Source organism: Alosa alosa, chromosome 15 (genome assembly GCF_017589495.1).
Source record: "Alosa alosa isolate M-15738 ecotype Scorff River chromosome 15, AALO_Geno_1.1, whole genome shotgun sequence".
Taxonomy (NCBI): Eukaryota; Metazoa; Chordata; class Actinopteri; order Clupeiformes; family Clupeidae; genus Alosa; species Alosa alosa.
In genome coordinates this window covers 548,925-610,816 of record NC_063203.1, presented here as the reverse complement: position 1 = coordinate 610,816, position 61,892 = coordinate 548,925, and the positions used below count along the sequence as shown (strand labels likewise).

The window sequence follows — 61,892 nt, the reverse complement described above, 5'->3', positions numbered from 1 at the left end:
TATTAAAAACGATTAATGACCTCCTGTTTTAGCCAATCATCATGGAGGAAACATAACTCGTTGTTGCTCAAAACCTACGTCTGTGCAGTCGTTCAACATTGTGGTGAATTAATGACGAGTGAAGCCCAGAGTGTCTAATAACATCGCAGGTGGTTGGTTGAAAGCCATGAGCCATGAAGTTGGTTGAAAGCCATGAGCATGCACCTACACAGGAAAGGGTGCTATATGCGTGGATAAAAAACGCCGAAGGACGTGACAAAACGGCCTTATATGACGCCCTGAGATGAGAACGGGTTGGAAGAATAATAATAACAACTAGAAAAGCATTTCCTGAAGGAAATACAGTGCATGCAAAGTTGTTGCTGGGTTGGTTGCTAGGGTAATTATAGTGGTTGCTATGCTATAAAGTGGTTGCTAGGCTGTTGCTAGGGTAATTATAGTGGTTGCTATGCTATAAAAGTGGTTGCTATGTTGTTGCTAGGGTACTTAAGGTGGTTGCTAGGCTGTTGCCAAGGTAATTATTGTGGTTGCTATGCTATAAAATTGGTTGCTAGATTGTTGCTAGGGTACTTAAGTGGTTGCTACACTGTTGCTAGGGTAATTATAGTGGTTGCTATGCTATAAAAGTGGTTGCTAGGTTGTTGCTAGGCTATTTAAGGTGGTTGCTAGGCTGTTGCTAGGATAATGATAGTGGTTGCTATGCTATAAAAGTGGTTGCTATGCTGTTGCTAGGGTAATTATAGTGGTTGCTATGCTATAAAAGTGGTTGCTAGGTTGTTGCTAGGGTATTTAAGGTGGTTGCTAGGCTGTTGTTTGGATAATGATAGTGGTTGCTATGCTATAAAAGTGGTTGCTAGGTTGTTGCTAGGGTAATTGTAGTGGTTGCTATGCTATGAAAGTGGTTGCTAGGTTGTTGCTAGGGTATTTAAGGTGGTTGCTAGGCTGTTGCTAGGGTAATGATAGTGGTTGCTATGCTATAAAAGTGGTTGCTAGGTTGTTGCTAGGGTAATTATAGTGGTTGCTATGCTATAAAAGTGTTTGCTAGGTTGTTGCTAGGATATTTAAGGTGGTTGCTAGGCTGTTGCTAAGATAATGATAGTGGTTGCTATGCTATAAAAGTGGTTGCTAGGCTGTTGTGAGAGAAAGTGAAGAAAAAGAAGTGAAAGAAAGTTGGGATGAGAAGTGAGCTATTCAGTTGAATGGAGAGGGACACACAGGAAGAGGTTCCATTCAAGTTGCTGCAGGCAGTCAGTGAGAGAGCACAGGTGCAGTTGATTGCATTCTAATTCCTTAATAGCCTATTATGATGTCATACAGCTAATGTTAAGTCTATGGAGATTTTAAGTTTAGTTTTTATTTAATATCTCAAAAAGTAAAAGTCGTAGAAATATGAAAAGTCATAGAATGAAAATTTGCTTCAAGAGCTACGTGTCAAAGTTTGAACCAAGTTTCTACGATAAGGGGTTCAAGCCAAATTAGGGCCTGGAAGAATAATAATAACTAGAAAAGCATTTCCTGAAGGAAATATAGTGCATGAAAATACAAAAATAGCATGCTAACAATGTTAAAATCTTAACTATGCTCACCATGTGACTTAGCTAACCTAGCTAATCATGTTTAATAGTTATGCTACCTATGCTAACTATCATGCTAACATGTTAACTATATTAACCATATGACTTAGCTAACCTAGCTAATCATTTTTAGCAGTTATGTTTACTATGCTAACTAGCATGCTAGCAATGCTAACATGCTAACTATGCTAACCATGTGACTTAGCTAACCTAGCTAATCATTTTTAATAGTTATGCTAACTATGCTAACTAGCATGCTAACAATATTAACCATATGACTTAGCTAACCTAGCTAATCATCTTTAGCAGTTATGTTTACTATGCTAACTAACATGCTAGCAATGCTAACATGCTAACTATGCTAACCATGTGACTTAGCTAACCTAGCTAATCATTTTTAGTAGTAATGCTAACTGTCATGCTAACATGCTAGCATGCTAACTATGCTTACCATGTTACTTAGCTAATTTAGCTAATCATTTTCAGCAGTTTTGCTAAAAATGCTAACAATGTTAGCAATGCTAACATGCTAACTATGTTAACCATACTAACTAACTACAGTGGGTAGGAGTCATAGTTGATGACAAGTAACAGTTACAATGGCTGAACATTTAAAAAGTTCAGTAGTTTAAAGGGTTAAATTGTTTAACAGTGAAATATTGTAGTGAGGACTTTTATTTTGAAACAGTTTTTGGCAGAGGAAGCAGTTGAATAGGAGTCTCTGTGTAGTCTTAATAGGGGCAGTTTGTATGCTTAAAGCCTGAGACTGGCAGTTGATCCAGGTGGCCTGAACACCTGCCATAGGATTCTAATTGCTTAATGGCCGTATTGTGATGTCATAATCATAATGTTAAGTCAATGGGGAAATTTTGATTAGTTTTTAATTAATAGTTTAAAAAGTATAAAAGTTACAAAGCTGAAAAATACATAGCACCCTAATTATAAGCCGTTAGCTCGAGGGTCCGGACCCGCAACAGTGGCATATATGGAACTATTCCACATTGTAGAGTAGCTTTTATGGAATTTTACTAATTCGGCTCTATCTTCCTCATTTAAAGTCCAAAAAGGCTGGAAATTTCTTTAAATTATACTTTGTCCCTTCCACATATTAAAAAATATGTTTTATTGGGTGATATTTGCACTTTATTAACAAAATAAACTCTTTTTCCAAACAGTGATTTTGCCTTTCCATTTTTTTCCACTAGGTGGCAGTACGAGATCACGTATACATGAAATTGAATTTTTCCCTTATCCACCCTGCCACATGTCTGTGGGAAATGAGCACCTAATGTCGGGGAGTTGTTATTCCGGAATATGGACATCCAACTTCCATCTTTTTGACTTAGTTCCAGACAGGCACTTTCTACCTCATGTCTGCGGGGAAATGAGCACTCAAAGTCAGGGAGTTGACATTCCGGAATGTGCACATCCAACTTCCATCTTTTTGACTTAGTTCCAGACAAGCACTTTATACCTCATGTCTGCGGGAAATGAGCACCTAATGTCGGGGAGTTGTTATTCCGGAATGTGCACATTCAACTTCCAACTTTTTGACTTAGTTCCAGACAGGCACTTTCTACCTCATGTCTGCGGGAAATGAGCACCTAAAGTCAGTCAGGCAGCCAGCTGATGTACCGGTAGTGACATGGATGTAGGGTAGGCACTCTCTACCACATGTCTCAGGTCATGAGCAGCTAAAGTCGGGGAGTTGATATTCCGGAATGTGCCCTTCCAAATTCCATATATTTGACTTAGTTCCAGACAGGCAATCTCTCTACCACATGTCTGCGGGAAATGAGCACTCAAAGTCGGGGAGTTGATATCCTGGATGTGCACATGCAAATTCCATATATTTGACAGATCCAGACAGGCACTCTCTCTACCACATGTCTGCGGAAAATGAGCTCTCAAAGTCGGGGAGTTGACATTCCGGAATGTGCCCTTCCAAATTCCATATATTTGACTTAGTTCCAGACAGGCACTCTCTGACTTAGTTCCAGACAGGCTCTCTCCACTGCATGTCTGCGGGAAATGAGCACTCAAAGTGGGGGAGTTGATATTCTGGATGTGCACTTCCATATTCCAACTTGTTGACTTAGTTTCCAGACAGGCACTCTCTCTATCACATGTCTGCGGGGAATGAGCACTCATAGTCGGGGAGTTGACATTCCGGAATGTGCACTTCCATATTCCAACATTTTTGACTTAGATCCAGACAGGCTGTGTCCACTGCATGTCTGCAGGGAAATGAGCACTCAAAGTCGGGGAGTTGACATTCTGGAATGTGCACTTCCATAGTCCATCTTTTTTACTTAGATCTAGGTAGGCACTCTCTACCACAATTCCATCTTTCTGACTTAGTTCCAGACAGGCACTGTCTACCAAATGTCTGCGGGGAAATGAGCACCTAAAGTCGGGGAGTTGACATTCCGGAATGTGCACTTCCAAATTCCAACTTTCTGACTTAGGGACCCTCCACTGCAGGGTTAGCTCCCCAACACACCTCCCTGACCTCCAGGCCAGGGGGCCCACCCCACACTACCTACCCACATATCGAGCACCCTAACCCCGCAAGACACACCGGCATGCACCCCCCCTGGGAACCACCCCCACAGACAACCAGGCTTAAGCACCGATAAGTACTGGTGCACTGTGCCCGACTTAAGCTAACCTCTCAAGGGTTAATGCCTTAAGCACAGCCGGCAAAAACTCAAACCCATGGTATACCTGTGGACTGTGAAATTTCAGCAACGAAAAAGGGGAGCTCCAGCACAGGGCCCCCACACCTCACACTACCTACCCAGGGAACGAGCACCTTAAGCCCGCTGAGACACCGGCCCACATCCCCCTCGAGAACCAGGCTTAAGCAACCATAAGTAGTCCTCACCGTGCCCGACTTAAGCTAACCTCTCAAGGGATAACTCCTTTAGCACAGCCCTGCAAAAACTCAAACCCATGGTCTACCTGTGAAATTTCAGCAAAAAAAAGAGAGTGACAGTCACTCTCCACTCTACGACTCTGCCCTCTCTCTCTGTGGGACACACAAGAAATGCCAGCCCATGGACCACCCTGGACTCTGAAGGAGGAAGGAGAAGGGACCGTTGGACGCCCGCGCGCCCCCGGGAGGCTCCCCTCTCCTGGGGTCTGCTGCTGCAGACAAATGCTTCGAGGGTTTGATTTTCAATGGATCGCAGCATTGGAGCTGCTCAGCCACGTACGAAACCCTGACCCAGAATCAGGTCGTCTACGAGTGATTTAGCACTCGTCCGCTCAGGCGTACAGTCCGCTCAGGCATACGTGGTCAGACCGATTCAGGGACCATCTTTCCCCCTAGAAGGCACAAAGGAGGAACAGCCAGCCCGCACCAACAAGTTGATACAAACCAGCCATCCCCCCTCATGATGGGATGTAAGGACAGCTATAGGTCGTCGGACGGCATGAACAAGAACTGACTTTATAATCGCCAGCCAAAAACCAGCCACGTCCCCACCCTGGGAAGATCACTTTGCCCGTGATACTGGTGTTGGGAATGGCCCACTGGAAGTGCAAGTTGGGACCAGGACTTGGAATCCTCTACTGCTCATCTCTTCAAGTTGCCCTTAGTGTGAGAATCCAAAGCTCCAAGGAGCTTCTCAAGGGGTAGATGCCTCGGAACCACGGGACCAGGTACCCACCAGACCAGAGCAAAGTCTTGCAGCCTACCCCACCCCCAGAGGCAACTCGGAATGGCTTTATAACCATGTGGATGGACTGGCCTACATGTGGCATTGGAGAATAACAGGATATCTATTGCCCCAGCCCTCATTCTCTTGATATGGCACATTAGGCTTCCATCAAGGATCAACCCTCAACAGGCCGCTTTGGGTGCTCCACTCCACCCTCATGTATCTAGGGCTCCTGCTAGGGGATGCCTCAATCCTTACTCCATTGGTGCTATTGCACCAGCCACAAGGGTGAACTCACCCTACCACGCTCTTTGGGTAATTATCCAAGGGTGCTGGGCTCACCCTTGATCCACTTTAGGGTTACCCACCATTCCTTGCTAGCCCCCGAGAAGTAGGAGCTGAGCTCAACGAGTCTGATCAGGCGGCCTCCCAAACCGCTTATCCGTAGACATAAAGCCCATTGCACTCGCGTCTTAAGAGAGTCATAGTTACTCCCGCCGTTTACCCGCGCTTCATTGAATTTCTTCACTTTGACATTCAGAGCACTGGGCAGAAATCACATCGCGTCAACACCCGCTGGGGCCTTCGCGATGCTTTGTTTTAATGAAACAGTTGGATTCCCCTGGTCCGCACCAGTTCTGAGTCGGCTGCTAGGCGCCGGCCGAGGCCACGCGCCGGGTGAACCCCCGTCCGCCCGGGCCGAGGCGAGGGGCCCAGTGCGCGCCGTAGCTGGGGAGATCCGCGAGAAGGGCCCGGTGCACGTCCAGAGTCGCACGTGAGGACGAGAGGACGGCCGCACGACGAGGACCCGCCACGCACGCCTATCCCTTAGGACCGACTCACCCATGTTCAAATGCAGTTCACATGGAACCCTTCTCCACTTCGGCCTTCAAAGCTCTCATTTGAATATTTGCTACTACCGCCAAGATCTGCACCCGCGGCGGCTCCACCCGGCCCCGCAGCCTAGGCTTCAGCGCCACCCGAGTCGGGGACGGGGGACCCCGACCCAGAGCCGGTCGCGGCGCACCGCGGCCGGAGGAAATACGCCCGGCGGAGGCCGAGCCTGACTGGGCGGCGGTCCCCAGAGGGGATCCGACACGCACTGGAAGGGCCGATCAGACCCGCCAGGTTGAATCCCCCGGGCGGACGGCGCGGACCCCATCCGTTTACCTCTTAACGGTTTCACGCCCTCTTGAACTCTCTCTTCAAAGTTCTTTTCAACTTTCCCTTACGGTACTTGTTGACTATCGGTCTCGTGCCGGTATTTAGCCTTAGATGGAGTTTACCACCCACTTTGGGCTGCATTCCCAAGCAACCCGACTCCAGGAAGAGCGGACCCCGGTGGGGCGGGGGCCGTTACCGGCCTGCCACCGTCCCTGCCCCCGGCACCGCACCAGGAGAACGCGCTTCCGTGGACAATTCAATTCCAGCCGGAGGGGATTTCAGCTGGGCTCTTCCCTCTTCGCTCGCAGCTACTGGGGGAATACTGGTTAGTTTCTTTTCCTCCGCTTAGTAATATGCTTAAATTCAGCGGGTTATCTCGTCTGATCTGAGGTCGTAGGCAGAGATGCAAAGGCGGCGGCGGGGATGTAGGCGAGCTCCCTCCCCCTTGCCTGGCTCCATCGGTCCGGGGCGAGGTCCAGTGCTGGCCCTCAGCGCCGGCAAGCGGAGCTCCGATTGATGGGAAAGCGACCCTCAGACAGGCGTAGCCCCGGGATGGACCCGGGGCCGCATGTGCGTTCGAAGTGTCAATGATTTATGTGTCCTGCAAGTCACATTAATTCGCAGAGCTAGCTCGTTTCTTCATCGGTTTTAACGAGCCGAGTGATCCACCGCTAAGAGTTGTACTCTTTGTTTGGTTTGTTTAGGCCCTGAGATCCAATCGGTAGTAGCGACGGGCGGTGTGTACAAAGGGCAGGGACTTAATCAACGCGAGCTTATGACCCGCGCTTACTGGGAATTCCTCGTTGATGGGAAATAGTTTCAATCCCCAGTCCCAATCACGAGTGGCGTTCAGCGGGTTACACGCGCCTGTCGGCGCAGAGTAGACACACGCCGATCCACCCATTGTGGCACACGTGCAGCCGTGGCCCACTGGTTAGCACTCTGGACTTGTAACCGGAGGGTTGCCGGTTCGAGCCCCGACCAGTGGGCCGCGGCTGAAGTGCCCTTGAGCAAGGCACCTAACCCCTCACTGCTCCACGAGCGCCGCTGTTGTAGCAGGCAGCTCACTGCGCCGGGATTAGTGTGTGCTTCACCTCACTGTGTGTACACTGTGTGCTGTTTGTGTTTCACTAATTCACCGATTGGGTTAAATGCAGAGACCAAATTTCCCTCACGGGATCAAAAAAGTATATATACTTATACTATACTTATCTAAGGGCATCACAGACCTGTTATTGCTCCATCTCGCGTGGCTAAACGCCACTTGTCCCTCTAAGAAGTTTAAACGCCGACCGCCAGGGGCCGCGTAACTATTTAGCATGGAGGAGTCGTCCCGTTAACGGAATTAACCAGACAAATCGGCTCCACCAACTAAGAACGGCCATGCACCACCACCCACAGAATCGAGAAAGAGCTATCAATCTGTCAATCCTTTCCGTGTCCGGGCCGGGTGAGGTTTCCCGTGTTGAGTCAAATTAAGCCGCAGGCTCCACTCCTTGTGGTGCCCTTCCGTCAATTCCTTTCCAAGTTTCAGCTTTGCAACCATACTCCCCCCGGAACCCAAAGACTTGTGGTTTCCCCGCGCTGCCAGTGCCCGTGGGACTGGTGGCCGCCCGGATCGTGGGTCGGGCATCGTTCTGGTCGGAACTACGACGGTATCTGATCGATCTTGAAACTCCGACTTTTCGCTCTTGATTAATGAAAACATTCTTGGCAATGCTTTTCGTCCGTCTTAGCGCCGGTCCAAGAATTTCACCTCTAGCTGCGCAATACAAATGCCCTCGGCTGTCCCTCTTAATCATGGCCCTGGTTCCGAAAACCCACAAAATAGAACCGGAGTCCTATTCCATTATTCCTCTGCGGTATTCAGGCGCTGCGCGCCTGCTTTGAACACTCTAATTTTTTTTCAAAGTGAGCGCTCGGGAGACGTCGGTCACCCAGCTAAGGGCATCCGAGGGGAAGCAGGGGAATGGTATAGGCAGTGGCGCCCTACCAGGACCGGCCAGCCCACTCCCCGAAATCCAACTACGAGCTTTTTTAACTGCAGCAACTTTAATATACGCTATTGGAGCTGGAATTACCGCGGCTGCTGGCACCAGACTTGCCCTCCAATGGGTCCTCGCACATGGGTTTAGGATGCGCTCATTCCAATTACAGCTCCTCTAGTGAGTCCTGTATTGTTATTTTTCGTCACTACCTCACCGTGTCGGGTAATGGGTAATTTTGGCGCCTGCTGCCTTCTTGGATGTGGTAGCCGTTTCTCAGGCTCCCTCTCCGGAATCGAACCCTGATTCCCCGTTACCCGTGGTCACCATGGTAGGCGCCGAAAGTACCATCGAAAGTTGATAGGGCAGACATTCGAAAGACACTTCTAGGGCAGGCCTCCCCCGAGAGGGAAGCCCACCCACGCAGGGGCTGGCAGCGTGGACTGAGGACCACGTCGTGTGGACCAGGAGGACTCAGAGAGTGCACTTCAAGGCTGCCATGGGGCTTGGACGGAGCAGGGGGTGAGCCCTGCCCGCCCCGCCGCCGATGGCCTCCTGTTTCGGACGGCTCGGTCAGAAGGGGCTTCTGAATCTCGCAGAACAGAGCGCCGGGGCTGGGGCGGAGACTCCGTGGAGCCTCATGTACCCCCGGCCTGGTGGCGGACCCGCTGGGTTCAGGAATGTGCGTCCGGCCGCACAGGGCGGTCGGGGTGCCTCCCCTGGCGGGTCTCATACTCCAATCGGTCAGATGATTTGGGGGCGGGTTAAACCTGCTGAAAAGTGTCCCTGGAGCTTAGAATTCTGTCTGTGAGCATGCACCTGTATTTACCCAGTACAGCGGCAGACAGAGGCCATGGAGGCGAGTCAGACCTCCAGGAGGTGTCAGAGAGTCCCTGGGAACATTCAGGGAAGTTTTGGTTTCGGACGTCCAGGGCACCCCCATGCACCCTTTAACATGCCCCAGCAAAGTGCACCTCTGCCTGGATACACATTCGGCCCCGTGTGGCCCTTTCTGGGGGGCGTGGAGGTCAGCCAGACCCGTAGGAAGTGACAAAGTCCCTGGGAACATTCTCTGAAATTTTGGTTTTGGACCTCCATGACACCCCATTGCCCCACACATGTGCCCCAGCTGAATGCACTGTGATTGGGTACTAATTCGCTCAGTCCGGGGTAGCCTGTAAGTATGGGGACTTCCATTCACTTTGGGCATGTGTCTGATACTCCAAAAAGCCCAAAAAGAGTGCCAAAGTTCGGGGAAAACATACTGGATGCATTGTATGGAAGTTCAACTTTCCACATTTGCAACTTTTTTCCCACTTTTTCACCCTCTCCTCGATTTCGCGCCGATACCCGGCGCGGGGGGGTCAATAATGGTACCTCCAGGCCAAGGGGAGCTCCCCAGAAGTGTCCGAAGCCGTCGGACACATTTGCTGGCCTCCCTGGGCCTCCGTTTCTGGAGCCTGCCACTTGCCCCGCGTATATAATTAAATAAGTCAGGACTTAGGTTTTGAGCGAGTTTCTCCTTTTGGACTTAGGTTTTGAACAAAAACATATGGAATACCAAGCTACCCATGGTCTACCTGGCTACCCAGGGTGTACCTGCTTAATTCTGTGGCCCGCAGAGGGCATAGTTTCTCACCCCTTTTTTCATTTTTTCCATGCCTATGGTCAACCTTAGGGCTAATTCCTGGAAGGTGACATTGCTTTTTTGGAATTATACAGGTTGACCATAGGCATGGAGCCCCAATGGCTGGGTGCTGCAGTTATGAAGCCTTAGAAGGCATGCATCAGTCGGGTAAGGTAAGGATCCACCACATATTTCCAACAAAGGAACATCAAATTCCAGGAACTATGCCTGGTTCTCAGTCTTAGAAAAATCTCCAATTAACTTACCCAACCAAGGCACACCTAATGAGGCTTCATGCCTGGGGCATGCAGTCTTGGCTTCCACTACCCATAACTCCAAAAAAGCAAAATCACTTCCTGGAATTAGCTGATAGTACCAGGCTTAATCACCCACACACTGAGCTTACACTACCCGACTTAAGCACACCATCTGAGGCTTCATGTCTGGAGCACACAGGCATGGGGCTCCATGACTCTGGTAGAAATATATAATTTCAAAAAAGCAACATCAATTCCTGGAATTAGCTGATACACTGAGCTTACACTACCCGACTTAAGCACACCATCTGAGGCTTCATGTCTGGAGCACACAGGCATGGGGCTCCATGACTTTGGTAGAAAAATATAATTTCAAAAAAGTAACCTCACTTCCTGGAATTAGCTGATAGTACCAGGCTGAATCACCCACACACTGAGCTTACACTACCCGACTTATGCACACCAATTGAGGCTTCATGTCTGGAGCACACAGGCATGACTTTGGTAGAAAAATATAATTTCAAAAAAGCAAGTTCCTCACTTCCTGGAATTAGCTGATAGTACCAGGCTTAAGCACCCACCCACTGAGCTTACACTATCCGACTTAAGCACACCCTCTGAGGCTTCATGTCTTAAGCACACAGCCATGGGGCTCCATGCCTATGGTATACCTCGGGCAAATTCCAGGAATTAGCCCTAGGTATACCATAGGCATGGAGCCCCATCGCTGCGTGCTGCAGTTATGAAGCCTTGGAAGGTATGCATCAGTCGGGTAAGGTAAGCTCATGGGAGGGGTGCTTAAGCCTGGAGCTGTCAGCTAATTCCTGGAAGGTGATGTCTCTTTCTTGGAAATTATGGAAGGGACCCTCCACTGAATGTCTGCGGGGAAATGAGCACCTAAAGTCGGGGAGTTGACATCCAGGAATGTGCACTTCCACATTCCAACTTATTGACTTAGTTCCAGACAGGCACTCTCTCTACTACATGTCTGCGGGGAATCGAGCACCTAAAGTGGGGGAGTTGACATTCCGGAATGTGCACTTCTAAATTCCATCTTTCTGACTTAGTTTCAGACAGGCACTCTCTCTACCACATGTCTGCGGGGAATCGAGCACCTAAAGTCGGGGAGTTGAGATCCTGGATGTGCACTTCCACATTCCAACTAATTGACTTAGTTCCAGACAGGCACTCTCTCCACTGCATGTCTGCGGGGAATCGAGCACTCAAAGTCGGGTAGGTGATATCCTGGATGTGCACTTCCACATTCCAACTTATTGACTTAGTTCCAGACAGGCACTCTCTCCACTGCACGTCTGCGGGGAATCGAGCACTCAAAGTCGGGTAGGTGATATACCAGAACTTGGATCCAGGTAGGCACTCTCTACTACATGTCTGCGGGAAATCGAGCACCTAAAGTCTTGGAGTTGATATTCTGGATGTGCACTTCCACATTCCAACTTATTGACTTAGTTCCAGACAGGCACTATCTCTACCACATGTCTGCGGGGAATCGAGCACCTAAAGTGGGGGAGTTGACATCCAGGAATGTGCACCTCCATATTCCAACTTATTGACTTAGTTCCAGACAGGCACTCTCTCCACTGCATGTCTGCGGGGAATCAAGCACCTAAAGTCGGGGAGTTGACATTCCGGAATGTGCACTTCTAAATTCCATCTTTCTGACTTAGTTCCAGACAGGCACTCTCTCTACCACATGTCTGCGGGGAATCGAGCACCTGAAGTCGGGGAGTTGATATCCTGGATGTGCACTTCCACATTCCAACTTATTGACTTAGTTCCAGACAGGCACTCTCTCTACCACATGTCTGCGGGGAATCGAGCACCTAAAGTGGGGGAATTGACATTCCGGAATGTGCACTTCTAAATTCCATCTTTCTGACTTAGTTCCAGACAGGCACTCTCTCCACTGCATGTCTGCGGGGAATCAAGCACCTAAAGTCGGGGAGTTGACATTCCGGAATGTGCACATGCAAATACCATCTTTCTGACTTAGTTCCAGACAGGCACTCTCTCTACAACATGTCTGCGGGGAATCGAGCACCTAGAGTGGGGGAGTTGACATCCAGGAATGTGCACCTCCATATTCCAACTTCTTCACTTAGTTCCAGACAGGCACTCTATCACACGTCTGCGGGGAATGAACACTTGATGTCGGGGAGACATCCAGGAATGTGCACCTCCATATTCCAACTTATTGACTTAGAGAGAGTGCCTGTCTGGAACTACCACATGTCTGCGGGGAATCGAGCACCTAAAGTGGGGGAGTTGACATTCCGGAATGTGCACTTCTAAATTCCATCTTTCTGACTTAGTTCCAGACAGGCACTCTCTCCACTGCATGTCTGCGGGGAATCGAGCACCTAAAGTCGGGGAGTTGATATCCAGGAATATGCACCTCCATATTCCAACTTATTGACTTAGTTCCAGACAGGCACTCTCTCCACTGCATGTCTGCGGGGAATCGAGCACCTAAAGTCGGGGAGTTGATATCCTGGATGTGCACTTCCACATTCCAACTTATTGACTTAGAGAGAGTGCCTGTCTGGAACTATCACATGTCTGCGGGAAATGAGCACTCAAAGTGGGGGAGTTGATATTCTGGATGTGCACTTCCATATTCTAACTTGTTGACTTAGATCCAGAAAGATCCACCACAAATTTCAAAGCAACCGTCAACTTCCAGGAATTTGACATGCAATTATGCCACCTGGTGGCGGTTACTGGTTTTACATCAACTTATTTTCAAAGCTTTAAAAAAAATACTAAATATGATTTTTTTTTAAAAAAAACTCTTAAAGTTCTTGTTTAATTTCATCTATAAAAAGTTCACTTTCTGGATTTCTACGTTAGCATGCGCGAAATTTATGAGCCCACATTGACTGAACATAGGAGGGCGAGGTCACATTCGCTAACCTGTGGAAGAAAAGCACAATGTTGGAAATTTTCCAGTAAAGCCACCGTTTTTTCCCGGTATTAGTAAACGGATTCCATAATTGCAACATCATGCACATAACCCATGTCCTAAGTAAGACCTACGCAACGCAGTTTGAATGAAGTTTCTACGTTAAACGGTTGAAGCTGCATTAAACGCGTTAGAAGAAGAATAAGAACTAGAAAAGCATTTCCTGAAGGAAATATAGTGCATGAAAATGCAAAAATAACATGCTAATAATGTTAACTATGCTAACCATGTGACTTAGTTAACTTAGCTAAGCATTTTTAGTAGTTATGCTAACTAGCATGTTAACTATGCTAACATGCTAACCATGTGACTTAGCTAACCTAGCTAATCATTTTTAACAGTTATGCTAACTATGCTAACTAGCATGCTAGCAATGCTAACATGCTAACTATGTGACTTAGCTAACTTTGAAAAAAAATGCTAACAATGTTAGCAATGCTAACATGCTAGCTATGTTAACCATGCTAACTAGCTACAAGGGGTAAGATTCATAGTTGATGACAAGTAACAGTTACAATGGCTGAACAGTTAAAAAGTTCAGTAGTTTAAATGGTTAAATTGTTTAACAGTGAAATATTGTAGTGAGGACTTTTATTTTGAAACAGTTTTTGGCAGAGGAAGCAGTTGAACAGGATGTGTAGTCTTAATAGGGGCCAGGTTGTATGCTTAAAGCCTGAGACTGGCGGTTGATCCAGGTGGCCTGAACACCTGCCATAGGATTCTAATTGCTTAACGGTCAGATTGTGATGTCATAATCATAATGTTAAGTCAATGGGGAAATTTTGATTAGTTTTTTAATTAATAGTTTAAAAAGTATAAAGTTACAAAAAGATGAAAAAATACAAAGCCCACATGTCCTAAGTAAGACCTACGCAACATAGTTTGAATGAATTTTCTACGTTAAATGGTTTAAGCTGCATTAACTGCGTTAGAAAAAGAAGAAGAAGAACTAGAAAAGCATTTCCTGAAGGAAATATAGTGCATGAAAATGCAAAAATAGCATGCTAACAATGCTAAAATGCTAACTATGTTAACCATGTTACTTAGCTAACCTAGCTAATCATTTTAGCAGTTATGCTAACTATGCTAACTAGCATGTTAGCATGCTAACTATGCTAACCATATTACTTAGCTAACTTAGCTAATCATTTTTAACAGTTATGCTAACTAACATGGTAGCATGCTAACTATGCTAACCATGTTACTTAGCTAATCATTTTTAGCAGTTATGCTAACTATGCTAACTAGCATGTTAGCATGCTAACCATATTACTTAGCTAACTTAGCTAATCATTTTTAACAGTTATGCTAACTAACATGGTAGCATGCTAACTATGCTAACCATGTTACTTAGCTAATCATTTTTAGCAGTTTTGCTAAAAATGCTAACTAGCATGCTAATATGCTAGCATGCTAACTATGCTAACCATGTTACTTAGCTAACTTAGCTAATCTTTTTTAGCAGTTTTGTTAAAAATGCTAACTATGCTAACCATGCTAACTAGCTACAGTGGGTAGGAGTCATAGTTGATGACAAGTAACAGTTACAATGGCTGAACAGTTAAAAAGTCCAGTAGTTTAAAGGGTTAAATTGTTTAACAGTGAAATATTGTAGTGAGGACTTTTATTTTTGAAGTTTTTTTGGCAGAGGAAGCAGTTGAACAGGATGTGTAGTCTTAATAGGGCCAGTTTGTGTGCTTAAAGCCTGAGACTGGCAGTTGATCCAGGTGGCCTGAACACCTGCCATAGGATTCTAATTGCTGTGATGTCATAAGGGCCCAATGTTAAGTCAATGGGGAAATTTTGAGTAGTTTTTAATTAATAGTTCAAAAAGTATAAAAGTTACAAAGTTGAAAAATACATAGCCCCTGTCACAAGTAAGACCTACGTAACAAAGTTTGAATGAAGTTTCTACGTTAAACGGTTGAAGCTGCATTAACCCTCTATACCCCAATAGAATGTTACAACAATGCCTCTGATTCCTGGAAGTTCCAGGAAAAAAAGGCAATTTCAGTAATATTTTAAATAATGAAAAATAACTTAAAAAGTAAGGCAAAGTGTCAAATGCAAGTTACATTCATATTAAAGGTCAGAAACTGCTTTTTTAAATGATATATAATTCATTGCCAATTATGTATGCACAATTTCCATAGACTGCCATTGATCTGAATGAAATGATAGAAATTGTGATATGATGACAACTAAAAGACTAAAAAAGAAGCTTTTCAATCTTAAAATATCATCTAAAAATATATGATAGACCAACTTAACTATTACATTGCAAAAAATATGAAACTGTTGAGTAGTTCAGGGGTTAATATTTTTTTTATCTAGTCTGCAAAGAGCAGCAGATGGAATTTTGTCATTTTCATTTAGCGACTACCATTTCAGAACATTACAGCAGTTAGAATAGGCCAATATTATTAGTGATAAGAGACCATTACATTGATACAACACAATAAAATAATAGTAATATAAATACTAATACTGCTACTACTACTACTACTACTACTAATAATAATAATAATAATAATAATAATAAAGGTATTGTTATTATAAAAAACAGCAAGAAAGAACTTCCGACTAAAACCTCATTATCTATCTATATATATATTTTTATTATTATAACAGTATTATATTAATTAGACCGAAGCAACACAAACCTAACAGATTACATTTCATTAACTATTCAACTATAACATACCATGAAATTCATGAGAAAACATGGTGGCATTTTTTTGCACAATGGCGCAGAACAAGTTGAGCAGCCAAAGAAGTTTCAATGCACGCCCACTATTGGTGCTGCACCCTGCTCTAATGCAGCTTACACATCCCTTTTTTCCTGCCCTCAAAGCACAAGTGAGTGGCCTTCTTTTTTAAATTCCTACTCACTACAAAGTCGATACCCAGGGTATTGATGCCCTGGACACCCCGCTTCCTGCCAAAAAAATCATCACATAGGGCATGCACGATTTTAAGTTTGAAGGCTTTCAGGCCCCAGGTTTTCCTGCCCTTAGGAAGTGGCCTAAGCTGAAGCTGCCACACAATATATGCATTTATAATTGCTATGTCAAACAGTCCCCAGAACAGGTACTTCCACCATTTCTTTCCAGTTCGCCCCACATTGTAATAGCTTCGAAACTGGTCTAGATGGTCAACCCCTCCCATTTTCCTGTTGTAATCAAGGACCGCTTCTGGGCAAGAGATTAGATTAGCATTAAACTTGGATCTTTGCTTCATTTGGTCTCTGCCTGCATGATTGCTTGAAACTATATACACATCCCTTTTGTCCATCCACCTCAATACCATCATCCCATCCCTTCCCACTTTTCTGCTCTCCCCTATCATTAATTTTGGTTCCGTGATTTGCGTTGGAAAGCCTTTGGAGGTCTTTCTGATGGTGCCACAATAGTAGGTGTTATGATCAAGCAAGTCTCTCACCAAGGGAATGGAAGAAAAAAAAATATCTGCATAGACATGATAGTGCTTGTCCAAATATCCTCTAAGCAGATTACTACTCGTAGGCCAAACCTTTTCCTGTACGTCATCTTTTCCCCGTGTAAACATTGAAGGCTTAGACAATAACCTGTCAAAGAGTCACAAAGGCACCATAACTTTATGCCCCATTTCACTGGTTTTTTTCGGGCATATATGGTTTCCAACGCAGTCTCCCATCAAATTTAATCATCGCTTCGTCCACAGACAGCGCAGACCAGGGCACAAGCAGTTTTGGGAAATTTTCTTGTAGCACTTGTATAAATGGCCTAACTTTTGCCAGCTTATCTGTATCCTCTCCTTGTGAACTGCACTGAAAAAATGGGCAAATTAATTCAAAACGGTTGCGAGATATCCGGTCAGCGATATATGGCACTCGGACACATGGATCAGAGCTCAGAAGTCGGGCGAGGCAGGGTAAACGATGGATACCCATGAGGATATTGGAAACCAATGAAGGCCCTCATCTCCTCCTCTGTTGTATCGTACCACGTGGCGGGGGGATTGCTGGATGCAGCATACATATTTGTAAACTGCACTAGATTTGCGATGAATAACACCCCAACCATCTGCCACAAGATATCCAGCACGTTGGTCAAGACACATCTGGGGCCAGGATCAACCACACAAGGCTGGATGGAGGGAACTGGGATAGAGTCAGACCATGGTGGATCGTCGTGTGTTTGTACCCTTCCTCTCTGTCTCCTTCTCCCACTGTTTCTCCCTCTCACTCCCCAAGCTTCCTCCTCTTCTTCCTCTCTCCCTCCTCCTCCTCTTCCTCCTATCCCTGACCTCTTCTATACTCTGCCCTGGCTCTCCTCTGGTCTCCACTTCTTCCTCCACTGCTTCACCTGCCTCCTCCGCCTCTTCTCTCTCCATCATTACCTCTTCCTCTTCTCAAAGCCTCTCCTACTTCATTGTCCCTCCTCACCTTGAGAGCGGTGATCTGACACATCCGACAGATTGATCTGACAATGAAAGTTGCACACCAAAAGTCTGTTCGGATTCAATATTAGCCCTATCTACAGTCTGTTATAATAATAATAATAATAATAATAATAATAATAAATCTATCTATCTATCTATCTATCTATCCATCCATCCATCCAGCTCTCGCAACAAAATCTAGGTCAAAGGTGAACACCCCTGACGTAACCAATTGACATCCATTCAGAAGTTTTGCTGTCACTCGATATAGATTAGCCTACTCTGATGACTGCCATAGTGAGCTAGCTAACAACGTATGGAAGTAATGCCAAATCTATGCCAATGTCTTGTATGGATCTAGCAGATTAGAAGACAGGAATGAAGAAATTTCATGTTTTCTGAATTTTTCGGCAAAAAGGTAAAAGACATCCCAGCGTCGCACTGCACTTGTTGAAGTGTTACACTAACTAGTGTTAGTGTTCAACATTAGAAAGTTAGCGCTAAACTTAGCAATCAACTTAGCGATCACTAACATATTTTGTTTACGGTCATATTCTTTTATTGCCGACATTACATTTACAACTTACATCAGTGTCATTGCCATCCAATATGGGAAGATCTTCTTCCAGCACCTGAGATGGATCAGTGCACATCAAAACAGTCTCGGCCAGACTAAACCTGCGGCGTTTCGGTGCAGAAGACATTATCTCTTTACCTGTTACTCTGTCTCGTGATTTCGGAGGCTATAATGTTTAGAATTGTAGGTCCTGACGGCGGGAAAAGAAGTAAATTGTAACAAATCCTATGATTGATGTGACACAGTGACATGAGTGACGATTTGGCAGATAGCATAGGCTACTGTAACTTTGAGACTTGAGTCCTCATTCATATCGGCTGAACTGCTGCGGCCGCACGGAGCAGATAGGCACATCTCATAGCATAAAAGATCAACATATATCAAAGCCTACAAGCAGATTTTTTTGTTTTGATGGCTGGGGAAAAGAGTAAAGTGTTACAAATCCTACGACTGCTGTGCCAAATTGATCATGGCAAGATGAGTGACGTTTGTTAGATATCTTGGACACATGCCATCATTCAAATCAGCTGAACCACAGCGGCCACGGAGCAGAAACAGGCACATATCGTAAAAAAACGCAAATATCTAAAAATAAATCAATACAAACATATGTGTTTGATTATGACAATACATCGAAGGGGATCTAAAATATTGATCTGTAGTGTACATAAGCTGTAGAAATTAAGTGATCGCCTGTATTCATCCATGAAAAAACACCGGCCGCTCACGGCCGTTACGGGGAAGAACAGCACGGCCGGCGACGGCCGTTACGGGGTACAGAGGGTTAAACGCGTTAGAAGAAGAAGTATAACTAGAAAAGCATTTCCTGAAGGAAATACAGTGCATCCAAAGTTGTTGCTGGGTTGGTTGCTAGGGTAATTATAGTGGTTGCTATGCTGTAAAAGTGGTTGCTAGGTTGTTGCTAGGGTACTTAAGGTGGTTGCTAGGGTACTTAAGGTGGTTGCTAGGTTGTTGCTAGGGTACTTAAGGTGGTTGCTACACTGTTGCTAGGGTAATTATAGTGGTTGCTATGCTATAAAAGTGGTTGCTAGATTGTTGCTAGGGTAATTGTAGTGGTTGCTATGCTATAAAAGTGGTTGCTAGGTTGTTGCTAGGGTATTTAAGGTGGTTGCTAGGCTGTTGCTTGGATAATGAAAGTGGTTGCTATGCTATAAAAGTGGTTGCTAGGCTGTTGCTAGGGTCATTATAGTGGTTACCATGCTATAAAATGTATAAATAGTAAAAAAAAGTAAGAATAGTTAAAAGTTATTGAAATTGGGAGAAATAGATAGATAGATAGATAGATAGATAGATAGATAGAGAAAGTGAGAGAAAGTGAAGAAAAATAAGTGAAAGAAAGTTGGGATTAGAAGTGAGCTATTCAGTTGAATGGAGAGGGACACACAGGAAGAGGTTCCATTCAAGTTGCTGCAGGCAGTCAGGGAGAGAACACAGGTGCAGTTGATTGCATTCTAATTCCTTAATAGCCTATTATGATGTCATAAAGCTAATGTTAAGTCTATGGAGATTTTAAGTTTAGTTTTTATTTAATATCTCAAAAAGTAAAAGTCGTAGAAATATGAAAAGTCATAGAACGAATATTTGGTTCAAGAGCTACGTGTCAAAGTTTGAACCAAGTTCAAGCCAAATTAGGGCCTGGAAGAATAATAATAATAACTAGAAAAGCATTTCCTGAAGGAAATACAGTGCATGAAAATGTAAAAATATGATGTAAAATATCATACAGAATAAAAACAAACTATATTGGTTGCTAGGTAGATGAGGTTTAATATAGTTGGAATGACTGAACAGTTAAATAAGTGGATAGTTTAAATGGTTAAATTATTTAGGTAGATAGTTGACGATAACGGACACTTGGAATGGCTCTAATGTTTGCTAGCAGTTATGCTAACTATGTTAACAAAGATAATAATGTTAACCAAGTTACTATGCTAACTAATATGCTAACAATGTTAAAATGCTAAGTATGCTAACCATGTGACTTAGCTAACTTAGCTAATCATTTTTAGCAGTTATGCTAACTATGGTAACTAACATGCTAACTATGCTAACCATATTACTTAGCTAACTTAGTTAACCATTTTTAGCAGTTCTGCTAACTATGCTAACATGCTAACTATGCTAACCATGTTACTTAGCTGACTTAGCTAATCATTTTAAGCAGTTTTGCTAAAAATGTTAACTAGCATGCTAACATGCTAGCATGCTAACTATGCTAACCATGTGACTTAGCTAACTTAGCTAATCATTTTTAGCAGTTTTGCTAAAAATGCTAACTAGCATGCTAACATGCTAACTATGCTAACCATGTTACTTAGCTAACTTAGCTAACTAGCTACAGTGGGTAGGAGTCATAGTTGATGACAAGTAACAGTTACAATGGCTAAACAGTTAAAAAGTTCAGTAGTTTAAAGGGTTAAATTGTTTAACAGTAAAATATTATAGTGAGGACTTTTATTTTGAAACAGTTTTTGGCAGAGGAAGCTGTTGAACAGGATGTGTAGTCTTAATAGGGCCAGTTTGTATGCTTAATGCCTGAGACTGGCAGTTGATCCAGGTGGCCCGAACACCTGCCATAGGATTCTAATTGCTTAACGGTCAGATTGTGATGTCATAATCATAATGTTAAGTCAATGGGGAAATTTTGATTAGTTTTAATTAATAGTTTAAAAAGTATAAAAGTGACAAAGCTGAAAATACATAGCACCCATGTCCTAAGTAAGACCTACGTAACATAGTTTGAATGAAGTTTCTAACGTTAAACGGTTGAAGCTGCATTAAGCTAGTTAGAAGAAGAATAACTAGAAAAGCATTTCCTGAAGGAAATACAGTGCATGAAAATGCAAAAATATGATGTAAAATATCATACAGAGTAAAACAAACTATATTGGTTGCTAGGTAGATGAGGTTTAATATAGTTGGAATGATTGAACGGTTAAATAGGTGGATAATTTAAATGGTTAAATTATTTAGGTAGATAATTGACGATAACTGACAGTTGGAATGGCTCTAATGTTTGCTAGCAGTTATAATAAGATAATAATGTTAACCAAGTTACTTAACTTAGTTAACTTAGCTAATGTTTTCATATTTAGTAGTTATGCTAACTAGCATGCCAACATGTTAAGTATGCTAACCATGTGACTTAGCTAACTTAGCTAATCATTTTTAACAGTTATGCTAACTATGCTAACTAGCATGCTAACATGCTAGCATGCTAACTATGCTAACTGGTGTAACCCACCTTAAAGTTTGGTTACTAAGACCATAACTTTAGTTTTAGAACAGTTTGAGTTCAATAAATATTTTAATACATAAATAGAATAAATATGAATAAATAGCAAGAAGCTGAGTTTACATGATTATATGTATTTCTTTTTTGGTCTGCTTGAAAGTGCAGGTATTCTAAAATACTTTTATTGTGGTATAGTCATCTCCTAGGTGACGGGTTTGTTTTTCACTCTCGAGACTCCACTTGAATGAAATTGATTAGACGTCACTGATAATCCTCTTAAGAAAAATAATACTCTTTATCTAACTCTAATCTAACCTTTTCTAAATCTATCTATCATATTGAATCATTTTACCTTTCCTTATATCTATTTTTCTACGGATTGTTGAAGACCTGTGTTGTTTGAACCTCGAACTCCGGTGAGTTAAAATACTTCGCTAGCATTCTGCTAGCGAGTGATTAGCACCGTTAGCTGATAGTGCATTCAAGTCAATAGGATGATTAGCATGCTAGAAAACTGAGCTAACTAATTAAAAACCAATCGGAGATGCTTTTACTTTATTGTTCTTTTAAGTGCTGCTATTATAATAATATTGTCTTTAAGTATGTTTTTGAGTAATAGAGAAGTTGTTAATGAATATATTGAATTACATGATTTTAAATATATGATCGTTGGTAGTAACAAACTCCTAAGAGATAGGAGACGTTAATATTAGAATGTTTAGACGAAGCCAGCACAGTAGTAGCCTGTGTGTGTGTGTGAGTGAGAACGGCACCTCTTTCTCTCATTACCAGCTTACGCTAACGTCGTAGTTTGTGCCTAGCTAAGTTAATAGGACTTAATTGAACTGGAATTGTAGTTCAATTGGAATTTAATGATATCTTACGGCTTTGATATTGAATATATATCCTTAATTGTATTCTCAAACTGCTGTATGCAGATTGGTTTTTATGTACACTGGAACACTGGATGGCGAGTCAGTCCCCTTGGATCGATTGAATTGTTCTACCCTTTCATACTGGATAACCAACCCCTTGAACTGCCCTTTCATACTGGATAACCAACCCCTTGGATCTGTTCCCTGGATACAGATAAGCCTTCACACATACACTGACATTGTACACTCACACCACCTTACCCGGGTATTTCTTTTCTTTTGGACATTTGAGTTTTTAACTATTGATTTGATACTTTGCATTTTTAAGAGCTCTTTTATTATTTTATAGGGTTTTGTATTTATTTACTATTTATTTTCTATTTACTAATATTTCCTCTTCTTTTCTCATAGAGAAAAGATATTCTTGCATTTAATAAACCTGCATTATTTATTTATAACATTTTACATACTGGTGTCCTTGTCAATTTACTCCCCCCTTAATGCCGAACCTAGAACTGGTCTAAACTTAACAGTAACTCATAGAAGCCTGCCGTCCCTTACATAATTGTTGCCGAGAGTAATCCCAGCCTACGAATTCAATAACAAAATAAATCATGCATAATTAAACATTACCTCGATTTAGGCTACTTGGGTATGGCTTAAGGCTTGACTACTAAAATCGAAATTTGCTGTCTACATTATTGTCAGTGTTGGGGTTAACGCAACTACATAAAATCAAAACAGTGGTGTGATAATTGAGCCAGTAGAGAAATAACTGTTCAGAATTAATCTGTAGCCTTGGGTAGGCTTCTGCAGAAAACAATGTTGTTGCCGATTTAATACTATCTGGCGGCGTTTTTAACAGGCTACTTAATAGAGGCTTAGACGACTATGACCCACGCTTTGGTTTCAGTAAATTAATTTGCCCTACTTCTTGACTGCAATGTAGTCAATTGACTGCTTGACATGTCATTTTTATTTTTCTGTACGATAAACAATTACATCTGCTTTATGCCGCAGAATTACATTCATATTTGGCTGACTGCAGACGCCACTTCCCTCCCCATATTCCAAGATTAAGATAGTATGAAGTGCTTTTTGTATAGGCTACTATCATCAAAAAAAATAGTTAAAACGAATAGCTATTTGCAATTTGACAAAACACTGGTCCTCATTTTGCGAATGCGAGGACGATATGAGCCTGTTGCATTTAGTTAGATGTCCGAAGTCGCGATAATGTTTGAAAACCACTGGATCGTAATCACAATAATTTAACACACGACAGTTGGATAACCTACTTCATCATGTCCCCATGCCTACATTTTTGTGAGTAGCATAGAGATTGTTAAAAACAATAAAGTAAGGCTCTCCGTTTGGGACATCGAAAACTTATATTTTTAATACACTACCGTCGAAGATGCCGACTTGCAAAAGCCTCGGGATAACACGTTATCTCCACTATCATCAGTCATGCCCCTTGATCAAAGTGGGGAATGAAATAAAAGTTTGATAACCACTGGTTTAACAAGTTACCTGCAGTCCAGAACACAGAATCTGTTGCAATATTCTGATGATCGGCGATGATATCGGCAAATGTTTGTTTTCCAAAGTAAGAATTTCACTTCACCATGCACCTTCGACAATACCTGGCCTACCTGGTATCATTACAAACATTATTATGTGTCCTAAAACTGGCATATTTTATGGCATTGTGTCATGTAAGTTCGTTGCAAAATCTAGAGAAATGTGTGAGGTGGTCAGCAGGGGACAATTGAGACACACATTGGATTGTGTTATTACTTGAACATTCCACACTATCCACAGCTGTGGTAGGCCTATCAGGGGCAGGAGGATTACTGTCAGCGCAGGCTTTATATAAAATTCTTCAACAGAAGGCCTCGAATGTTGTCTTGTTTGTGGAGCGCTTTGCTTCGCTTCTGTAATTTCGGCTTCATTGAAAATGAGGGCTTCCCTCAATGACCCTCCGAGAATAAAGGTTAAATGAATGAATGAATGCAGGCTTGCCCAAAATAAAGGCATGTGGTTTGCGCAGCCTACAGTAAATAACAGACCCGCCAGAATGTGCGTTATGATGCTTTTTTACGAGCAAGATGTTTTTGGTACCCTATGCACACTGCATGTTCTTAAATAACAATGATCATCAGTAATATTCGACCATTAATTTCGGTAAATGGGCAAGCGTGAACACCTTGATTGGCTGATTGGCTGATGGTTGTAACGCGGGCATGATTCCAAACACCTCCCTTACGATGATGAGTGACAGGTCTCAGAATGCGTGCGCTACACAAGGACGGAAGATGATGAATAACTGGGGCCATAGGCTATTCACAAAGGCTTTTATCTTACTACTAGGAGTAGGCTACTCCTAAATCGCACTTAAAGATTTTAGATTGGAGTTTTCTCTTAAAAGTTATTCACAAAGCCTTTCAGACAACTCCTAAACTAGGAGTGAGTCTTCGCGGGCTCCTGTTAGCATAGGCTATTTCAAAACATCATAACGTAAAATGCCACCAAAAAAGCTGTTTATGAATAGGTCTTAGTGAGTTAGGAGTCCTCTCGACTTAAGCTGTCCCAGACTTAGGTGCTACTTTTAGGTCTAAAATGCTTCGTGAATTACTTTTTGTGAAAAAATTAGGAGTCCTAAAGTTAGGAGTGACACGCCCATTATTTTTAGGAGTTGCTCCTAAATTCGCCAGTTAGGAGCTACTTTTAGCCTTAAAATTCTTTGTGAATATGGCCCCTGAATAAAAAGGCCTAGCCTAAATGAATCAAGGCAAAACAAATAGCCTAGTAGCCCAATGAAACATAATGGGATTGATGTAGTATCTTGTAACATTATTAAATTATTCTGTTACTATGCCTACGTTTGCAAAAAAAAAAGAGAACATTTTAATTTGATTCACAATAATGTTACATTTAATTTACATGTTGAAAATGATTAGCCTAGTTTTGGTTGTTGTTGGCGTTATTGCATGTTAGTTATGCCTACAATACAAAATTGCTTCCTTGCGATTGGAAGCTCCTGTAGCTGCATAGGATTTCAAAACCGCAGGTTTGTGAATAGGTCTGTGAGTAAGGAGTCCTCTTGACTTCTTTTAAGCTGTCAGAGGTGGGAAGGTGTGATTTTTTGGGGGAAGGGGCGGATTAACTGGGCACAATTGTCTGATGCCCCCCCCCCAGCCAACGTGAATCGGGTGGTTAGTTAATAGGCCTATCGTGAAGATTTTTCCTGCCATCTAAGGCACGAACGCATCTGTGAGGCCAAGCCTCACCAAGTAGCTCGTTTGTTTACAACTAACATTCCATTGAATTAAACTGCTTTATAGGCTATGCCGAAATAGTTTTCAACATTTTGAATATTAGTGTTGGGTGAATTGAAATGTTCTCAAAGTAGCCTTATGGCTGAAAGCTGCTTGGGACCCCCCCCCCCCCCCCCCCCCCCCCCAAGCAATATAACCATACAAACGCGCTTCCTGTACTCATTGTTTCAAAAGGAGTAATTTTGGCTTTGTCAGAACTGAAGAGCTGTGGACGGCACGGCACGGTATGCCCAATGAAAATAAATTAACGCAACGCAACACAACACAACACAGACCCGCTTCTCTCGCGTCAGTCACTAACATGAACGAAACACAGAACCCGCTTCTCTCACGGCAGTCACTGACAGTAACCTAGAATAAATGCATGGGGAAAAACACTTCCCCATGACAAAGACATCGTAAAACACTGAAAGTTAATATTTTGTCACTAGCAACATTCATCTGTCCTTTGTCAAATTATGTTCCAAGTACCCTATGCGTAATTCTGCTTCATAAAGTTGAACAAATAAATTTGCTTATTTCACAGAAAAATATAAATAGCCAGTCTACAGTGCAGAGTTGGTAAGTTATGGTAGGCCAACTTGCAGTGAACATACAAAGAGGGGAAATTATTTCTCTTGCAGCTGAGTAGCCTCAGGTGCGCCGCGTGAGACATAAGGCCGAACATGCAAGCCAATGAATCGTGCTTCTCACGACAATCGCGCCGTTAAACTTAAATAGGTTAACATCACTCTAAGTTAAGCCTTCAAGCAAGGAAAACGATGATTTGAAGACATCTGTTTCGTTGGAAGGGCAAGGGGTAGCAACAGGGCAACACAGAGACAGGCCCGATGGCAGGGCTGTTATGAGAGTATTAAAATATGGGATATTCTACGGGAAAACATTAAAACGGCAAGACAGCGGGGAAAGTTAAAATACGTGATAAACACGGAAAAAGTTGGCATGCATTGTTTCGGTCCCCGTGCACAGGGATTATTTGTCATACTATTAATCACATATGATTATTTGTGAAATTGTGCAAACAGGCGCAACACATTTGAAAAGGAAGGACTGGTAGCATGCAAGCTCACGGGAAAGATTGATTTAAGAATGTTATCACAAAGTGTGTGGCTGTGGCGCGGGCGGAAGACAATTGGCAGGGGAGGGTCATGTCTTTTTTTTAACAATTCTGTCGGAGGGTCATTGAACAATTTCTAGCAGGCAAGAGAGGGTCATGCAACTTCCAACTGAAGCACTCAAAATTCCTCCGGTGGCCCCTTCAATAAATAACGATCAGTCCCTAGATTGCTGCTGGGCTATATGTCTTGGTTCTGTTAACAACTCATTGTCAAACGATAGCCTATCGGCGGTTGCATCCATTACAAACAAACATGCAATGTGAACGTCTGGGATTGGGGAGAGCACTAAATGCTCTACTGAATGAGCACGAAGTCAAACCTTTAAATGAAAAACACTCTTTAATAATCCAAAAAAATAAACCGCTAATGAAGTAAACTTGTGACCATCAAAAATCGTTTATCTGGTAACTCCAGTGATACCAGGACGTAACAGGAAGGCATTTGGCTGAGCAACGGAGGTTAATATGCTCCATGTTTTGTCCAAATGATGACTGTCTATCATCGTTGCACTCGGAGAAAAACGGAATGTTTCATTCGTCCCGTTTCAATCGTCCGGTTGTACCTACTCAAAACGCAGATAGAACCTTATTATTCTAAGGTAGCGAAATAGCGTTCAGCATGATTCATGCCCAATTAATTCCCCCTGTTTAAGTGTTCGCCTTTGTAGTTTGGTTTCGTGATAGCCTATGATAAACGGCTTATGGCCAAATATGTGAAAACGTTAAAATACAGTAGGCGATAAACCCGGAAAAAGTTGACAGTGATTTTTTCATAATCACTTTGGAGGGTCATAGAAAAATGTATTGCTGGCGAGGGAGGGTCCGCGTCTTTTGGACTAATGCTCCCAAAACTCCTCCGGTAATAAATAACAAACAGTCCCTAATGAAGTAAACTTGTGACCATCAAAAATCGTTTATCGCCTGTAACTCCGTGATAACAGGACGTAACAGGAAGGCATTTGGCTGAGTAACGGAGGTTAATACTCTATATTTTGTCCAAATGATATCTGTCTATCATCGTTGCACTCGGAGAAAACCAGAATGTTTAATTTGTCCTGCGTCTCTACGGCTGCAAACGGGATTCACTCGCAGTTAACCAAATATTTCTTTATTAGGGCAGGGCAGGCATATTTCTGGCTATTACATTATTTCTAAACCAGTCTGCTAAAGTCTGCAGTGAAGTCTGTGTAGGGTTTTCCAGGTGAGACACCCTGCTCACTTGAGCCATCTACGGTTGTTTGGGTTGTTGCAGCGTCTCACTGGAAAAATACAAATTAAAGTCGCGTGATACCGCGTGATCCCACGCGCGGCCCGCGAGTGAAGCTGGCCAAGTCGAAGCACTGCCCACTGTAGGTAGATATTTGACGATAACTGAAAGTTGGAATGGCTCTAATGTTTGCTAGCAGTTATGCCAAGATTTGTAATTCTGCTAACCATGCTACTTAGCTAATGTTTTATAGTAGTGCTAGCAATGCTAACATGCTAACCATGCTACTTAGCTAACTTAACCCTTTAGGCGCCAGAGGTTTTTTTCCGAAACGATCAATTTTGACATCTTCATTTCAAAAGGCTATATCTTAAAAGTGATAAGAGATAAAGACTTTCTGTAAATTAGAGAAATATTAAGGATGACCCAAAGTTTATGTAGAGATTAAATGTTTATATCTAATTTGCATATTGTGACGTCATATGGTGGCGGCCATCTTGGATTATAGAATTTTCATAAAAAGTCGCATGTTTGAATGATAAAATGCACCACTTCTTTCCCCCCAAAATGTCCCTCACCTTCTGTATGCTATATTGTACAATACTGAATGCTCAGGTAAATAGTAAGTAGTGAACAAACTGTGTAACTCATTACTAATAAATGGCAGAAACAAACCAAATGCATGTAGCGGTAGACTGGCCTTTTGATGTAGAGATTTTCCATTTACTACATACAGTAGGCACTCTGATGTATGGGGCACATATATATTATTCAGATGACACACAAACACAAGTAGACAAGACCTGTTTAGTTCAAAAGCTCATTTGCCACGGCAAGGCACAGATCAGGAGTGAGATGACGAGACAAGACAAGAGACAATGTTAGTATTTTTTTTCTTTTTGTTGTTTTTGTTGATGTTTTTTTGTTTTTTTTCTTAGCTGACAAAGACACACACATCACAAGGACATGAACACACAACAAGGAACACATAGTGTATGTCCTAAATGATCAGGGAAATAGATAGCAAATCAACAGTGTAAATCATTACTAATAAATGGCTGACATTTTTTTTTTTAATGTAGCAGGCCTTTTGCTGTAGAGCAGGGCCGGCATTCCCATCATCTTGTGATTGACTTTGCATGACCTAATGTGTGTGTGTGTGTGTGTGTGTGAGAGGGAGAGTGTGTCACCACCTCCACCATGCGAGCAGCATGGCCAGAAGTAGGTGGATAGTTTAAATGGTTAAATTATTTGCTAGGTCGATGAGGTTTAATGTAGTTGGAATGATTGAACTAGGTAGATGATGTTTAATATAGTTGGAATGACTGAACTAGGTAGATGAGGTTTAATATAGTTGGAATGACGTTACAGTTAAATAGGTGGATAGTTTAAAAGGTTAAATTATTTGCGAGGTAGGCCTAGATGAGGTTTAATGTAGTGGGAATGACTGAACAGTTAAATAGGTGGATAGTTTAAAAGGTTTAATTATTTGCTAGGTAGATGAGGTTTAATGTAGTTGGAATGACTGAACTATGTAGATGATGTTTAATATAGTTGGAATAACTGAACTAGGTAGATGAGGTTTAATATAGTTGGAATGACTGAACAGTTAAATAGGTGGATAGTTTAAATGGTTAAATTATGTTGTGGACAGAGGAAACAGTTGAACAAGATGTGTAGTCTTATTAAGAGAATGAGGGGCCGTTTATATGAGAACGATTGCGAAGGAAGACGACAAAATATTTTATCATAAGTGCCTTTCGTTTACACGGCGACCCCGCATATCGGGGCATGAAGACGCAAAAATCTGAAGACTCCTTCCAGAGTGTAGAGTTTTGAAGACGACCCGGGTTGCGTCTCCGTCTAAACGGCTAAACCAAAGATCCTTGATTAGCTCTCTGGCTAAACTGTCAAATTAGAATGTCTGCGCGTGACGTACCGGGGTTCTATCACACCACCACCCAGCGGTCTAGAATGCATATCCAATCACATATTCGCGTCTTCATATAAGATTTCCCCCTGAGAATGCTCGTCTAAACACAAATAAAAAAATGAAGACGAGACGCCACTTCTGCGTCTTCTTTTTTCATCGTCACTGTATAAACGTAGCCTGAGACTGTATGCTTAAAGCCTGAGAAACTGACAGTTGATGCAGGTGGCCGGAACACCTGGCCTAGGATTCTAATTGCTTAAGTGCTCTATTATGATGTCATCAGCCCATGTTAAGTCTATGGGGAAATTTTGAATAGTTTTTAATTAATAGTTTAAAAAGTATAAAAGTTACAAAGATGAAAAATACAAAGCCCCCATGTCCTAAGTAGGACCTACGTAACATAGTTTGAATGAAGTTTCTACGTTAAACGGTTGAAGCTGCATTAAATGCGTTAGTGGAAGAATAAGAATAAAATGCCTAGGAAGAACAGTACAGTGCATTTTCATGCACTGTAATAAAAGACGATAAGAAGAACAGTGATAATAGTCCATTGCATTTACATGCAATGCAATTAAACCGCTGCACTAGGCCATCACTTTGTGAATGCAATGGTGTTGTGCATGTTTTCTGCATGCCTAAACGGTCACACAAGGCAGCAAAAACTTTGGATTCGAAATTGTGACCCTGGTTGCTGTGGATGCCCTCTATCAGTACCTCTGCCACCGTTTCAGCCTCCTGGTCCGGTAGAGCATAGGCCTCCGGCCATTTAGTAAAATAGTCCATCGCGCACAGCACATATTTGTTTCCTCTGTCTGTTTCAGGAATCGGGCCCTTTATGTCCACACCTACCCTCTCCATCGGTGCCCCAGATGTTTGTTGTTGCAGGGGGGCATGGGATTGGTCCAGGGGTCCTTTGTGTGCTACACATGCATCACAACGTCGACAAAAATCTTCAACATCCCAACGGTGCTGACCCCAATAGAACCCCTGCGTAGATGATGGAGAGTTTTAGAGCTCCCAAAGTGACCAGAGCTGGCGCCTCCATGGCGGGCCCCAGCACAGCTTCTGAGGCCTTTTGGCACCACAACTTGCCACCTCTCCCCACCAGTGGCTGGCTCCTTCCACGCACACTGGAGCACATCAGACAGGCGTAGCACATTGAATTTACTCCACAGACTTTTTGTGGCCACCGACAGTCCTGACACACAGCCTCCCAGGGCGGTCTGTGCCCGATGAGGACCCACTGACGCACTGGTCTCAGGTCTCCTCGCCCCGTAGCTATCTCTCTCTGGCGTCCTTTCTGTCGCAGAAGCTACAGCCATCCACAGCACATGGGCACCTGAACAAGCCATCCGCATGGGCGTGCTGAGCCCTAGGCCTGTGCACCACAGTGAAGTGGAAAGACTGTAGCTCCTCAAGCCAGCGTGCTACCTGGCCCTCCGGCTCACGGAAGGACATCAGCCATTGGAGCTCAGCATGATCCGTCCTGAGCACGGATCATGCTGGGCACGCCGCATAAGTAATACTTGAAGTGTCGAGCAGCCGTCACAACAGCTAGCAGCTCATGCCTTGTCACGCAGTAACGCCGCTCACTCTTACTGAAGATGCGGCTGAAGTACGCCACCACCCGTTCTCCTTCAGGCCCTGTTTGGGACAGCACAGCGCCCATGCCAACGTCGCTGGCATCTTTATCCAACAAAGCTGGGTCTGGGGGGGTGGGGACTGGGGTGTGAGGGCCTGTTGTAGGGTGCTAAATGCCTCCTGGCATTCTGCAGATCATGTGAACAGCTGATTTTTCTGAAGCAGACAGAAAATATGTGCACCTTGGCGGGGGATACCAGCTAGTACACTATCCATAAGTCTCTCGACTGTCCCTGGGGCATTGCATAGTTCAAAGCTGAGAACTTTAAACTGCCAGTGCCCCCTGCCAGTGCTGAACACAGTCTTAGGTCTCGACTCAGAAGTGAGGGGGACCGGCCAGTATCCACTCTGCAGGTCAAGTGACGAGAACCATGAGGACACCAGATCCAGTGTCTCATCTACCCGCGGGATGGGATAGCAGTCCTTGTCACCTTGTTCAGCGGTCTATAGTCCACACAAAATCTCCATCTCAAACTCTTTTTCTTGGGGACCATGACTATGGCTGACGACCATGGTGCACTTTGATGGGCCGCGCCTCACCAGTGTCAATATGGTGCTGCACTAGATGTGAGACCCACCTCATCATCGCTTAAAGCGAAAATGTCTTTGAATTCCCACCTCAGTTGCCACAGTTTCATTTTCTGTTGGTCATCTAGACCTGCATAGTTTTTTGTCCAAATGTCTCTGATCGCCTCTGTCCGATTCTCTAGGTCCATCATCTGATCAGGTGGAGGCAAGACTGCATGGCCCCTGGATGACACGGGCGGGCTAGACTGTGTCGTTTGCATCTGAGGACCAGTTGCTTCAGGATGTGCTGTTAAGCTGTAGGTGGGCACAATTTGTGTTACTTGCTGGGAGGGGGATGTCAGCTGAACACATTGTCCACCAAGTAGAATCAGCGCTCCAGAGCCAAGGTTTAATGCACACCCCGTGAATCTTAGAAAATCGAGGCCAAGGATGCATGGGTCACTCACCTCTGCCACCCATGCCATAAAAGTCACTGCTAAATTCCCCAGTGTGAAGACAAAAGTTTCCCTGGAGGCTGTCTCTCCAGTAACTGTTTGCAATTTTACAGAAGTCTGTTCTAAGACGGTCCCCGCCGGAACAACGTCAGGTCTTAGTAATGTGGCGCTGGACCCTGTATACACCAGGGCTGAGCACGACACATTTCCCACCAGCACCGGAACGTGGCACAAGTTACCCACCTCTGTCCAGTCCACTGTTACAACAGGGTCAGTCTGTATAAGCATGTCCATGCACTCCTCCCCCTCAGGCGAAAACTGCAGTCCCCGGTGAGTGGCTGAAGGGGTCCGTAGTGTCGGGGCTACCCGGACCCATTGCCGTTTCTGCGTCTTCCGTCAGCGACAGGGCGAGCTGAAGGGCCTTTGTTGCCTCTGACCAGCATGCAGTGGAGGCTAAAAGCTCAAACTGAGCCCTGTATGCTTCCCAGCTTTCCTTACCAGAGAATTTCGGTGTCTTCGGGCTAGCCGGAGCAAAGTGCAGGGCGCCGCCATCTTTGTTTACACCCGAAGAAACCTCGTGGTCATGACGTAGTTCAGCCTCAGACTCCCAGTGGCGCGAAACAGTGGCACCGTGTCGTAGAGTTCCAAAATGTTCTTCAGTCCAGGACGACAGGCCAGGGAACTCGTCCTCACTCTTCACCTCGGAACGGGCACCCATGTAGCCATCCATAATGCCTTCTTAGTAGCAAGAAACAGCCAATCAAAGCGGGGTCCAATCTCGAGCTTCTGACTCTGCGCACCCACACACACACGCACACTCACTTAAACTCCACCCCCCAATTCCCCTTAAAAGGCACACAACAATTTAAGAAACTCAACAGGTTATCACTATATATATATATTCATCAAAACTATTAATGAACACATGTGGAATTATGTACTTAACAAAAAAGGGTGAAATAACTGAAAACATGTCATATTCTAGTTTCTTCAAAGTTGCTATTTTTTTAAATTTAATACCATATTCAGCAAGCCATAACTTGACAAATATTCATCTGTGGGCCAAATAACTTTGCATTCATTCATAGTTTTGATGCCTTCAGTGAGAATCTACAACATAAATAGTCATGAAAATAAAGAAAACGCATTGAAATGAGAAGGCGTGTCCAAACTTTTGGCCTGTACTATATATATATATATATATATATATATATATATATATATATATATATATATATATATATTAGTTATATAGAATGCATATTTATACTCAACATACTCTATTTATCTCTGTAGACATGTCATCTGGAAAACCTGTATTTATCCAACCTGTATTTATACACTTTATTAATCCCTATTATATATACAACCACTCTACCTGCACTTAGTATTTAATGCTTCTTTGCAAATCTGGTTGGATGTCAACTGTATTTCCTTGGCTCTGTACCTGTACTCTGCTAAATGACAATAAAGTTGAATCTAATCTAATTATTTCTTATAAGGAATGGTCTCCTTTTTCCCAATACCTCCCAAGCCATGTGACCTACAGTAGTGACTCCAAACCAATCCAAAATAGTTATCCTATATGGGACAAATCAGACACATGTCAAGTTAATAGGTTTTTGCACCTACTATTTTAAATAATTTTAAAACCCATTTGTTTCCTATGGAAACTGCTTTTTGCTCAACACCTTCCATATAATGGGACCTAGACACCACAGATGATTGTTCTGCTATGTGGGACTATTCAGACACACCTCAAGACTTATTTTGTTTGTGTGTGTGTGTGTGTGCGTTTGTGTGTGTGTGTGTGTGTGTGATACTTGTGTGTATGTCTGTCTTGCATTAGCTTTTACATATTTTCTGCACATTCGTTATAATAGGTTGGTAATTGCAGGGATATTTTTCGTTTGTTTTGTTCTTCTTGTAACCCCTTCTTAACGGGTGTGTGCACAGGCACTATTACAATACATAAACAATTAATTTAATGGCGCAAGTTGGATTGAATAGCGCGGTGCCTCCACTGTAAAAATACTACACTTACCGTATAGCTCGTGTATAGTGTATTGCTACAGAATTTAAATAATCAATGTGAAAATAATAAGACTAGTGGTGAAGGTAGTTAAATGAATTGCCAATACACCCAAAGTATAATGAAATATAATAATCAAATATTTATTTAATAATAATTAGCCACGTAATAAAAGTGACAACCCAATAGCTGAGAAATGTCAGCGAGCGAACAATTCACTCAAGGGGAACCGAACGTTAACGAATGGTAACGTTAAAGGTTAAGCTAAACAGAGACCAGTGTGGAAGACAATACAATATACACAAGTCAAGTTAAATCACAAGAATATACCAATCACAACAGTATTATTAATCATATATAATCAAATAAAACCCCAACCCCCGCTGGCGGTTGGAGCTCGGTGGTGCACAGGACGGCAGCTCTCTGAGCTGCAGGCAGGACAGCAACCGCTGAACGGCTCTCCAACTCGCCGGTGATCCAAACGAGAACGAGGGAACGTGTGTGTGTGTGTCAGTGTAAGTGCAGTTGACGTTACTCACGACCGATCACTCAGAACTGGGAGATTCCGCTCAGTCCTGACACAGAGGAATCGGAGGCAGCTATGTCCCAGCTAGCCGAGGATGCGACTCCGGTGGAGGATATTGCTGCAGTCAGCCTGCAGTGCACACCTCAACAGCAGCAACGGGTAGTTGGCGGTTGGCACTCCAGTGGGCTCAGCACCGGAGGCAAAACGCAGTCGTCCTTAGGAGGTCTGGCTCCGGTGGGCCCAGCACCGAAGCACAAATCGAGTCCGTCTCCGAAGGAGAATGCAACAGGAGCTAGCTAGCAGGTCAGCTACCCAGGTCAGGATAGCTTCAGCTACAATAGCACTCATAGATATATGAATAGCACTGAACAAATAGCTAGCTAGACAAATAATAGCAGACCGGTAACTTAAAAGAGAAGGGGTAAGCAAGTACGATGCGCTGATGTTATGGAGTAAGTGGGCCTATGAACTTGTCCAATGGTCTCCACAAACTACAGGCAGCAAAGTATCCTCTCTCTCTCCAGTGCAAACCCGGACCGTGACTGACGAGCCTTCTCCTCTCTGAGGAGATGGAACCTTCACATTCCCTGCGATTTCGCGGGCATAAACAAATAACAAATAATCATTGGCTGCTTAAACAATTCAAATAAAAGCAAAACAAACAAAGACATTTGATTGGTGCACATGTATAGAATGTTGTAAATCACAGAAGCAAGTAAATTACAACATTCTGGTACATGGAGTAAATTCATACAGTAACAAAAGGGTAGTACAAGGATACTAAGCATACTGAAAAACGTCAATTTTGCAGGTGCTTACACTCTGATCATCTGTTGTAGCTGCCATACTGTTTTTGTTTAATTGACTGTAATTACAGTGCATGAAAATGCACTGTACTGTTCTTCCTAGGCTTCTTCTTATTCTTCTTCTAACGCATTTAATGCAGCTTCAACCGTTTAACGTAGAAACTTCATTCAAACTATGTTACGTAGGTCTTACTTAGGACATGGGTGCTATGTATTTTTCAGCTTTGTAACTTTTATACTTTTTAAACTATTAATTAAAAACTGTTCAAAATTTCCCCATAGACTTAACATGGGCTGATGACATCACAATAGAGCCGTTAAGCAATTAGAATCCTATGGCAGGTGTTCAGGCCACCTGGACCAACTGCCAGTCTCAGGCTTTAAGCATACAAACTGGCCCTATTAAGACTACACATCCTGTTCAACTGCTTCCTCTGCCAAAAACTGTTTCAAAATAAAAGTCCTCACTATAATATTTTACTGTTAAACAATTTAACCCTTTAAACTACTGAACTTTTTAACTGTTCAGCCATTGTAACTGTTACTTGTCATCAACTATGACTCCTACCCACTGTAGCTAGTTAGCTAAGTCACATGGTTAGCATAGTTAGCATGCTAGTTAGCATTTTTAGCAAAACTGTTAAAAATGATTAGCTAAGTTAGCTAAGTCATATGGTTAGCATAGTTAGCATGCTAGCATGTTAGCATGCTAGTTAGGATTTTTAGCAAAACTGCTAAAAATGATTAGCTAAGTTAGCTAAGTCAAATGGTTAGCATAGTTAGCATGCTAGCATGTTAGCATGCTAATTAGCATTTTTAGCAAAACTGCTTAAAATGATGAGCTAAGTCAGCTAAGTAACATGGTTAACATTGTTAGCATGTTAGTTAGCATAGTTAGCATAACTACTAAAAATGATTAACTAAGTTAGCTAAGTCACATGGTTAGCATACTTAACATTTTAACATTGTTAGCATGCTAGTTAGCATAGTAACTTGGTTAGCATTATTATCTTTGTTAATATAGTTAGCATAACTACTAGCAAACATTAGAGCCATTCCAAGTGTCAGTTATCGTCAACTATCTACCTAAATAATTTAACCATTTAAACTATCCACTTATTTAACTGTTCAGTCATTCCAACTATATTAAACCTCATCTACCTAGCAACCAATATAGTTTGTTTTTACTCTGTATGATATTTTACATCATATTTTTGCATTTTCATGCACTGTATTTCCTTCAGGAAATGCTTTTCTAGTTCTTCTTATTCTTCTTCTTCTAACGCATTTAATGCAGCTTCAACCGTTTAACGTAGAAACTTCATTCAAACATTGACGCGTAGGTCTTAATTAGGACATGTGGGCTTTGTATTTTTCATCTTTGTTACTTTTATACTTTTTAAACTATTAATTAAAAACTATCAAAATTTCCCCATTGACTTAACATTGCCCTTTATGACATCACAGCAATTAGAATCCTATGGCAGGTGTTCAGGCCAGCTGGACCAACTGCCAGTCTCAGGCTTTAAGCATACAAACTGGCCCTATTAAAGACTACACATCCTGTTCAACTGCTTCCTCTGCCAAAAACTGTTTCAAAATAAAAGTCCTCACTATAATATTTTACTGTTAAAACAATTTAACCCTTTAAACTACTGAACTTTTTAACTGTTCAGCCATTGTAACTGTTACTTGTCATCAACTATGACTCCTACCCACTGTAGCTAGTTAGCTAAGTTAGCTAAGTAACATGGTTAGCATAGTTAGCATGCTAACATGTTAGCATACTAGTTAGCATTTTTAACAAAACTGCTAAAAATGATTAGCTAAGTTAGCTAAGTCACATTGTTAGCATAGTTAGCATGCTAGCATGTTAGTTAGCATTTTTAGCAAAACTGCTAAAAATGATTAGCTAAGTTAGCTAAGTAACGTGGTTAGCAATGTTAGCATGCTAGCGCTAGCATGTTAACATGCTAGTTAGCATTTTTAGCAAAACTGCTAAAAACGATTAGCTAAGTTAGCTAAGTAACATGGTTAACATAGTTAGCATGCTAGCATGCTAGTTAGCATAGTAACTTTGTTAACATTATTATCTTTGTTAACATAGTTAGCATAACTGCTAGCAAACATTAGAGCCATTCCAACTGTCAGTTATCGTCAACTATCTACCTAAATAATTTAACCATTTAAACTATCCACCTATTTAACTGTTCAGTCATTCCAACTATATTAAACCTCATCTACTTAGCAACCAATATAGTTTGTTTTTACTCTGTATGATATTTTACATCATATTTTTGCATTTTCATGCACTGTATTTCCTTCAGGAAATGCTTTTCTAGTTCTAACATGCAGCCTTGTAAGAAACACCAAAGATTATTCTACTTTTATTGTATTGTACTTTTTGTTTCATATTTAAAGCCTTACAATATATAAATAATAGTTTATATATATATATATATATATATATATATATATAAATAATAGTTAATATATATATATGTATATATATATATATATATACACACTAGAATATGGATGTTGCTGTTGGCAAACAACGTGACACAAGTTAAGCATTTTTTAAGTTGGCAAAAGTTGAACTAGCTTGCTCCGCTGGTGGAAAAATGCATGGGACTCATGAGTTGTAGCGCTATCCTATTGTGTGCAGAGGGAATTTGAAAGACGACTGAATGGTGAGTCCCCAGACCCTACATCTTGATGTGGGTCTGGCTCGTCAGGCTATAAAAGGCCTGTAGAAGGAGGTAATTTAAAGCGCCTTTCAGGTCACGCAAGGACACTGTACAATAAGACAAGAGGACATAGACATAAAAGCAACATAAAAGCATCAAACAGGGACCGTATACAAGAGAACATAGACATAAAAGCAACATTAGGGACAGTACATGTAGACTGTACACTTAGTAAAACACACTATACATTCAGCAGGAGACAAACAGCAAAAATAGAATAAAATAAAACAGTAATAGAGGAGCGAGTGGGATGGAGGAGGCATGGTTATGAGTAGGAAGGAAAAGCAAGAGTGAAAAGGTGAGTTTTTAACTATCCACCCCTACTGCACGGAGATGTGCAGTAGGGGTGGATAGGAGGTGGGCATCAGTGGAGTGTAAGGTGCGGGTGATTAGGTGTGTCTGATTAGTCCCATATAAGAGAACTACTCTGCATTAGTTTGGAGACACTTGGTCACATGGCTTGGGAGGTATTGAGAAAAAAGGAGATTGTTCCTTATATATAATGACATAATGACATAATGGATTTTCTTTAAAATATTCATATCAAATAGAGTGTGCATTAAAGGCCTATAAAAAGAGATGTGTCTGATTGGTTAGGAGAACCATTTTGCATTTTTTGGTGTCAATACCAGAGCCATATAAAGGTACCTTTATATGGCTCTGGTCAATACTGTAGGTCAGATGATGTCAAAGTTATTGACAAAAAAGACTCATACTAAAGAGAATACATAAGGAACTAAGAAGATAAGAAACTAAAAAACTAAATAATAAATATACTATAAATTAAATGTAAAAAAAAAACACAGTGTGCTTAAGGATGATCAAGCATGAGGCGCTTGCAGCGACAGGGCCGGGACCTTGAATTTCCCCTGGGGATCAATAAAGTATCTATCTATCTATCTATCTATCTATCTATCTATCTATCTATCTGTAATTCTGCGTGCATGGTAAGGTGCTCTAAGAGAGTGAGTGTCATGGTGAAGGTGCAATAAGTAGTCCAACAGTGCAAGAATAAAGTCTAGAGTCCAGCATAAATAAATATGGACAAATAAGAGAGTAATATACCGATACGATAACCAATAATATTACTCTTGAAAAAAAATTGTGAAAAGTGATTTGGGGAAAGCATTTAATAAGCATAATTGTATTGCAGTAATTTGACCTACCACCAAATGATGGACAGAACTCATAATAGTCCTCAATAGTACAGCAGTCAACATAACAGTAGCCTAGCCCTACAGTATGTGTGGCTCCTTTAAGTGAACCTGAGTGAGTGGCTAGAGAGTATGAATCGTTTTCATTTAGGACTAAACACTCATAAACGGCTCAGCTGGGAATAAGCTACAGTATAGCGACCAAATCAGAGTTTGTGAGGGAAACTTAGGTTTAGTTTCAACTGCGGGTAACTGAATAAAGCTGCAACTCCTCAGACTGTATCTTATGTCCGTCTACTCTGTTGTGCACAACCTGCTGCAGCAGAAATGAAAGGGGTAGCCCCGAAGGTTTTAATAACTTATTATGATGACCTGTCTGGAACTGAAGCAGTAATGGTTAGCATATTTCTAGGTAATAATACAAAGTAATGCAAATATAATACTAAAACACAACTTAGAACTAGGCCTACTTATGTACTCGTCCCACTAACGAGTTTGTTTATTTGTTTCCCCGACCAGCGCGGTAAAGTGCAAACACATCAGCACAAGACGACTCTAGATAGGGCTGAGCTCCGCTCTGGTAAGGTTAAATGGTGGATCATTCACGAGAGGATTTTGAGATGCACAGATTCCCAAATGAACGCATATCCACAGATTTTGTTAGAGTGGTGAAATACATTCACACCACTGACATTATATTGAGGAAAAAGTATAGCCAACCAAGCTCAAGTAGCTCAGTGTAGCCAGACGGACCTTACGTAGGCTTACGTATCGGCGCAAATTATCGGCCAGAATTCTGTTATCGGACCGATAATAATATTTTAATTTCTTCACTTATCGCCCAATAATATATCGGCCGCCGATATATCGTGCATCCCTAGTTACAGCCATTCAGTATTGTAGCAGAAGCCATTGGTCATGTGTGCTAATATAGCATGAAAACCAGTGTAGCAGTAAAACAGTTGTAAAACATTAGGCTGTGGACAGTAGTAAAACAGTAGTAAAACAGTAGTGGACAGTGGAAGCATTGAACAGTTCAATGGCCCTGGGCACAAATGACTTCCTCAGCCTGTCAGTTGTGCATGGCAGTGAGCGAAGTCTCCAGCTGATCAAGCTCTTTTGCTTTATAATAGTGCTGTGGAGTGGATGACTTTCATTGTCCAAGATGTTGATCAGTTTGCTCAGGGTTCTTTTATCTGATATTGAAGTGATGCTCTCCAGTTCGGCTCCCACGACAAAGCCAGCTTTCCTTACTAGCCTGTCTAGTCGCCCAGCATCCTTCTTCTTTGTGCCTCCTCCCCAGCATACCACAGCATAGAAGAGGACGCTGGCAACAACAGACTGGTAAAACATCCTGAGGAGCTTACTGCAGACATTGAAGGACCGCAGCCTCCTCAGGAAGTACAGCCTGCTCTGCCCTTTCTTGTAGAGTGCTTCAGTATTTCCTGACCAGTCCAGTTTATTGTCCAGTTGTAAGCCCAGATACTTGTAGGTATTTACCACCTCCACATTGACCCCATCAATGGAGACTGGTAGCAGAGCAGGCTTAGACCTGTGGAAATCCACCACCATCTCATTGGTCTTCGAAGTGTTGAGTTGGAGGTGGTTGAGTTTGCACCACTGCACAAAGTTCTCCACCAGGTTTCTGTATTCATCCTCCTGGGGCCTGTACTACGAAGCGGGGTTACTGGCTTATCTGGGTAACTTCGAGAGTAACTTGATCACGTGTGGCGTAACTTCCCGATTAACCCGTACTACGAAAGGTGGATATGTTTTAACCGAGGTATGCTGCCATGGCAATTTACGCTGCATCTCAAACCTGCTCCGAGCAGGTTATGTTCTTGGTTAACCCGAGGTTTCCGTTAACCACGCCCTTTATAAGTACCACCCCTTCACTAACAATTCGAGACAATGTCGGCGTACCTGGATGATCCATACGACATTGGAGCGCAAATCGTGAGGGGCTCTCTTCGCAGGGCGAGGGGTTTTAGAGACCGCCATATATAGACTATATACCCGGACGATATTCTCTATGAAGATATAGATTGTCAGCCGAAGGAATTCGTTATCTTTGTCAGATGATCTAGGCAGAAGTCTCTAATGTCACCCGTCATAGCAATGCCCTTACGTGGACATTCATGTATTCCATCTAATCGGTGATGCTGAACATCTGAGCAAGAATACTGTATGTCCGAAAATAAATCGGACATGCCTAGCCTACAGTATGCTGAACATCTGAGCAAGATAAGCCTAAAATAAATCGGACATAGCCTAGAGTAGGCCTAATAAATTAAAATCACAATGGTAACAAACTTGTTGAATTGAATGTCATATTACTGTACCCTGCACATAAAGGCTACACATTTCCACAGCACCAGAATTTGACCGAATGCCTCCCTCAACCTCTTCCATAACCGGCCTTCCACTAGGCTATTATTTGCGATGGCCAACTCCTCTGCTATACTGTAAAACACTCTGGTGCCTTACAGTAGTGGTCAAAGGCACCTTTTTCTTGTTAGCTGTAAAACAGAGGCCAAGTGAAGGTTATAAGCATACTAGGCCTACATGTTTTCATAATTAAGAAACGTTAATGCAAGCTATGACTATATAAACCACTATTCTGAATAATGTGTTTGTGTTTAATTTTCACCTGCTGCCATGTGCGTTTGGCAATGGTGTTGCATCTGAAATGTTCACAGGATTAGGCATACACTAAATCAGTCAATGGGGGCTACTTAAACATTCAATTATCCTATTACTGTAAACTATATGCCCACTTCTAAATTGTGTTGAATCTGTAGGCATTTCTATGAACTCAAAATAGGCAATTTAATTATTTCAACTCATTTCATACATTCCGCAAGCTATTAATCCTCCGTAACACATATTTGAAGAACATGTGGAAATAAAACTTTACTTTTAGGCATTTAGGCTGATCTGCAATACGTTGCCAACATCCTTGCTTTGTTCAATGCTGACGTATTTTTTGTCGTAGAGTGGGTTTTAATTCCTCATAACTTGTCATAATAATTGTGCATTCCTCATCCGTAAAATAAAGTGATCGCGTCATCACTGAAAGTGGTGACTTGCGCTGCAACCAAGCGGCAACATTCTAATCTGAACAATGAAGCCTACCCGGAAGTTCGAAAAACTGCAATACATCGAAAATCCGCTAGGGACTGATCCCAAAAGCGAGCAAATGTCCATAGACTCCCATGTTAAAATGTCCGTTTTCACAGCGTAAACACATGTTTTTAAAGCCTGGTCCCATGGACTTTTATTGTACTTTTCGGTAGTTTCCCAGTGCCTGACAACTGTGAGGGGGGTGAATTTTTTTCTAACTCATTAGTTTAGATCACATTTAGATATAAAATATATGAATAATTAAGGGCGTGGTCGGCTTGATTGACGGCTGACGTCGAGGCATACAGCAGCAGACGTTGCCAGCTGAGTGGAAAGTGGAAACCCTGAAACTTTGACGTCTCAGCCATGATTATACACAAAGTTACCACATCCTTTCTGAACATCTTTATTCAAAAAGCTGACATCAAATGGTTTGCTAAGCTATTAATTGAAGCCTACTAACCGACACTTTCAGAAGACTTCGTTCCAGTTTTTTCAGGTAAGTGACATTCATTCCACTACTATTTCACGTAGCACTAGATGTTAGCATTATTTAGCATCGAGTGGGCACTAACGTTAGGCTACGTTGGCGTCATATCGCCTCAAATAAGTTAATGTCGAAAATGATGACCGAATGGCAGAAGCACACACATACATTTAGTTAACTTGAATAAAGTTAACGTTAGTGAAAACCATTGTGCTCCCGTTATGAGTTAGCTTAACGTTGGTCATACTAGCCAGGTGTGAGTCAATGAACAGACAGCTCTAAAGTTAACGTTAGTTCATAAACATACTGGGGCAACAAAGCATGTTCTCGTCAAAAAACCTTTTGCAAATACGCTCTGTGGGAATGCTTAGTCCATTGACAATTTATACAGTCTTTGGGTTGTCAAAAAAACTTCAGCCTAAGCATTAAAAGGCTTGTTGTCGGCTAGCTGAGGCAAAATTGTGAACCGCTATGAACCATTGACCGTATACTTTGAACATGGAGCTGTGATAACAAGTTTATAGTTATAACTGACGTTTGAAACTCTTATTGATGCCATTTATTTGTTAAACACAAATTTGAACGAACACTTCTTGTCTATGCAAAGTTTCCCTGTAGGTAATCCAGACAGGCTGGGTGCTGGAGAGGGCTCTGGACTCCTAACTTCAATTCTCGTCTGTGCAGTCGACACTCAGAAGCATCACTTCAGCACTGATTCCATGGTACTTACCCAGGACAGGACCCATGGACATTTTTCATACATTTAATTGGAGCAACCTACTGGTTGTATATTCCAGACATCGTTACCATATACTGAACAAACATGAATGCATTTCAGACATTTAGAGTGGCCTTTTATTTTGAGCAGTCCAGGGCGTATCTGTGCAATAACTATCAAAATAATTTATCATTAGCATCTTTTGATAAGTCACACACGGAAAGTAGTTGTATTATGCAGGGCATGTGCAATAGTTGAATACACGTGTCCTGTCCCCATTCAGCTAAGTGTTCTCGGAGTTTGTTGTTCATTATAAATATTGGGAGTGAGTCTGCAAATCTTACTTCGTTGTTGTCATATATTGCCTCCAGTCTGTGATTGCCACATAACAAATATTTTTTTTAGCTTAATTTGTGAGCACTTGTTCATAGTTTACAGAAAGTTCAAGGATGTGACGTATACCAATATTTCTGTTTTCAGATCTGGAACATTTTGAAATCCTACCAGATGGGGCAGAAGTCATTGAGCAGTGGCAGCTTCTGATTTCAAGGACTTTGTTCACCTTTATTTACAGCATTTGCATCTGTGTCTTTAAAGTGATCTAATATGTACTGACTATGTACTAGCTTAGTACATATTAGTTTTTGTTATTTTAGTTTCACAAATTCAGTGGTTACCTGTAATGCTCAAGATATACAAGTAAAAAAAATCACCTTTACTTCTGCATCTGGGTCTTCAATTCAACCTACTGACTGAAGCTGACGGATTTGTATAAATGTTTTTGAAAGCACAGGCAAATTGGTTTGGCATGAGTTTTAATGTAATTCACAGTTCAGAAAAGTTCCATAAACATTTCCAAGATCGCAGTTCAGTGCCATCAACAGTAAGTTTGCTTTCTGATATTTAAAGAACAGAAATGGGTTTGGCATAAGTAAAGGGTAGGTGTAACAGTCCATCAATAGACAAAGTACTGTATAGTCTCAATGGGTTCAATATCACCACACCCCAGCCAAACCACTTCACCTGGACCTCTAGTCCCAGGTTGGAGCCCATGGACCTCCTTGCCGCCTCCTCCCCATGGCGAACTGCCAAAATAGAAAGGTAAACTTTTCATTAGTACCTATATATCTTACAAGATAATACAATAAGGCAAACCAACACTACTTGTTGTAATCAACAAAAGTACAGTTATTGTACAATGCTGTAGTACTATTGTGCGATTTGAAATGAGTCTTCGGTGACAAACTACACTAATATTGGCATTGCCAAACACCGGACACTAACTGGATTTAACGTTTTGATAATAGCCTGACAAGGGGAAATAAGGCAAGCTAACCGAACATGAACGCTGGATCGTGAAATGGCCACCGATGAGAAATTTCAATGTCATCTTAGACCAAGCTACCACTGACAACTTTAGAGCAATATAGCGATTTCAAAACGTGATATTAAGAGTTAATCAAAATGAATTCATGATGTACAAGTTAACTAATACCCTACTACGGTTTTGTTATCAATTCACACCACACGTTGACAGAATACAGCGCAGCGAGCTGACTGATGTTATCGTAAATTAATTAACGTTACAATGATGGCTGCCACTGAGGATATGAGATGCTAACGTTAATCACAAAACAATAAAGGCAAAGATACATTTTTGTCAGTATGAGTTGCTGAACCTGTAACGCTAAACTGCTAAATTACTCTACGTTATTTTACCGTAACTTCAGCAAGGATAGCTAACGTTAGTTTATTTTACCTAGAAGCTAGAACTAGAATCTGCAAACTCAACTCCACATTCTCAACTTTTCAACCGTTCACCCGAATACCTTTCAGCATACAAAATTAAAAAGTGTCTGAACATGGCATTAAGAAACATACATGAACTTCACGTTAGCAGATCAATCTTACCAGCAAATTATGTTACAGCAACGTCTGTGCCAGTCCATCTTGTAGGCCTAACGTTACAGATAGCTTAGCTGAGGCTGCTCGGCTGACGACGAGGCGGGTTCACCGGCTTGCTCAGGAGGTGGGCGGGGTTAGGGTTTTCCAAGATGGCGCCGCCCATACCCCCCTGTCAGTACACGATCCGTACCGCCTACCAGATCCGTTCTGCGCATGCGCATAATTACGTAGTAGAAGACGTAACGATTCCTCTGTAATATCTGTACCACGCATGTCTTGAAACAGTTGACGGCCAAGAAGCGGCACATTTGACGAGACCAACTTCGCGAGAAAAAATATATTTTTGACTACACCCGGCCAATTATGTTCACAGATTGTGCAGGTAAAAGAGTACAGCGTTCAGATGTTCAATGTATCTTTGTCTTTAGAAATGTTGCTATTGTTGGTTAAACGTAATGTCACTATATGGCAATTGTTAACAGTGAACGTTAGCTATCGTAAGCCGTTTGGGTAGAAATAATCATGCTAATCATTAACGTAACAGTAACGGTCATTTAAATAGGGACCACATTGAGCATTTGCTAGTATTCATTCATGCCAACACAGCAACCTATCTTAACTTATCCAACACTTAATATTTAACTAGCTTACTAAATATTAAGTGTTGGATTAGTTAGGTTGCCGTGTTTCATCTGAAGGTTTATGGGCTAAGGTTAAGGTAAATAATGTGCATTTATTTATCAGGTTGATGCCACTAAAGACCACGATTAACTTCACCAAAGGACATGGAAATATGTGCGGTAAGTACTTTTTTTTACTGGTTAACGTTAGTTAAGAAACCTGTTATTCAGCACATGTTCTAGACAAGGTAAGTAGTCTGAATTTTTAAAATACCAAGGTCGGGGCCGCTAGAAATTTTGGGCACCCCAAAATGCTAGGGGCTTCTGAGCCCTCCGATCATTTTGCCAACAATGACACAGAACGATAGATTTGTTAATTTTATAACATGTTTTTTGTTTTGTTTGTTTTACTTGAACCAACACACTTTTCCACAATATTCTATTTATTTTAGATGCACTTTTATATCTCAAGAGCCTTTTCCCAAATTGGCTTTGGATATTTGCAGTGCATAAGGAAAGTATTCACAGTGCTTCACTTTTTCCACATTGTAAGTTTCAGACTCATCTTAAAATTAATTAAATTCTCTCATCTTAATCTACACACAATACTCCAACACTCCACAGAAAGTGTGGAGTGTTTTGTAAATTTATAAATAATAAAAGACTGAAATATTTAATTTACATACTGTAAGTATTCAGACCCTTTGTCATGACGCTTGTAATTTAGATCTAGTGCATCCTACTTCTATCAATGGTTCTTGGTCCTTGGTGGACTTGATTGGAGTCCACCTGTGCCAAAATGAATTCACTGGACATTATTATGACCGCCGCTAGCGAAGCTAAGGTGATTCATGGCTCAAAGTAAAGTAACTAGGACTGAAACTACATAAATTAAGCCAAAGACTCAAAGTGAATAATTTGTGTCAACTCGCCACAATGTAGATTTATTAACGCACCCGTGATGATCTACATCTCCATTTAAACCAAATGTTTTAGAGCGCGCGTTGAGAGATGTATCCAGGGCAGGGCTGTACCTACCTACACAAATCATTCTTTGTGATGGATGATTTAGTAGCCTACCAACGTTACACCGGTCCGATACAGTTTTGCCTATACCGTGAGACTGAGGCTTTTTTGTTTGTTGAAGTGCGTGTTTAGGGTGTGAGAGGGGAGTCGATGTGCTTTGATTCCAGCTTGGTAGTTGTAGTCTATGCGGTTAAAAAGCACGTGTGTGTGAAGTATCCAAACAATGATAACACTTTCATTATGGCTGCTTTAGCCACAGACCTTCAGCTACTGTACCGTGGGTCCCTTTTAGAAGTGTCCACTTCATTCAAGCGCTTTCCGTGGATTCACGAGCTGCGTGAAATGTATTACTACTAATATGCAAAACTATTAACTTTTCGCCAAGAGGTGGCAGTTTAAGTCTGCTTGATACTGTATATATGGTCTCACAGTTGATGGTGCATGTCAGGGTGAAAACCAAGCCACGAGGTTGAGAAAATTGTCTGTAGACCTGTGAGACAGGGTTGTGTGAAGACACAGTGATCTATAACAACATTTCTGCAGCATTGAAAGTGGCCAAGAACACAGTAGCCTCCATCGTTCTGAAATGGATAAGTTTGGAACAACCAACGGTCTTTCTAGATCTGGCTGAGTAATCCGGGACAAAGGGCCTTGGTCAGACAGGTAACCAAGGACCCAATGGTCACTATGAATTAGATCCAGAGTTCCTATGTGTCATGACTTCCTGAAATGTCAACTTGGTGATCAAAAAGTTATGGATTTCATGTTGGCTGCGAATTCAGAGCATTAAGTTACGTTGTGTCAGTGTAACGTTAGCTAGCCTAGTCTATTTGTCTATAACGTTGCTGCCATACAAATCTAAACCGCAGTAGGCTCATGTTAATCTAATGGGCTTTGAGACATCTGTTTTGTCTTGTGACAAAGTCTCCTGGTTCAATTGTTTCCAGTTTCATTTATTGTTTATAATGCTAAAGAGGAAAAATAAAAAATATGGTTTGCAGTGATCACAAAGAAGGTATGTCATGAATATCTAACATAGTAAAGACTGTTACAAAAAAAATCTCAAAACAATTCAACTGATCCTAAAAATAAGGTATGACCACTAGAAGCAATAGAGGGTCTCGCGGATCCTTAAAAAGTATTAAAACGTCTTAAATAAAATATACATTTTTTAAGGTCTTAAAATGTATTAAATTTAGCTAATTTTCGAAGAGTGGCATTAAATTTCATCTGGGTGGAAATATGAGAAGAAATATGTCTGGAGAGACTATTTTCCATGCTAACGTTATTTCACCAGTGCACATCCCTGGCTGTCTAACAAGACAGTGCCAGGAGTGATTTCAGTGAAGCAGAGAAAAGCTGTGAGTTGATAAAATAGGTTCTATGTGCTCTGAGCACAAGCTCACTTGTAGTCGGCAAACCAGTTTCCTGTTCTTTGACATGGCTGTCAACAAGCACCTGAAAATGAGTGCTTTAGTTCTACTAAAATGTAAAAATTAGAATGTACCGCCTAGAACAAGGTAGCGATGGAGTTTCTCAGACATTCGTCGTGACAGCTAGTAAAAAGAAGTAGAAAGCGAGTAACTGTTGTCGGAGGAACAGGGAGGAGGAAAACGACAGACTGACTGATTGAGGAGTGTCGTAAATCATATACTCTGAGGCTGTAGGGGGAGCTCTGTAAAGAAACCTGCGAGCAAAAAGTGAGAAAACAGCAAAGAAATGGCCAAAACTGCATAGTTTCTCTTTAATCACAGATGCATCAGAATATTTATTGGATTATGACCTAAAGATTCTTAGCGTTTGCCCTTTTGTTTTTCTAATCAGTATTACAGTGTATGAATGATGATGATGATTATAATGATGATACTCTGTTTTAGTGCTGTAGTAATATTATTCTAATAAATTATTTTGTCTGTCCTATTTCTCCCTCACACTCTCATTTAACAGTTCAAACCACCAGAAGGTGCAGTGCAACCAAGTCCACCAAGCCCCCCCAGGACACACAAATCACTCAACAACATAGAATGACAAAATGCCACCCCAAATTGTCAGATGGCACAGTTCATGTCGTAAGTTCACCGTATGTTTTTTATGTTTAATGTAACCCTTAGCTGGAAAAAGTTGGAAAGTCCTTATAGGGTGACATATTTCTCCTATTTTAGTCAGTGTCAAACCACTGCATAAAGACTTAATACATCGGTGTAAATAAAGTGCATTAAAAATGGTCAACTCCAGGTGATTCTCTTTCACAGAAAAGCCCAAGGACTCAGAACATGAAGCCAAAGAAGTAGATGACTCGGCCCAGTGACACCAAATGGAAAAGCCCATTGCAGTAGTCAACCCTACTGGAGATGAATGAATCAATAAGTTATCTAAATCATGTTTTGACATTAGACCTCTAAGTTTGGCCATGTTTTTTAGGCTTATGACTGCCACTGCACATGGTTTGTAGAGAGAGGCACGCACACGCTACTGTCAGATAAAAATGTTTGCATGGCTCTGATTGGAAATTGCCAGAAGGGATAGGTCAAGCAGGAGCAGTGTGAAAGGCATCCTAATTGCTTGAGTGGGAGGGGAAACCTCTAATGGCCACCTTACAACAAACAAGTTTGTCAAGATTTGGGAAAGATTCTTAAAAGATTGTAGTATTTTAACTAATGCCCCCCATTCAAGCTTTACTCAAAAGACTCCAATCTTTAAAGAATCTTTTCTCAAATCTTGTCAAAGTTGTTTGGTGTAAGGAGGCCATTAGTCTAATAGCCATGCACCAAACCACCAAAGTACTCATGACTGTCAGGTAGGGTGACGGTATTTTAACACTATTTCAAAAAATGTCCAGTGATGACATTAACAGCAAAATCCTTTTATAGACTATTTCTTTGTACAGTGTACTCATGCAATGGGCAGCAATCGTGAGATGTTTGCTTAATGTTATAGTTGTGAAAACATTAGAAAATGTTATGGGCTTGAAATTGCATACAATACCTGATGTATTTTTTCATGTTACATGAATTAAAATGAAGTGTTATTTATATAAGATCATACTTATGTGCCTATTAGTGTGTTTATAGTCAGAAGTTGCAGAGCATCTTCAAAAGGATGAACACCCATATGCTCTATGGCCTTGAAGGATTTGTTATTTATGCATGCAATAAAATTATATTAACGGTCATTGAGTCCATGTTGTCTCAACACAGCAAGTTAGTTTACTTGTTGCCCCCTTATAGGGCTCATTCTCTCAATGCATTTATTCATGGTTGTAATAGGCAGCATTCATTTAAATGTAGGTGACCATACTCATCTTTGCAAGTTTACACAGGCAAATACATAGGCTAGCAAGTTCACAGTAAAGGAATGAGTCATTTGATGATCATTCCATGTGTGAATTTGAATGTGTGCTCTCGTTTTGATGCAGTGTTGCCTCCTGAAACGCGTACGCAGGTGTCTTGCGTGGATGCATGCAAACGTTATGGGCCACTAAATGAAAGTATCCAGTTCCCAGATCAGTTCATATTTCATTATTAAATTATAACAATGTTACATGTGAAAACAAAGACTTAACAGTTAGCGTGAGGAGACGGCATGTAGGCTAATGAGAGCTGTCAATTGTGTAACCTAGCTTAAGTGTAAACTAGAAAGCTGTTTCGTACATCTCATCCAGGGTTTTGGTCTGTAGAAGTTACAACTACAAATATTTTTTTTTTTACGTTCTTCACGTTTTCATGCCGTTGATTCATCGTGGAATTTCGGTCGTCTGACAGAAACCGACCAATCTGGGATGCATTTCCCAAATAGTTGGTTGGCAATGGGGAAATTGCATTGCAACCAGCTAAGTTGCTAACTTAGCAGCTAGGAAACGCAACCCTGACAAATCAACGTTGATTCGACCTCCTTTGCTATCTGGGTAGCCTCCATACATTTCCGTTGGTTCCTTAAAACATGTACATTTAACTATTATAACTTTATTACTGCAACAAACAATGTTAACTTGACTTATTATACATTCTCGTTCTCTGAATAGGTAATACTGACAATCGCGCAAGCGTAGAACCGATCATGTAGTGTCGTAAACCATCGTAAAAGACGTTGAACTTCTGCGCATGCGCAGAACGGATCTGGCAGGCGGTACGGATCGTGTACTGACACCCCCATACACGGCTTCATAACAAGGGGGCAGGCGAATTCCCGGAAGTAGAAGAATCGACGTAGGCTGGAGGGACCACCTCTCTGCTAACTCCCATAGAAGTCCATTCATTCTAGGATTTTTTTGAAATACCATAACTTCATATAACATATCCTGTGCCAATATTGTAGCTTCTGTGTAATCCACATAAACACTACAAAGGCAAAACAGACTCCACTACCTCGTCCGTAACGTTGGTTACCCGTAAGAAGAATGGTTAGCTTGTTCGGTTGGAGGAAGCTAGCTTTGACGTAATCTCTCTTTCCGCGCCGTAGGTAGATAACCGTATTGTTTGGATAAGAAGCTCAGTCCACCTTACTGTCTATGACGGTAACTCATAAGCAAAACCTAGCATACGACCTAATCGTATGTTAAGGTAAAGCATTACACAGAGGCAACCTAATAATAAAAAAAAGTAAAACTATATTTTTTTTAAAAGCGCACTAATCATTACAGAGGTTTTCGATGGATTGACCGTCAGAGGTAGAGGAAAAAGTGGAAAGAAGATTAGCTTCAAGGCTATAACTTTGTTTTGTTGACCGTTTTTGAAGATGATCATGTATGGTAGCTTCAACATTAACACGACTTGGTGAGGATGATAATAATAGTACATAAATAAATGTTTAACTTTGATGGCGAAGGAAGTGTGAGAAGAATTTCTGTGTATCTATCAAGGATACAAGGAAGTTTGTCACATGCATATACTTACTGGAAGTAAGAAATGCAGTGAAATTATGTCTGGTGTCAGCCTATTTGTGCATTAATGGGGGGTAAAAGTGCAGTAGAAGAGGGGTTTAGTAGATTAAGTGGCAAGGGCTGCATAAAAAAGGTGGGGGAGGATTGCAGTATGTGGGGAGAGGGCAGTGTGCAATATGTGTATTGGAGAAGCTTCCTCATGAGACAATGTGCTGTGTATTGGGGGCAGTGTGCTGTAAGTATGTTGGGGATGTGTGTTGGAGAAGCTTCCTGATGAAATAATGTGCTGTGTATGTGGGGGGCAGGGACTTAATATTGCAAGCAGAGTACTGTATGTAATGTATGTGAGTGATGACAGTGAAGATGTGTGTGTGGGCAGGAGGAGAGAGAGTGGAGCAGTGACTGTGTGTGTGTGTGTGTGTGTGTGTGTGTGTGTGTGTGTGGGGGTAGGTGGGGGCAGTGTGCTGTAAGTATGTAGAGGATGTGTGTTGGAGAAGATCCTGAAGACAATGTGCTGTGTATGTGTGTGTGTGTGTGTGTGTGGGGGCAGTGTGCAGCAAGTATGTAGAGGAGGCTTACTGTAGCAAGCAGTGTGCTGTATGTATGTGAAGTGATGACAGTGATGTAAGTGTGTGTGTTGGGGTGGGGGGCAGAAAGACTAGGCAATCAAGGACATGGGTAGATGGAGGAGAAATCAAAAATAATAAATAAAAAGTGTGCAAAATTTGGAGAAAGTCAGATATGTGTGTGTGTGTTTTGACGTGTAATGAAATAAGAAAATAAATAAAAGGTCTGTAGCATAGGGAGAGGGATGTAAAAGTGCTAAAAGTCTTGTAGGTGTGTGTGTGGGTGTGGGGGGGGGTCATGAGTGCTGAGGAGTGAATGAGTGCAAAGTCAGTATAGTGTGAGTTCAGGGTTCGGATGGCCTGGGGATAAAAACTTCTCCTGAGTCTCTCAGTTCTGGCTTTGTGACTACATAGGCGTCTTCTTGATTTCAGAGGTAGGAATAATGAGAAGAGTTCTTCAGAATCTTTTGGGCTCTTAGGAGTACTCTTCTGGAATAGATATCTTGTAGAGCAGGGAGTTGAGTTCTTATAGTACGTTCAGCTGAGCGCACTACTCTCTGCAGAGTACTACAATCTCTAACTGTGGAGTTCCCATACCAGGTGATGATGCTACCAGTTAAAACACTCTCAACCGCTGAAGTGTAGAAGGCCTTCATGATGGATGTAGAAACTTTGAATTTCCTTAGCTGACGAAGGAAGTAGAGTCGTTGTCTGGACTTCTTCAGAACATATTGAGTGTTAACAGTCCATGTTAAGTCTTCAGTAATGTGGACACCAAGGTATTTCAAACTTGTGACTCTCTACAGGTTGCCCGCTGATCATTAGTGGGGTGTAACTGTAGTTCTGCTGCTGCCTTCTGTAATCCATTACCATTTCCTTGGTTTTATTGATATTCAGTGTCAAGCTGTTAGATTGACACCACTGTGCCACCTCATCAACCTGATCCAAGTAGAACTGTTCATTGTTGTTACTAATCAGGCCCAAGATCACTGTGTCATCTGCAAACTTGATGATGGAGGTATGACTACTGTTGGCTTTGCAGTCATGTGTGTAGATGTTGTACAGCAGTGGACTCAAAACACAGCCTTGGGGAGCACCAGTGATGATGGTTAATGAGTCAGATGTCAGACCCCCCACTCTAACCACTTGTGAACGGTTGGTGAGGAAGTCAAATATCCAGTGACACAGGGTGGTGTTCAGTCCTAAGGCCTTCATCTTTGTGACCAAGGTGAGAGGTACTATAAGGTTGAATGCTGAACTAAAGTCAATGAACAGCATCCTCACATAATTCCCATTCCCTCCTCCAGGTGAGTTAAGGTGGTGTGCATGAGGTTTGAGATGGCATCCTCTGTAGACCTGTTGGCTCTGTAAGCAAATTGGAGGGGTCAAGGAGGCAGGAGGGATGAGCAGATAATGTTTTTCACAAGCTTCTCAAAACACTTCATCACTGTAGACGTCAGAGCTACTGGGCGGTAGTCATTCAGACATGATGGACTTTTGTTTTTCGGTACTGGAACAATAACAGACTGCTTGAGGCAAGTAGGAACTGTCTCTTAAGCCAATGATGTGTTAAAGATATAAGTGAACACAGGAGCTAACTGAGCAGCGCAGGATTTCAAAACCCTATCATATCAGTTACAAGATTCAGTTCGATGGCTAACGTCACAAAGTTAAGTGTGAGTCTGCGCAGTACTGGGGGGACCAACTGAAAAATCGTTCTATTTGACTCAGTGCCCTCCCATTGAAAACGACAGAGTCTGTTCGTCCATTTCTTTTACTGTCTATGCAAAGATCCTTGATTACTAGCAAGATAGAGCAACGTAATTCGTTACTATGGGAGCAAAACGGGACAGTTCCGGTCTGCATAAGTGGGAGTGTCACCTTACGTCACTAAATAAACTTTCTCTCTTAATAAGCAATAACAGATAAACATAATTGTGTTCACAGTATTATTGTCCATAATCATGTATGATACCAATGAATCATTCTTAAGGACATGATATGAATAATTTAATTAGTCATGTGAACCGAGCTAGCTAGCTAGCTAACGCTAGCTTAAAATGCTATACAAGTGGATGGTAGTAGCTATGGCAATACAGCTATGCGCTAACAAGTGACTAGTAGTTGAAGGACTTCGCTTAAACTTAATATACTGTTGCAAATTCGCTTGAGTATAAACTATCCACTTTAACTAATGTCAGTAGTGTTATTCAGCTAGTTGTCATTTCAAAGAAATGACACTTCTCCGTTTAAAATGTTACCTTAGCTAAGAGGCTAGCTAGCATGATAACAACCAGACAGTAACTGGCAGCAGCATGGTCTAATATTAAGTTATTTTATTACAAATCCGAACACTAAAAAATTACACTATTAGGCTTGAAATGATCCCAAACACTTACAGATTATGACACAATTTTCCAAAAAACCCTCAACAAATCCAGAAAGACAAAATGACCAATTTATTGGTATAATTCCACAAGTCTCCATTGACATTAGTGCAGCAAGGGCTTACTATGGTCTGCATAAAGGGGGATTTTCCCCCCCTCCCCCTTGCAATAATCGAATGCGGAAATTGTCGAACGTTTGCGCCTCTCGCTCCGCTTGAACCCTCTCTGGTCTATGCTTCATAACCGTTCTTCAGAAAATCTATGGGTGACGTCACAGATGCTTTGTCCATATTTTTTAGTCTATGGCTGCAACCCGCCCCTTTTATGTGAACGCGCACAAACTCCAATTAGGTTAACCCAGGCTCAACAAATCAACTTTATAATCAGCGTCGTAGTACCAATTAACACCACTTAAAGGACAAGTTCGGTATTTTACACTTAAAGTCCTGTTTTCAGATAGTTTATGATTAAATAGAACGTTTAAGATTGAAATTTGGACACACGCTGCTGTCCTGAGAATTTTCGGTTTCTGTGGTAGCGCCCCCCCCTCCTCCAGAACGCTGCATAGGTGCACTGGAACAATCCTTCCTAAAACGCATTAAACTTTTGTTTACAAAGACGTGAAACTCACCGAGTGGTCAGGGGTGTTCGCTGATATGCTCACACAAAAATCGCTGCAAAAGATGCTTTCCAACAGGTGTTTACCATGCGTTGTAAAACTCTGGAGCTATTTTTCCAAACGCCTCACACCCGTACATTCTTCCGTTAAGAGCTTGAATAATCACTCCAGCCCAGTTGGTGGCGATAATGCACCTTACACCGTCTTGCCAATTACAAGCAAACCAATACACAGAAGAAGCAGAAGATCGCTGTCTTGAAGTATTTTGCAACAGACAGCTAAAAATGAGGCGATTTTGTGTAGTTCCGAATTGCAGGAAAATTCGTAGCAAAAAAAGTTGTCACAGACTTCCTTTCAACGATCCAGAAAGGCTAAAGTTGTGGCTGGAATTTCTGGGGTTGGATGTGAGCACACCTGTTGAGAATCTGCAGAAAGCTGATCACCGTGTCTCTGCGGTCTGCATTTTACTGAACTTCGCTGGAGGTCGAAAGAAATCGCCCAAAAAGCTCTTTCGCCTGAGAAATACAGCGGTTCCCACATTATGTCCTGGGACGTCAGAGTTGGAAAAACTTGGTAAGCTTGACATTTTGTAACGTAACGTTTGTAACAGGCGGAAAATTAACTTATTTGTTATGTCCATAACCTGTCATGTTCACACATCATAAGCCTAACACTAACCCTAGCCTACATGAATAATTTGGCTACATGGTTTTGTATGTTTACTATTTTTTTGGCTGTGAAACTTTCATGATAACGTAATGATTCACGTAGGCCATCATTCACATCGTGCAAGTTCCAAGACATTTTAGAATTAGCCATGGTTGGACGTGACAATAATTTGGATAGCTTAGTAGCCTACGATACCGCGACTGCATAAGACTACAGAAATAATACAAACAATCCCATATCCGTTTCCGGCAGCGGAGTAATACCGTACCTCACAGCTCATCCAATACAAGTCAATGGAGTTGGACAAAAACTACGATAAAACCAGTTGGAAAGAATCTTTTGCAGCGATTTTCGTGTGAGCATATCAGTGAACACCCCTGACCACTCCGTAAGTTTCACGTCTTTGTAAACGAAAGTTTAATGCGTTTTAGGAAGGATTGTTCCAGTGCACCTATGTAGCGTTCTGGAGGGGGGGTGGGGGCGCTACCACAGAAACCGAAAATTCTCAGGACAGCAGCTTGTATCCAAACGGAAGATCAATCTCAACGTCACTTCTTCAAATAAATGTCGCACTGAATTAAGACAAGTGAAAAGTAAACGTACCTATCTTGCGTCGACGGCGGCTATTTTCCATTTAAATTCTATGAAGTTCTCGGCGGAAAAGGGGTCTCGAAGCCGTCCTTCTTCCCCGCAGCGCTGAGTGCTGCTGGGCATTGAAACCTGTTCAACCTTTATAAAAACGATGGGCTCGTCAATGCCACTTCTCTCTTTCCAGCCAATTAAAATTAAGGAAGGGGCGGAACCTACACTGTCAAAAACATTGAGTTTTCGGTTTTCCTCTGCCTCTACCAATCAGCCAAGTCCTATGTGGCTAAATATTAAACCACTGCAGTCCACGCAAATTACAAAGCCTAGAGGAGGATCTATTCCAAATAAACTCCTTTTCTGTTTAGGTCATATTTTAGTGTGCGAAGTCCTGAACGACTGCTGCCATTTCAGTTAGCTCTTTAGGTAGCATCAGAGCCATAGAAAAAGAGAGTTGCGACACTCTTTGAAGTCGCCGCCACGCGGTCACGTGGTTCACGTACGCTTCAAGTTCCAAACAGCTCTTTGCGTTTAGTGTTATTTCAATGGGATAGACCGCAGCAAGTGTGTTATTAGACGGGAAACATTACAACAAAACAAAAACGAATGTTATTACGTGTTAACATGCTTACATTATAGTGTCAATTACATATTGCGAGTATAATTGGTCTGCAACATCGATCTAAAATATGTTCTTTGGTAGTTCTAACATTGGACGTTTGTTTCCTTGCTGGACATAAGCTGTTATTGGATTCCTACATTTGCCTGTATCACGCTACATATGAGTCAATATCACTATGAAGTGCCTTTGGTGTCCTCATCAGACTCACTCAGTCATCATGAAAATGTAGCAGAATAATGAAAGTCTGAGGTCTTATTATAAGTGGCCAAACACTTGCACACATATCAGTACAAGGATAAGTCTCTTAAAATTTGTTTCCTTCATTTTATACAATTTCTTTTCATTGGATGTGCATTGATTTTTGGCATGTCCCACACACTGCTCGGCTAACTACAGTGTGTGTAATAAGTGGTTAAATGATACTAAATCAAAAAATGTTTACATGGTTTTAGTGTCCACAATAAGTTATTTGATAAAACAAGTCATTTTGATCATGTATATTGTATTTTCATAATCATATTGAACATTTTGCATGTGTCCCTGAAATTGCGGTCCACCCTGTCATTATGGGGTAACTGTCCCTTTAAGAAACCCACTGATGTTTTCAGTGACATCACTACGAGCATTTTTTTCTAATATCGCAATGTGTTTGACATTGAGGATAGCGAAGAAGGGGTATTGGATGTGTTATTTACGAAATCTGAACTCAATAAGGCATTAAGTAAATTAGGTAAGTCATCTCCAGGGATGGATAAAATCTGCTATTCCATGTTGGAGAACTTAAGTGATAAGGGGAAGGAAGTTTTGTTAAGTCTATATAATAAAGTATGGATAGATGGCTGTATTCCTAGAACATGGAAGGAGTCTATAATTATTCCTATTAGGAAACCTGGGAAAGATCCTAAAATAGCAATTAACTATAGACCTATTGCATTAACATCCCAGATGGGAAAAACTATGGAAAGGATGATTAATGACAGGCTTACATATTGGTTTGAAACGAAAGGATTAATGAGTCATTATCAAAGTGGATTCAGGAAAGGTAGAGGCACCATGGATCCCATTGTATGCCTTGAAGATACAATAAGGAAGGCTCAAGTGAACAAAGAAAATGTAGTGGCAGTGTTTTTGACATTGAGAAGGCATATGATATGTTGTGGAAAGAAGGTATACTGATAAAGGTTAAAATATTGGGAATAAAGGGACGGATGTTCCAATGGATTAAAGGGTTTTGTCTAATAGAACAATTCAAATTAAAATAAATGGAGAATTAAGTGAGCAATACAGTGTGGAAAATGGTGTCCCACAAGGAAGTATTGTTAGTCCACTATTATTTTCAATAATGATTGATGATATTTTTAAAGACATACAAAATTCAGTTGGGGTGGCATTGTTTGCAGATGATGGAGCAATGTGGAAAAAAGGAAGAAATATAGATTTTGTGGTGGGTAAGATGCAACAGGCAGTGAACAGAGTCCAAGAATGGGCCCTTCAATGGGGTTTAGGATCTCAATAGATAAAACAAAGACTTTATTCTTCTCTAGGAAGAAAATAAATGAAGATGTTAAAATCAAATTATCTGGGGCAGATTTAGAAAGAGTGGAATTCTTCAAATATTTAGGAATGTGGTTTGACAAACGATTAACTTGGACAATGCATATACAAAAAATATTGAGAAATGCAAGAAAGTGTTGAATGTGATGAGGTGTCTGTGTGGAGTTGAATGGGGAGCAAGTAGACCTGCTTTAAAAGCCATTTATACAGGGCTGATGAGATCTGTATTTGACTATGGGTGTGTAGTGTATGGGTCTGCTGCTAAAACATCACTTAAGAAACTAGATGTAATTCAGAACCAAGGTTTGAAGCTATGCTGTGGGGCAATTAAGACCACGCCAGTGGCAGCCGTCCAGGTAGAGATGGGAGAGATGCCTCTCTATCTTAGAAGAGACCAGCTGTCTCTTGTGTATTGGACAAATCTAAGGGGTCATAGTGAAAAACACATGAGTCAATCAGTCTTATGGCAGTGTCAAAGAGAGAGAGTTACCTTATTAAAAGTTTTGGTTGGACAATAAAACAAAAAGGTAATAAATATGGGAATCAGTGCTCTTGAAATAAGCCCTACAGTGGCATATCCTGTTGTTCCTCCTTGGCTGATGTCAGAGGTTCCAGTAGACTTGGGCTTATTAGAGGAAAAGAAGGATGTTGAAGTGGATCATTACAGGGTCCAGAGTTACATTGCGAGCAAATATAAAGAAGCAGTCATTTTATATACTGATGCATCTAAGCAGACTGATAAGAAAATGGGAGTTGCTTATGTTATCCCTCAATTAAGCATTGAATCTGGAAAGAGAATCAATGATGATTTAGCTGTATACACAGCAGAAATTATAGGAATATGGATGGCCTTATTGTGGGTAGAGAGCAATAGACCTAAGCAAGCTGTGATTGCGTCAGACTCTAGCTCAGCTTTAATAAGCCTTAAACGTTGTCACTCTGAGTCTAGACAGGACATAGTATATGAAGTAATGCAATTAGCCAACAATCTGCTTAAGTCTGGTATTAGTACTACATTTATATGGGTACCAGCTCATATAGGTGTAGGAGGTAATGAATTAGCAGATAAATGTGCAAAGAAAGCAGCAGGGAAGTCTGATATAGAGTTGAATATTAAATACAGCAAAGCTGAAGTCAAAAGTATAATCAAAGCTAAAATAAATGAAAAATGGCAATTTGTATGGGATAACGAACAGTCTGGAAGACACCTGCATAGTATTCAAGGAAAGGTGGGGAGGAGCAGGAATACATGCAGAAGCAAGCAAGAAGAAGATGTGGTGTCCAGAATGAGGCTAGGACATACAGGATTAAACAGAACATTAGTTACCATGAAAAAGCATGTTGATGGAATGTGTGAATATTGTAATAGTCAAGAGACCATAGAGCATGTAATTATGTTTTGTCCTGAGTACCATCAAGCCAGACAAAGATTTATCTCACAACTTGGTGAAATCCAGATGACATTAAATTTGAATGATATACTGCAAAGAGAATCAGGTGAAATTTGTTTTTCCTTTTTGTTTTCTTTTTGAAGGTAACTGGGTTATTTAAAAGAATTTAGGAAAGTGTAGGATGACCATTTGATCCACACTCCAGTCCAGATGGTGGCGGTAATGCACCAAAAAGCTGGTTGCCAACCGCCATATAAAAAAAAAAAAGAAGAAGAAGAAGAAGAAGAGCATTTTTTCTTTCTTCAATGGAGGCTGAAGCAGTGGCGAGTTGCAGAGTAAGTATTTACACTTATGTTTCATAATTTTCATCATATTATGTGTGTAGTTGGATGTTGTCAAGCTTAACATGTCCACTCTGTCATAGTGAAATATCAATTGATAGAAAAACCTATCAGAACTTTGAAATATATTTGTAAATATTCAGCTTGCTGACTGTAGCATGTTGCTAAGTGAAGATCCACCATGTGCTCATTAAATGCTAACATTAGCCAAAAATGTCCACCCTGTCATTGTCCACCCTGTCAGCAAGCCTTCCATGACAGGGTGGACATGGTTCATGACAGGAAGGACATGTGCATAGTTTAGGCCACATGCTGATAATGTTACACATATTACAACAGCTATTACACACATTTTATAACAGTACATGCTATACATAGTAAATTTGGACAATTGGACAATTTGGACAATTTTTTTGGCGATATCGGTATCAGCAAGCCTAGTTTGATAAGGCAAGCCTAGTTTACAGGGACTGCCAATTAAAATGTGTAAGGGAACATTTTGAATCGTCTTTTTCAAGGAATGAGATCAAAAGGAGCTGAGATAGC

At 41.6% G+C, this 61,892-nt stretch overlaps 2 long non-coding RNA genes across 2 annotated transcripts; both read left to right on the top strand.

Annotated features, from left to right (window-relative positions):
• Positions 1–43,133: 43,133 nt before the first annotated feature.
• Positions 43,134–44,796, top strand: LOC125308091. Its single transcript, XR_007195832.1, has 3 exons — positions 43,134–43,476; positions 44,072–44,186; positions 44,663–44,796. It is a non-coding gene; the product is annotated as an uncharacterized LOC125308091 (long non-coding RNA).
• Positions 44,797–46,446: 1,650 nt separating this feature from the next.
• On the top strand, positions 46,447–50,896 carry LOC125308092. Its single transcript, XR_007195833.1, has 4 exons — positions 46,447–46,469; positions 46,832–46,887; positions 49,681–49,802; positions 49,986–50,896. It is a non-coding gene; the product is annotated as an uncharacterized LOC125308092 (long non-coding RNA).
• The last annotated feature ends 10,996 nt before the right edge of the window (positions 50,897–61,892 follow it).